This window comes from Lactuca virosa, chromosome 8 (genome assembly GCF_052849685.1).
Source record: "Lactuca virosa cultivar CGN04683 chromosome 8, Lactuca_virosa_CGN04683_v6, whole genome shotgun sequence".
Taxonomy (NCBI): domain Eukaryota; kingdom Viridiplantae; phylum Streptophyta; class Magnoliopsida; order Asterales; family Asteraceae; genus Lactuca; species Lactuca virosa.
The window spans coordinates 244,902,029-244,974,117 of NC_136433.1; the positions used below are offsets into that span (position 1 = coordinate 244,902,029).

Below are 72,089 nucleotides of genomic sequence, written 5' to 3' on the forward strand. Positions count from 1 at the left end.
AATTTAGTAGATGACTCCGGAATTTGCTTAACGGCTCCCGAATCCCTCCTAAACACTTCGGACCCTCGCAGGAGCAAGGATACACTCCGGATTTTTAGCATTTTCGGACTTTTTCATCATTTTAAGGCATTTTGACGACGGAAATCACACCAAACTCATATTTTTCATATCTTAGACCCCTTAAACCCCTATTTTATGCCAAAATCAATTATTTTAAACATATTTATACAAAATAATACCCAAGATTTTTAAAGAGATTTTTAGAGGATAAAGGGGTTTGACTTTATGATATGATGCTAATCTCTCATTTCCCATGCAAATCTCAGTTAAACACACATTACCCATAGAAAATAAGCTTTACCCACCAGCCCTCCATGCAAATGTCAAGTAACTCCCTTATCCTCCCCTTTAGATACGTGAACCTTTCCTCCCTTATTCCACTTCTCATTCTTCACTTCTAGAAAACTCCCAAGAACACTCTCAACTCCTTCAAGCTCCAAGTTCATCTCTTCAAGGAAAATTTCCAGATTTCTTTTTGTAAGTATTTTATCTTCTTTGAATAATAATTCTCCTCATTATTTCTAAGATTCTATTATATTTACACATAAATTTATTCTTAAAATATTTTAAAGATTAAAGAGCCTTTCAAGTGTTGAAACTTGGAAACTCCTCATCATCTCCTCTAATCACCCAGCAAGTTAACCAAGGTGAGCTTCATACCCCACCTTTTTCTAAGTTTTTATTGTTTTTGGGGGAGAATACAAGTCAAATCTTGTCTAAATCCTTGGATAATTGCACGTATTTGTATGTTTAGTGTGTGTTGAAATATTATTATTCTAATATAAATTTTCATGAACGTGAGTTTCACAGATCTTATGAAAATCTGAAAAATATTTAAAAACCACCACATAAAGAATACTTTGTGTACAAGAAGAGCCTCCCAAGGTTTTTGGATGTATCCATTTATACCCCCTTATTTCGTATCTCCATATCTAGAGATAAGAAGTTGTTGAAATAGACTTATAAGTTGACACTATTGCTAGGATCTTCAAAGTTTGGAACTTTATGCCCTATAAATGACTTTTTGCAAACTATTATGGATTATTTTACAAATATTTGATATAAATATTTGCGTCAAGAAAATATACAAATAGAGCCTTTATGACAGAAAAATTTGCATGTCACAAAGCTGCTGTCATAACTTCACACCTGTCATAGTTTTACACAAATCATAAGTTGACACCTTCCGACAAATGGGGCCTCACTTAGTAATTTATAAAAGGAAAGAGCCATTTTGTCGACTTCTCTAATATTGGGTCGATTGATAAATATACAAAGCGGATTATTTTCAACAAACGACACGAAATGAAACTAAACGGAATATCAAGTCAACGACTACAACTAATATTATTTATTTAGTAAATAATGATTTTCACGATTTGCTCAAAGATCGGGTAGTATTCTAGTCAGATGATGTGTGTTGAATACACTAGTTTTAATCCTACTAACTTAGACACAAAATAAACACACGAAAGGCAGTGTACCTATCGATTAGTAATATAGTTCAAGCAAGTAGGGTATCGAACACAGGGAACGGTAAAAAATTAAAATAAATGCTAATATTATCTAAATATAACAAGTAATAGAAAGGGGATTTTCTCTAGTTTTGCAAGACTAGAAACTTAAGCAATAAAATAACACGCAAACTAAGCAACTAACAGCTAAAGCAAATAAACAATCAACTAAATTCAATAATGGAGAAGACTTATGTTTAGGTTCGATTCATTTACTTCTATGGTTGATTTTATGGCAAGTGCAATGGATTAATACTTATTGGTTACCGATTAAGGTGATTAGATTCACATTCGCTATTACCAATCCTTAGAAAACAAATTAATTTAAGCAGTGATCAAGTGATTAAACTAATGAATTTCCTAGTTAATTATTCGGGTTAAATAAGACTTGTAATTAGCTAATCAAATTACTAATTCAATTAACCTCTTGTTGATGGTTTGTCACACAAGATCACACATTAATTTACCCACTTTCTAGTTAATCCTAGTTTCACGTTCGTTAATCCTAGGCACATAACAATGTTTTCACATAAATCACATGAGTTAAGCAATTAAGAGATGTTCATGCAGCTTAATTACTTGATAATTAACAGAAAATAGTTATGGTTAATGCATAAGGTTCTTTAACAAGCTTAATAAAACTAAATTCACCAATAAACAATTAATCCAACCAAAAATCAATCCATAGTCATAAATTCATCTACCCTAAACAGAAGATATGAGTTTTAACTCATGATTACAGCAGAAAGTAACTCAAAAACGAAATCAATTGATGCAAACATAGTTTAAACAAAAGCTTAAGTAAAGAGTAAACCTAATTTACCTTTGATCTTCTCAAAATTGGAATCTAAGTTGAAATCTCGAAAACCACAGCTTTTAAGAACCCTTCTGGCCTCTAAAAATAATCCATAGCTTCCCCCATTAGTTAGGGTTCGAATAAGAAGCGTTTATATATATATATATATATATATATATATATATATATATATATATATATATATATATATATTCTGAAAAGAGGAGCTACTCGGAGAGTCCAGTGACCTACTCGACGAGTCCATCACTTAAAATCCCGTGTACGGCAAGGCAAAGTCAAGAATCGCGAAACTTCTGACCAACTCGTGGAGTTGATAGCCTACTCATCGAGTCCATTTGGAATCAACATTTTCTCAAAACATGAAAGTTGTCCGAAATTGTGTCTAGTTTTCAGAACATTTTGAATCTCGTCAATCGGAGTTACGGTTCATGAGATATGTCCAAAACACTGACGAGGGGTCAAGCTGTCCAGCAACATCCTTCCTTTTTCAAAATCCAAGATCCAAGCTTCCAATTGCTAAATCCGCTTCCTTTTCCTTTCAAGCATGTCTTTGTTGCTGAAAATGAAATATTTAAGCTAATTAAGCACCGTTGGTTCATTATTGGAGATAAATTAACATAAAGTATTAAGATCATGCATGATTTTTATGACTAAATAAGCCCATATCAAAATACCCCACACTTGACTTTTGCTTGCCCTCAAGCAAAACTGAATTTTAGCACACTAATATCACATAAAACAATCCCAATTGAACCCAGCCATTATGCCAAGACCGCAACGCTTGCATTTGTGTCTAAATTTTTTCCTAAGGACCCCCTAATTCTAAATACTTACAATCCTCATAAACACTCGCCCACTTCTTTTGAACAACGCTCATTTTATGCATCCCTCCGAATCCATCCGCAAAAAACTTTCTAACCTCAAGGTATTTTTGGTCAAGCAACCCAAGCATACATAATCTAGAAAATTACAACTTTTCGATACCACTATGGAGCTATTGGAATTCTTCACTTCTTTGATAATTTAATCTTGATTTCTTGGAATTGACCACCTTGTTTGATTTAATTTTTGGTATCTTCAACTTTTGAACTTTCAGAATTTTGATCTTTTCATCTTCACTTTGATTGCTCCAAAATTCTTACAACTTTTACTTGTAATTCTCTCTTTTCTTTTTCACATGTAACTCACTTTTTTTCACTCAAAACCTACATGCTTAAGCAGGGGCGCTCAACTTCAACCTTTATTGGTTAAAGTATTAGTTTTCCTGGATACATTTCAAGTACACGATGCTAAACATATTGCGTCCCTCAAACTAAGCGAGGTTGTGTTTTTGTCTCATGATTTCACTAGAATAAAGGAGGCCACAAATGCACTAGAATGTATATAGGCTCAACTAAACATTTGGGTCTTCAAAGAATCATCAAACACAATACTAGCATGATTCCTAATTGCTTTTTACCAAATTTTCTAAATTAAGTCCTAGCAATTTGTGCAAATTTTTAAAATTAATCTAAATTTTAACTAAATGTAACCAACCCCCTACCCCACACTTAATTTATGCAATGTCCCCATTGCATATTATGCATGAATAATAAAACATAAAAATAAAGAGAGAATTGGAACAAAATCCCCTGGGATAGTAGTTGCGAGGGTGATCTTTCATCTTTTGAGCTCCATCTTCAGATGACTTTGGCATTGGAACAGCTCATCCATGCCTTGGGTGTCAAAATCTCGTGTGGTTGACAGCTCTAAATATATAGGATAAAACTTTTTGGAAACGCTCGGAAAATGATCGAGTTTTATGTGGAGACTCGCCGAGTTGAATCGCTATACTCGCAGAAACCGTGATTTTTTGCTTGGACTCGTCGAGTTAGTATTATGCACTTGACGAGTTCTTGACTCTGATCAGGTCTCTTCTTCTTTCTACCTCAGCTTTAATTTTGTGTTCAAGGAGAGTATCAAGGTAATACAACTCCTCATTTTCTTCAGGGACGAGACTCTTTTTAATCAAATATAAACATCAGACTCAACTTATCACTCAAATCTTCTAATCTTCTCGTCTACGACTCGACCTCTCACTTTATTTCCTTCACGCTTTAAGAAATCGCTCTAATCTCACCCTAACTTCTGCAAAGATCAAAGACAAAACCACGTAATAAAAAGGAAAACAAACATCAAAATAAAAATTCCTAAATTATCCCTAAATACTAGAAGTTTAAAAGAAAAAGAAAAGCAAACTCTAATGATGGGGTGCCTCCCGCAAGCGCTTCTTTTTGTGTGAGTCTTGAGCTGGACTCCCCACTTAATAAACTTCCAATAAACTCAATGTCAATCCATCCGTTGCATTAAATATTTTCTTTGGACCAATTCGAAAATTTTGGCTCTTTGCTTCAAAAATTGGCCAAACAAGCTTTAATTCATGTAACCCAAGAATCTTAACAAGGGTTGGAACCGGTCGGGTACTAATCAGAAATGGATCGTGCTTCAGAACTTTCTCCAAAGTTGGAATCGTCACCCCATGCTTCGAAACACAAACCGGAAATACAGGGGACCACGTCGTGGTAACGGTCAAACCATGTTGTGGTTCCTGCAACTCAGCGTGTTCTTGTTCTTCATCTGACCCCTCTGCCAGCAATCTTTCCAGCTCCTCCAAATCTTTTTCTGGATTAAATTCTTCATCTTGTAACTCTAGCTCTTGTAACTCACATTGCTCTTGTTTATTGGGCAAGATGTTATCTAACCATCTTCCAAATTTCTTCAAATCATCATCTGAGTCATACTCCTCATCTTCTTGCTCAATTTCCTATACTACTTCCTCAAGAAAAGCATCAAAAGCATCGAGATTTGGAAAACACATAATAAATAATAAAAATAAAAATTAAACTAAATATAAAAAATCAATAAATTAAAAACGATAACAATTAGCAAATAAAATTAACTATTTGAACCGTTCCCCGACAACGGCGCCAAAACTTAATGTGTGTTGAATACACTAGTTTTAATCCTACTAACTTAGACACAAAATAAACACACGAAAGGCAGTGTACCTATCGATTAGTAATATAGTTCAAGCAAGTAGGGTATCGAACACAGGGAACGGTAAACAATTAAAATAAATGCTAATATTGTCTAAATATAACAAGTAATAGAAAGGGAATTTTCTCTAGTTTTGCAAGACTAGAAACTTAAGCAATAAAATAACACGCAAACTAAGCAACTAACAGCTAAAGCAAATAAACAATCAACTAAATTCAATAATGGAGAAGACTTTTGTTTAAGTTCGATTCATTTCCTTCTATGGTTGATTTTATGGCAAGTGCAATGGATTAATACTTATTGGTTACCGATTAAAGTGATTAGATTCACATTCTCTATTACCAATCCTTAGAAAACAAATTAATTTAAGCAGTGATCAAGTGATTAAACTAATGAATTTCCTAGTTAATTATTCGGGTTAAATAAGACTTGTAATTAGCTAATCAAATTACTAATTCAATTAACCTCTTGTTGATGGTTTGTCACACAAGCTCACACATTAATTTACCCACTTTCTAGGTAATCCTAGTTTCACGTTCGTTAATCCTAGGCACATAACAATGTTTTCACATAAATCACATGAGTTAAGCAATTAAGAGATGTTCATGCAGCTTAATTACTTGATAATTAACAGAAAATAGTTATGGTTAATGCATAAGGTTCTTTAACAAGCTTAATAAAACTAAATTCACCAATAAACAATTAATCCAACCACAAATCAATCCATAGTCATAAATTCATCTACCCTAAACAGAAGATATGAGTTTTAACTCATGATTACAGCAGAAAGTAACTCAAAAACGAAATCAATTGATGCAAACATAGTTTAAACAAAAGATTAAGTAAAGAGTAAACCTAAATTGCCTTTGATCTTCTCAAAATTGGAATCTAAGTTGAAATCTCGAAAACCACAGCTTCTAAGAACCCTTCTGGCCTCTAAAAATCGTCCATAGCTTCCCCCATTAGTTAGGGTTCGAATGAGAAGCGTTTCTATATATATTCTGAAAACAGGGGCTACTCGGCGAGTCCAGTGACCTTCTCGATGAGTCCATCACTTAAAATCCCGTGTACGGCAAGGCAAAGTCAAGAATCGCGAAACTTCTGACCAACTCGTGGAGTTGATGGCCTACTCGTCGAGTCCATTTGGAATCAACATTTTCTCAAAACATTAAAGTCGTCCGAAATTGTGTCTAGTTTTCAGAACATTTTGAATCTCGTCAATCGGAGTTACGGTTCATGAGATATGGCCAAAACACTGACGAGGGGTCAAGCTGTCCAGCAACATCCTTCTTTTTTCAAAATCCAAGATCCAGGCTTCCAATTGCTATATCCGCTTCCTTTTCCTTTCAAGCATGTCTTTGTTGCTGAAAATGAAATATTTAAGCTAATTAAGCACCTTTGGTTCATTATTTGAGATAAAATTAACATAAAGTATTAAGATCATGCATATTTTTTATGACTAAATAAGCCCATATCATCAGACAAATCTTCACAGTACATATATTGATACAATATTGTGTGCTTTAAGTCTTGTAAAAGTTATAACTAGAGTCTCCTGGAGGGAGAGCGAGAATTTGTGTATAGTCTACACGGGGTTGACACCCCGCACCTTCGTTGTTCGCTACAGCTAGACCGGCCAGTCTAGGGTGACAAATGTCTTGAACAAAACCGACGCCTGAAGAACGAGTTAACAGGCACTCCGTCACATCAGTATGGTTATAACGACTCACTAGAATACATCAGAAACGTATTTATACAGATTTCACCTTTGGTTTACAATCAACTATGTTTTGATTATCTCAATGAGACTTTTCCACATAAGTGTTATGTTTTTACCAAAGCTACTATTTTTACACATCAGAAAATATAGGATTTTCTGGGGAAAACGATTTGTACGATTTCGAAAACGATGATTTAAGACACACATGCAACTATACTCGATTTGAAACAAGAATTACAACTATTTTGATAAGAAAATATTGGATTTTCTGGATTTCTAAACTATCATCGAAGTTTTATACGAAAATGCTTATGAACTCACCAACATAATTTATGTTGACGCTTTTCAAACAACTTGTATTCTCAGGAAATCAATAAGCAGGTTGGATCGTGGACTCAATATTATTTTGCTGTATTTTGGAAATTTGCTTACTGATGTTTCTTTTGTGTAAATTTGAGAACATAAACACGATGTAAAACAATGTAAGCTTGTTATATTGATGTATGATGTTTTTATTTTCTATGCTTCAATTATATACAATCGTTATGATACTGCACAATGACGTCACCCTCCTTCGGACGTTTCCGCCGTTCTGGTTTGGGGGTGTGACAGATTGGTATCAGAGCATTGTTTATAGTGAACTACTATATCCAGCCATACAGGATATACAACTATAAATACCATGGGACTAAAACACTCTGACTAAAAGAATACATACTTGCTAAGACTGTATCATAACAAGAAGTAAAACAAAGTAACTCAGAGGTTGAACACTACAGTCAAACCTGGACAGTTATGTAATCATATCTGGAATAAATATAGCCTGATCAACTATATTTATTTGAGATATAACCAACATGTGTTCGGGAGTGGTAGTGGTGTTGCAACAAGTCTATAGTTTCCCAACTTGTTATCCAAAAGTTTTGAGAACCAACCCTAAAATAAGTAAAATACGATAGGAGTATTTTGACATTCTATCTATTTTCTCGTACTCACTAATTCTTGCATAGATGACATGGTAGGCTTTCACCACCCTGGAGACCCTTACTTTCCCAATCAAGGGAATGGAGGTTGGATTGAGGAAGACCCAGAAGAAGACCCCGAGGAACCCGTGGAGGATCCCGAAGAACCAATAGAGTTTGAAGAAGAGGACATCGATGAAGAAGTCGAGGAAGATGACGAGGAAGAGGTTGAGGAGGACGAGGAATCAGATGTAGAGTCTGAGGTTATCAACCCTCCCTACGTGGAAAGGGTACCACCGCATAGGATGGGCTACAATGGCCCTACGCCTCCTTGGGCTGACGATATCGAGAGATGGGGCCGACGCCAGGATCAACAACCACCATTTGGGATGAACCGAGGTTACTACGATCTTCGGCATGGAGGACCAACAGATCGCACACTCCCTGTCGTGGTCAGACGTATTAAGGACATCGGTGCCCAGGATCAAGTGACCGTCGACTGGGTAATGCAGATGCGGGCGGCCATACAAGTCACGGATACTCGCACGCGAGACCTAGAGCGAGACTTCTATCCAATGGAACGACTCGTGGAAGATCTTGCCACTGCACGGGCGGAGGTCAGAGAATACCAGGAGCGACACACCGCTTTGGAGGAGCGTGTACGGATCACCGAACGCAGGTTAGTTGAGCTCCAGGGCGCGTCTACCTCATCGTCAGCACCACGAGAACCGACTCGTCGCGACTAGTACCTGTCCACTCGCTACCATATCAACTTTCTTCTGCGCACTACCCTATGTATTTTCGTGCTAACTTTTATTTCACTGTGTGTATTTTATGCCTTTATAAGGCAAAATTTTCATGTACTCAAGAAATTATTATCAATGAAAAGAGGATATATATATTTTCTTATGATGTGTTACCCATTGTGTGCTTTATTGCTACTATTACATGTTGAACTTATACACACACTTGTTCATATGCACCCAAATCACCGATACTATTCTATAATCAAGAAACCGTGAAGCGAAATGCATTGGATAATCATTGTCCTTCTGACCCATGACAGAAAGATGCCGAGGAGACCGATCTGAAAGAACAACAACACAGCACCACCATCGCCGCCCCCGCCCGAAATGAACTCTGCAGCTTTTCAAGCGGCAGTCTCAGCAGCAGTAACATCAGCGTTAGCCCACGTACAAAACGGAAATAATGGTGGTAATGGTCAAGGGACGGGAAGCTCCCACCAAGGGATAAATCAAGGACCTGTGAGGGGTTGTACCTACAAAGACTTTTCCAATGCAAGACCCCGCAATTTCAACGGGACTGGAGGAGTCATAGCATTGAAATGATGGATCAAGAAGATTGAATCGGTGTTCGAAATATGCGAATGTTCGGAAGGGAGTAAGGTAAAATTCGCTACTTGCACCTTCATTGATCAAGCATTGTCATGGTGGAACGGTCATATTGAGGCCATGATACTTCCCGTTGCAAACGCCATGTCCTGGGAAGAACTCGGAGAAAAGGTTAATCGCAAAGTACTGTCCCCGAGGGGAGGTACAAAAGCTCGAGCAAGAATTATGGAACCTTACGGTGCCGAATTCGGACATTGACGCTTACATTTCAAGGTTTAACGAGCTATCCCTCATGTGTCCTGGTACGATTACATCCGAAGGAAAGAAGGTCGAGCGATTCATATGGGGGTTGACACCTCCCATTCAGGGTAACGTAATTGCCTTAAAATCCGAGACCTACGACAGTGCAAAACGACTGGCCAAGAAACTTTATGATCACAGTGATAATAAAAGTACCAAAACAACCGAGGGAGAGAGAAAATAGGATGGAGGAAGCAAGAAGAATGGGGGAAACAAGCGAAGAGTACGACAGAATGCAGGACCATCCAAGAAACCACAGACAGTGGCAGTCCATTCTGCTACCGCTCCAGCCGCACCAGCCCCAACCGCCCCTGCCTCAACCACAACAGCGCCAACAAAGACATACGAGGGATACAATCCCAAGTGTGACAAGTGTAACTATCACCATTACGGGGCATGCAAGGATTTCTAATGCACCAACTGCAATCGAAAGGGACACACTGTCCGGTATTGCAAGATGCCCCCACAACAAAACAAGCAGCCTAATGATAACAACGCCGAAGCCAGCCGCGCATGTTATGGATGCGGAGAAACCGGCCATTTTAAATGCAACTGCCCCAAGAACAACAATCAGAACGTAGGAAGGGTCTTAACCATGGGGAAAGGAGATGCGGTGCAAGATCCAACAGTGGTGATTGGTACGTTTCCCCTCAACAACTCTTATGTGTGCGTTTTATTTGATAGTGGTGCTGAACGAAGCTTCGTAAGCCACAATTTCAAACACGTACTCAATCAAAATCCTCAAAATTGAACGAAACTTATACGGTCGAGATGGCCAACGGTAAAACAGAATCAACCAACGATGTCTACGTAGGGTGCACACTAATGTTAAATAATCACTCCTTCCCAATTAGTTTGATGCATGTTAATATTAGGAGCTTTGATGTGATTCTTGGCATGGATTGGTTAAGCCCCCACCATGCTGAGATTATGTGCCACGAGAAGGTCGTTCGTCTTCACCTACCCAACAATGAAACCCTAATAGTTTATGGCGATAAACCTGGCTCAAACCTCCGACTCATTTCTTGCATCCAAGCACAAAAGTGCATGCATAAAAAGAACCACACCTTTCTTGCTCATGTTGTGGATAAAACGAAGGAGGAGAAAAGTATCAACGATATTCCTAAAGTACGTGACTTTCCCGACGTATTTCCTGAGGATTTTCCTGGAATACCTCCCGAGCGCCAGGTCGAGTTCCGAATCGATCTTGTACTTGGAGCCACCCCTATCGCCAAATCACCCTACCGATTAGCTCCTGCCGAGATGCAAGAGTTATCTAGTCAACTAAGTGAACTTCTCGACAAAGGATTCATCAGGCCGAGTTTCTCGCCTTGGGGAGCTCCGGTTCTCATTGTCAAGAAGAAAGATGGGTCTTTCAGAACGTGCATAGATTATCGAGAATTAAACAAGCTCACCATCAAGAATTGATACCCACTTCCCCGAATCGATGATCTATCCGATCAACTCCAAGGAGCCAGTTCCTTCTCTAAGATAGATCTGAGATCCGGATACCATCAACTAAGAGTACGAGAGGAGGACATCCCAAAGACTGCTTTTCGAACCCGTTATGGACACTTTGAGTTCGTAGTCATGCCTTTCGGTCTCACAAACGCGCCAGCAACCTTTATGGATCTAATAAACCGAGTCTGCCGGCCATTTCTTGATAACTTCGTGATTATTTTCATCGATGATATACTCGTTTACTCTAAGAGCAAGGAAGAGCACGGCCAACATCTACGACAGATTTTGGGAACATTGAGAGCGGAAAAGCTTTACCCAAAATTCTCAAAATGCGAGTTCTGTATTCGTAGAGTGGAATTTTTGGGTCACATAGTCAGTGAAGAGGGAATACATGTGGACCCTGCCAAGATCAAAGCTATTGAGGGCTGGGCAATCCCAAGAACCCCAACCAAAATCCGATAATTTTTAGGCCTCACCGGTTATTACCGAAGGTTCATCCAAAATTTCTCCAAAATCGCCAAGCCTATCACCGCTCTCACCCAGAAGGGTGCACCTTTTTATTGGAATGACAAACAAGAAGCTGCCTTCCAAACCCTGAAACAAGCCCTCTGCAGTGCTCCAGTGTTGTTCTTGCCAGAAGGAACGGAGGACTTCGTAGTATACTGTGATGCTTCTAATCAGGGGTTAGGTTGTGTGCTTATGCAACGAGGAAAGGTGATAGCTTACGCTTCAAGGCAACTAAAGACCCATGAAGTAAACTACACCACCCACGACCTCGAGCTGGGAGATGTGGTCTTCGCTTTGAAGATTTGGAGGCACTACCTATATGGTACAAAGTGCACCATTTTCACAGATCACAAGAGCCTCCAGCATATCCTGAATCAAAAAGAATTGAACATGAGGCAACGAAGATGGGTCGAATTGCTAAATGACTACGAGTGCGAAATCAAGTACCACCCAGGCAAAGAGAATGTAGTAGCCAATGCCTTAAGTCGAAAAGAGTACTCGGGTCGCCGAGTAAAAACACTGACAATGACCGTCCATTCCCACTTATCTTCACAAATCAAAGAGGCCCAACAGGGAGCCTTGAAGCCGGAAAACGTCACCAATGAGGCATTGCACGGAATGGAAAAGAATCTGACGGTCAAAGAAGACGGAGCCTATTATCTTATGGACCGAATATGGACACCGAGGTTCGGTGGGTTTCAGGACGTGATAATGAATGAGGCTCACAAAACCAGGTACTCTATCCATCCTGGTTCCGACAAGATGTACGTGGATATCAAACAACATTATTGGTGGCCGAACATGAAAGCGACAATTGCCACTTACGTAGGCAAGTGCCTCAATTGTGCCAAAGTTAAAGTGGAGTATTAGAAGCCCTCGGGTCTACTTCAGCAACCCGACATACCCGAGTGGAAATGGGAGAGGATAACAATGGATTTTATAACCAAATTACCCAAGACGGCAGACGGTTTGGATGCTATCTGGGTGATCGTTGACCGATTGACAAAATCCTCCCATTTCCTACCAATAAAGGAGACGTACAAGATGGAAAGGCTGACGCGAATATACCTGAAGGATGTAGTGAGACTTCACGGAGTCCCCATATCTATTATCTCGGATCGGGATAGTAGATTCACCTCTCACTTTTGGCAGTCGCTCCAGAAAGCGTTGGGAACCCGACTGGATATGAGCACTGCCTACCACCCTCAGACAGATGGCCAAAGCAAGCGAACAATTCAGACTCTAGAGGACGTGCTCCGAGCATGTGTAATAGATTTTAGAAAAGCCTGGAATACCCACTTACCCCTAGTTGAATTTTCATATAACAACGGCTACCGCACAAGCATAGGAGTCGCCCCCTTTGAGGCCTTGTATGGCCGGAAGTGCAGATCGCCCCTTTGTTGGGCCGGGGTGGGTGATACCCAGCTCGCAAGAGGGCAACTACCGGATAGCACCCTTACAGGGCCTGAGATCATCCGGGAAACAACTGAGAAAATCATCCAAATCAGATCACGACTTCAAGCGTCCCGGGATAGACAGAAAAGTTACGCAGAAAAAAGACGAAATTCGCTGGAGTTCCAAGTGGGAGACCGCGTGTTACTAAAAGTCTCACCCTGGAAAGGGACGATCCGCTTCGGGAAGCGAGGAAAGTTAAACCCGCGATACATCGGACCATTCGAGATTCTTGCCCGAATTGGTCCAGTGGTCTATAAGCTGCAGCTACCCTCAGAGCTCAACAACGTGCACCCCGTGTTCCATGTATCGAATTTGAAAAAGTGCTTATCGGATGAAACCTTTGTTATTCTGCTAGAAGAGATTGAGATTAACGGGAATCTCTTGTTCGTGGAAGAACCAGTCGAAATCATAGACAGAGAAGTGAAGCGCACTAAGCAAAGTCGCATCCCAATTGTAAAAGTCCGTTGGAGTGCCAAACGCGGGCCTGAATTCACAAGGGAATGTGAAGATCAAATGCTACATAAGTACCCCCACCTATTCGCTAAACCTTGAAGACTACTTCAAAGCAAAATTTTGGGGCGAAATTCCCTCAAGGGGGGGTTGATGTAACAACCGGCAATCTTCTGGTCAAGTCAAAGTCAAGTCAAGGTCAACAAGTCAATTTGGTCAACTCATCTAGTGTTTATATGTTAGGGATTTCTTTATGTTTACTAATGTACAACTATAAATCCTAATGCAAAGTAACACTTGAAAGTTTCAAATGTTCAGAATTTAAAACCCGAATCTGATTTAGGGAAGTAACAGCTCTATAAAGTACTATTAAGTTCCCTTCGGGGGTGTATAGCACTCAAAATGGGATGTAATTAAGTCTACGTCCTTTGAACTACGAAGAAAAACACTAATAAAGGCCCCCGGCAAAGTCTCTCTCAATCTCTCCCACTATATCTCTCTCTCCCAAATCTCTCAAAGTATGTGAAATCTCTCCCAAATCTCTCCAAGTATGTGAAATCTCTCCCAAATCTCTCCAAGTATGTGAATCTCTCCCAAATCTCTCCAAGTATGTGAAATCTCTCCCAAATCTCTCCAAGTATGTGAAATCTCTCCCAAATCTCTCTATGTACATTCTTCAGTTAAAAACAACCCAAAACCGAAGGAGAAAACCCAAAAGGACCCTCTTGGTCCGAAATCCTCTTGGTCCGGGACCCTCTTGGTCCGGAATCCTCTTGGTCCGGGACCCTCTTGGTCCTGAACCTCTTGGCCGGAACCCTCTTGGTCCGGAACCCTCCTGGTCCGGAACCCTCTTAATCTGGAATGCCTTCTAAGGAACCAAGAGGAGTCGCATCTTCGGAACCCCCCTTGCCTCAGATCCTCTCTTCGCTCCGGACAATCTCGCAGCTCCGGAAGCTTCTTGCCTCGCCTCGCTTCGAAAACCCCTGGCCGGACCGGACTTCGCCTCCTGACTTCGGAAATCCGAGAAGATGCTCCGGAATTTAGTAGATGACTCAGGAATTTGCTTAATGGCTCCGGAATCCCTCCTAAACACTTCAGACCCTCGCAGGAGCAAGGATACACTCCATATTTTTGTCATTTTCGGACTTTTTCATCATTTTAAGGCATTTTGACGACGGAAATCACAGCAAACTCATATTTTTCATATCTTAGACCCCTTAAACCCCTATTTTATGCCAAAATTAATTATTTTAAACATATTTATACAAAATAATACCCAAGATTTTTAAAGAGATTTTTAGAGGATAAAGGGGTTTGACTTTATGATATGATGTAAATCTCTCATTTCCCATGCAAATCTCAGTTAAACACACATTACCCATAGAAAATAAGCTTTACCCACCAGCCCTCCATGCAAATGTCAAGTCACTCCCTTATCCTCCCCTTTAGATACGTGAACCTTTCCTCCCTTATTCCACTTCTCATTCTTCACTTCCAGAAAACTCCCAAGAACACTCTCAACTCCTTCAAGCTCCAAGTTCATCTCTTCAAGGAAAATTTCCAGATTTCTTTTTGTAAGTATTTTATCTTCTTTGAATAATAATTCTCCTCATTATTTCTAAGATTCCATTATATTTACACATAAATTTATTCTTAGAATATTCTAAAGATTAAAGAGCCTTTCAAGTGTTGAAACTTGGAAACTCCTCATCATCTCCTCTAATCACCCAGCAAGTTAACCAAAGTTAGCTTCATACCCCACCTTTTTCTAAGTTTTTATTGTTTTTGGGGGACAATACAAGTCAAATCTTGTCTAAATCATTGGATAATTGCATGTATTTGTATGTTTAGTGTGTGTGTTGAAATATTATTATTCTATTATAAATTTTCATGAACGTGAGTTTCACAGATCTTATGAAAATCTGAAAAATATTTAAAAACCACCACATAAAGAATACTTTGTGTACAAGAAGAGCCTCCCAAGGTTTTTGGATGTGTCCATTTATACCCCCTTATTTCATATCTCCATATCTAGAGACAAGAAGTTGTTGAAATAGACTTATGAGTTGACACTATTGCTAGGATCTTCAAAGTTTGGAACTTTATGCTCTATAAATGACTTTTTGCAAACTATTAGGGAGTATTTTATAAATATTTGATATAAATATTTGCGTCAAGAAATCATACAAATAGAGCCTTTATGACAGAAAAATTTGCATGTCGTAAAGCTGTTGTCATAACTTCACACAAGTCATAGTTTTACACAAATCATAACTTGACACCTTCTGACAAATGGGGCCACACTTAGTAATTTATAAAGGGAAAGAGCCATTTTGTCGACTTCGCTAATATTGGGTCGATTGATAAATATACAAAACGGATTATTTTCAACAAACGACACGAAATGAAACTAAACGAAATATCAAGTCAACGACTACAACTAATATTATTTATTTAGCAAATAATGATTTTCACGATTTGCTCAAAGATCGGGTAGTATTCTAGTTAGACAAATCTTCACAGTACATATATTGATACAATATTGTGCGCTTTAAGTCCTGTAAGAGTTATAACTAGAGTCTCCTGGAGGGAGAGCGGGAATTTGTGTATAGATCTATACGGGGTTGACACCCCGCACCTTCGTTGTTCGATACAGCTAGACCGGCCATTCTAGGGTGACAAATGTCTTGAACAAAACCGATGCCTGAAGAACATCATAACAGGCACTCCGACACATCAGTATGGTTATAACGACTCACTAGAATACATCAGAAACGTATTTATACAAATTTCACCTTCGGTTTACAATCAACTATGTTTTGATTATCTCAATGAGACTTTTCCACACAAGTGTTATGTTTTTACCAAAGCTACTATTTTTACACATCAGAAAATATAGGATTTTCTGGGGAAAACGATTTGTACGATTTCGAAAACGATGATTTAAGACACACATGCAACTATACTCGATTTGAAACAAGAATTACAACTATTTTGATAAGAAAATATTGGATTTTCTGGATTTCTAAACTATCATCGAAGTTTTATACGAAAATGCTTATGAACTCACCAACATATTTTATGTTGACGCTTTTCAAACGACTTGTATTCTCAGGAAATCAATAAGCAGGTTGGATCGCAGACTCAAGATTATTTTGCTGTATTTTGGAAATTTGCTTACTATTTTTTCTTTTGTGTAAATTTGAGAACATAAATGATGTGTGTAAAATGCACTAGTTTTAATCCTACTAACTTAAACACAAAGACAAACACACGAAAGGCAGTGTACCTATCGATTAGCAGTTTAGTTCAGGTAAGTAGGGTATCGAACACAGGGAACGGTAAACAATTAAAATAAATGCTAATATTATCTAAATAAAACAAGTAATAGAAAGGGGGTTTTCTCTAGTTTTGCAAGACTAGAAACTTAAACAATTAACTTAAACTTAAACTAAGAAACTAATAGCTAAGCAAATAAAAATCAGCTAAATTCAATAATTAAGGAGACTTCTGTTTAGGTTCTAATCATTTATTCCTATGGATTGATTTTATGACAAGTGCAATGGATTAATTGGCATTGGCTACCGATTAGTGTGATTAGGTTCACGTTCGCTATTACTAATCCTTAGAAAACAAATTAATTCAAGCAGTGATCAGTTGATTAAACCAATGAGTTTCCTAGTTTATTGATTCGGGTTAAATAAGACCTGTAATTAGTTAATCAAATTACTAATTCAGTTAACCTCTTGTTGATGGTTTGTCACACAAGCTCACACATTAGTTTACCCACTTTCTAGTTAATCCTAGTTTCACGTTCGCTAATCCTAGGCACATAACTATGTTTTCACATAAATCACATGAGGTAAGCAATTAAGAGATGTCATGCATCTTAATTACTTGATAATTAACAGAAAATAGTTATGGTTAATGAATAAGGTTCTTTAACAAGCTTAATAAAACAAAGTTCACCAAATTAAATTAATCCAACCACAAAATCAAACCATAATCACAAAATCATCTATCCTAAACAGAAGGTATGAGTTTTAGCTCATGATTACAGCAGAAACAAGCTCAAAAACGAAATCAATTGGTAAAAACATAGTTCAAACAAGAGATTAGGTAAAGAGTAAACTTGATTTTGCCTTGATTCTCCTTCAAATTGAATGTAGGGTTGATTCCTTAGCTTCCCACGCTCCAGCAGCACCTTTAGTCGACAATTGGCCTCCAAGGGTTCATCTATATGCTAGGGTATCGGGCAGGAATGCCCTTTATATAGATTTTCACAAAACAAAGGTGACTCGTCGAGTCCGTCACTTAAAACCCGTGTACGGCAAGTCAGCGTCCAAAATCGCGAAAGTTTGACGTGACTCGTCGAGTTGAGGCCCAACTCGTCGATTCCGTTTGGAATCAGCATTTTCTCAAAACACGAAAGTCGTCCAAAATTGTGTCTAGTTTTCAGAACATTTTAAATCTCGTCAATCGGAGTTACGGTTCATGAGATATGGCCAAAACACTGACGAGGGGTCAAGCTGTCCAGCAACATCCTTCTTTCTTCAAAATCCAAGATCCAAGCCTCCAATCGCTAGTTCCGCTTCCTTTTCCATCCGAGCATGTCATTGTTGCTGAAAAATGAAATTATAAACTAATTAAGTACCTTTTGTTCATTAAATGAGACAAAAACAACATAAAGTATTAAGATAATGCATGAATTTTATAACTAAATATGCCCATATCAATAAACACGATGTAAAACAATGTAAGCTTATTATATTGATGTATGATGTTTGGATTTGCTATGCTTCAATTATGTACAATCGTTATGATACTGCACAATGACGTCACCCGCCTCAGGACGTTTCCGCCGTTCTGGTTCGGGGGTGTGACAGTTGATATGATAGATCCTGACTCAATCTCCATCGTTGCCATCATGGAGATGTTCTATCAAATGGGGTACAAAGAAACCCTAACTACAATCTCAAAATTCAGGAAGCCGAATCTGCCACCACTATGGAACGGGCTTTTCACTCTCTTGTTTAAAAGTTTCTTGGAGCGTGTCACTAGATCGGATTGTGCTAGCAAGTTGTTTATGTCAATTCTGTATGGACTCTACAACGGAATCAACATCAATTTTGGAGCTGTTCTTAGGGCTCAAGTGGTACAAAGCACCCATTCAACCACGAGACACAGCGAGATCTCTTGTGCTCGATTCTGGACAATCATTGTTCAAAGGGCAATCGATAAGCACAACATTCCAGTAATACAAGACTCTTTCATGTCTGCCATCTCCAACTTTCATACCACAAACATTATACTTGCTGATAGTTCCAAGTTGTCGTTTGTTGGATCCATATCGGAGGCTATGTTTCGCAATATTCCAGCCGCTAGTAAAATTCTTGAAGCTTACAGGAAACTTCATGTCTCTGGTTTTCATCCTTTGACGCCGGAGTTACAATCCATTATTGATGAAGCAGATAAACCGAAGAAAGGAGGGCAAAAGAGGCATAAGAAAAGGGATAAGAAACAAAGTGCTAAAGAGGGTCCGTCCAAGAAATGAATGTCATAAGCTGACACATCTGCACCAACTCCCTCTGCAGCAAAGAAACGAAAGTTGAAGAAGAAAGTACAAAAGTCCAAATCCCCGACTCCAAGTGAAAGTGAACATTCGCAGTCTGAATCTCACTCAGACGTTCGCATTGAAGTGGAGGAGCCTGTTCAAGTTGAAGACACTACAACAACTTCTCAACCAAAGGTTTCGCAGCCTATTTCCACTGCTCCTGAGGTAACAGTTGAGATTCCTATCTCAGTTCCAATTTTCAATGATTTTGTTGAGACTGTTTCTGTCCCCTCTCCTACTGCCACTATTTCCACGCCAATCACTATTGCTCCATGCCCATCTGTCTCCATTGGTGTTTCGCAACCTCCACCAATTTTACTGATTCTACAACCGCACCAGCAACAACTGTTGAACCTCCTGTTTCTGTCAACACATCTGATATGGGGGCTGGAACTTGAGGTTTTGCAATAGGTCATTCTACACCCCCCATTTCCCCTATTCGCCACAATGACCCAGATACAATTTTTGGCGATGATGACAACTTCGCGGGATTCACCTACAGTCCATTCAACCTTAGGACCGAGAGTGACGATGAAGCCTCAGTCACGATAGGGCAACTCAAGGCCATAAATGAGAAACTGGACTCGCTGCTCAATGTTGCAAAGACCTCATCCATAGATGAATATTCTCAAGCGACGGTCAAGTCCATTCTTGAGACCCTTACTAAGGAGCATTCTGCCAATCTTGAAAGGATGAATAAGGCTGTAAATGATTCTACCTCTGTCTACAACAAAACGACCTACAACCACCAGTCATACCTTATAGCAAGTTACTACTAACTGATTATTTATTAGAGTATTTTTATTATTAATAAATATCAAAACTTGTACTTAATTGGAAAAACATTATTTTATGAAAATAATATTTTACCAACATATTCTTTTGTTATTGTTGATTGAAATTATGGTTGGTAGCAACATTTTTTTAACTAACCTTTTTTAGCAACATACTTTGTTTAGAATCCTTTTCCAGCATTATACTTTTAGGAACGAGATTGCTATTAAACAAATCTATTATATCAAGAAACATATTATTTTTCCCACCATACATATGCTTTGTAATTCATTTTTAACCAATAATCTTTTAAAGTTATTATAATTTCATAAACCAGATAGCAGCACCCACAAAAGGCATTATACTTGTGGATAATTTGCTAAAATAACAACCTTTGATTTATGAACTAAAAAATTGCAACCAACACACATCAAATACAAATGATTCATTTTTTTTTATTTCTAACTAATAAACGTAAATGGACAAACCAGACAAAATTTACAAATTACATTAAATTGGGGCCTTCATTAACGCACTTCAAGCATTCAATACAATTGTAGTTCATGATTCTCAATGTAACTACAGTAGCTTGAAAAATGAAGATACTAGGGGTTTATGATCAAGAGGAAAAGATAATTTTAGCAAATTCACGTGAACAAATTAGTCAAAGCATTAACAAAGATGGAAACGGAAAATATGAATAAAGCATAAGTACGATTACCTGATGCGTCTGATTGCAAGAAGGAACCGATGCGTGTGATTGTAAGAATGTGTGACAAGGAAGAATCAGGACGATATCAATATTCGTGAGGAAGATGGCAAGGTAAATCCAAACATGTGAACTTTTGATATGTCCTACCATTTAGAAGAAGGGCATTATGGTCTATTTATTGTTTTTATTCAATTATAATGATAAGGTTATAAAAAAAGGATTAAAAATCATTAAAAAAATAGATTTTGATACATATGATATGTTATAACATTAAAAAGGGAAAATATGATATTTAGATTTTAAGTCGGATAAATATGATATTTGAACGTTTACTAAGGACATATACAAAATTCTCCCATAATAAAATTACCCTTTATTGATTTATTTGTAAATTATATTTATTTCATACATATATTTGAAAATAAATTATATATACTTGTAAAAGATATGTTTGTAATCTTTTTATTAATTTCATGCTTACAAAACATTTTTAAAACAATTTCAAAACATATATAAAATAATACATATATTAATAAAATCAATAGAATTTATAGAAATGAAATATTCTCTATGCTAGGATTTCACATGTCTCAAGAGAGATAACACAAAGATCCCAACTTAACACTACTCGCATGTATTTTACCTAATAGTTCAAAGAAAACGAGTTCTATAAAATAAAAAATAGACTGTCGATTATTTAGTATAACAAGTTAATCCTAAATCAATTGGAATATTGTATCAATTGACTACAGACCCGTTTCTTGAAGATATCTACGAAAAAACAAAGAGAAAATGACTTACGAGCCCAAAGAAGTTTCAAAACCGTTCAAAAAACTCAATCATGTTTTTTTTGTTCAAGAAAACTCAACGAACTTAACCTTTTGTCTAAAAAAAACTCAACTAAGTTACACTTTTGTTCAATTCTATGGAAGTAAAAAAAGAGAAACATATTACATGACTTATTACCATATCGGGAAAATGACTTGTCAGACGAACGAAGTTTCCAAATCTTTCAAAAAACCTCAATCATATTTTGTCTGTTCAAAAAAACCCAACGAACTTAATCTTTTGAACAGACAAAACATGATTGTTAGACATAAGGTTAAGTTCGTTGGGTTTTCTTGAACAAACAAAACATTATTGAGGTTTTTTGAACGGTTTGGAAACTTCGTTGGGCTTGTAAGTCATTTTCCCAATAAAACAAACCCTAATCTAATGTAATAACTTATGTTAGGTATGAATCCGGGACAAATTGGTCGTAGGGGCAAATTAGGAAACTTTCCTTTTATTAGTTTTTGAGTTTTATGCTCTACAATGTTTTAATTAGATTAGGATTCTAATTTAGTCTTGTATAAATAGAGGTTAAATCTATGTAATTTTTATTTAGATTTCTACCGATAAAACCTTGGTTAGCAAGTAATATTAAGGTTTCTTTTCCTCCATGTTATTCCCCAATTTTTCTCTTTTTCTTCTACTTGCTGCACATTTTTTTTGGGATCAAGGTATTATCAGGTTAATACCCAACAACTTATACAGATATATACATATACAATAGTAGTAATTAAAAACTAAATCCAAAGTCTTTTGTATATTAAGATCAAAACCTTTAATGACCTGAATCACATTCTCATCAGAATAAAGTTCTTAAGTATAACATTTGCAACACTCTTTGACAACCATATATGGTTCATGTTAAGTTTCTTTATCCAACATCCAAAACTAGGGGTGTGTATGAGGCGTTTTGGTTCGGTTATTGGTCAAAACCGAACCATAACCATTAGAATTGGTTAATATATTTCGATAATCATTGGGTAGCGGCTAATATTGGTTTTGGTTACTAATTTTAGTTGGTTAATGGTTATGGTTTATGGTTAATATCGGTTAACCAAAGTGGTCCAAGATGATATAAAAATAAAAATATGTTGCTATAAAAATTTAAAAACATTGTCTATCGTTATAAAAAGTAAATGATTGTGTATATATAATTGTATTAATAGAATATTATTTATTCTATCTAACTCCAAATAATTACTAGGGGTGTATGTACATAATGCTAAAGTGGGTCCTAGGACCCACTTTATTTTGCAACTTATATTATAAACTATACCTAAAAAAAAATTAAGAACTACCATATAAATTTTAAAGAACCTACCTCCACCCAACTATCTCATTAGTTTGTGACATTTGTCTATTTTCATGTTTATACAATTAGTTAAGATTTGAGAATATTTGATTGATAATAAAACATACGTTAGTTCTAAAGTTCTAAATTGATATTCTCATTATTTAGCTGTTAGTTCTAAAGTTTTAAATTGCTATTCTCATTATTTAGCCTTCAGAACCGATGTCCCAACTCATCTATCACAAGTGAAGGTAATTAAAAAACAAGATATTACTTAATTACTTATCCTATGAATTTGTTTATGCATTATAAGTATTAAATATAAACATATTAAATCGTTATATTGCTACCGAAAAATGTTGCGGATATAAAATTAATGTTATGTTTGCTAGTTACGGTTAGTGACAATTTTGAAATCAATGTTGTTCTTAGGTACAATTAACATGGTTAGTTCAATAGTTATTGAAAAAATATGTTTTGGTAAGTATCGATAATGATACAATGGATATATTTCAAGAGATAAGACATCGTCGAATATAATTGTAAGAATTTAATATAATTATTGAAGTTATGCTTAGTTTTTTTTATTTATACGACTCGACCCGCCATTAGCATTTTTTTACTCTTTCATTTTTTTTTTCTGTTTCGCTTAAATTGCGAATCACGTGGTTTTCGTTTCTAGATTCGCCACTGATAATTACCCTTATAATTTTTAATTCTCAATATAGTTACGTACCATATATTTAATATTATATTATTTTAAAAACATTATTAATATTATTAGTTTAGTTCGGTTTATAATGGTTCGGTTTTTGATGAAAACCATAACCAAACCATATATATTCGGTTAATCAAAGTTAAAAACCGAACCATATCTTTTAGTAATGGTTCAGTTATATTGGTTAATTTAGTTATAATTTGGTTTTGTGGTTAATGTGCTCGCCCCTATCCAAAGGGTGCTAACATTTCCACGTTACATTTTTTTTCATCCACTTCAGATTATAGTTTTTTTACTTTTTTGTCCTTTTTAATTTACAAAAATAAGAAAAGAGAAAGACAGAGAAAAATCCAAACGTCAGTTCTTCCTTTCTTTGGACGCATCTTCCAAAGACGAAACGCCGATTTCTTGTGGCCGTTCAAGAAGCCGGACACGCTGCTTCTTTTCCGTTCACCGGTCGCCATTGCTTCTTCCAATTCGCCTGCCTCCCTTCTGAATCGATTCCCAGGATGCAGATACACCTCAATAAAACCGAGACCCACCCCCGACATATGCTCTTGCTGTGTGTGCAGGTCTATATCTTCATCTTTGCTTCGCTTCTTGATGGCGTGAATGGACTGAACAGGGAACCTGTTGATGAAGGCTTCTCAAAGAAGACGATGGTGATTAATATTTGCGATAGTGATGGTGGCTGGATGAGAATGATGGCGTGGTGGCTGGGATGTAGAAGATGATCGACCGAAACAGAGATACGGTAAAGGTGAATGGTGATGCAGACGATCTGTGGTTAGACATCTCCTATCGACAACTAATTTTGACATTTGAGCTTCTACCTAGTGCTCTGTGTTCTTTCCTCCGTCACATGTGTCATCCCTTTGATTTGGTTCATTTTGTTCGTGCATCATCTATTGCAGCTGTATATTAATGCTTCAAACAAAAATGAAATTGTCGGATAATTAGGATTTTGCCGGTGGTGTATTACCCATTTTGGGATGAAAACCCATCTTGGGTGGAAACCACTCGTCCGTATAAACTATGAAGAAAGTGGGTTTCTTCATAGTATTACTGGATTGTTAATAACACCGTTTTAGTGTTTTTTGTGGTTGAGATGTAGAAGATAATCAGCTGAAAGAGAGGTATGGTAAAAGTGAATGGTGAAACAGGCGATATGTGATTAAGGATAACAGCGGCAGCATATTAACCCATTTACCTTTATTTCATATTTTTTTATAAACTATCAATAAGGACAAGGGCAAAAAGGTCAAAATGCTTTAATTTCAAGTGGATGGAGAAAATAATTCAGTAGAAATATCAGGTCCCCTATCGAAAACTTGAAGATATATAAAGATCAAGGAATTCTTCCTGTAAATTTATTTTGGGAAATCATTAAATTTGTAAGGTTTTTATTCAATCCATTCGGGTAGTTTCACATAATTTATTATCAGCCATGTTTGAGCTGACATCAAGAACCTTTAAATCAGAAGGATTTCGAATAAGATGAAGCACAATACCTTAAAAATTCATAATTAGAGAAATTGATGTACTTACTTCAGTTGTTTGAAAGATCCAATGAACTCACATATCCTTGAAAATCATTTCAACTTAAGCCAAGTATTTTAGATGACTCAGTTCTTACAAACAAGAGTTAATCACATTACCAACTAAAATACTTGGACTTGAGTTGGAATGATTTTAGATGAGATTCAAAGCTTTCCTCTTAGATGAGTTTTTATGATCAAAACTAGTTGCTTTATAAAGCCATAAATGAACAACTTATTACTATTGAAGACATGCAAGTCAAAGGACGATTTTAGTCCACGAATTAATATGTTTTTTTTTATCATGGCATAGTTTTCTTTTTTCTCAATCTAAATCAAGTGGTTTACAAAAATGTATGAAACCCTTCGATAGACCCACACAAATTAAAATTGTGTTTATATATATATATATATATATATATATATATATATATATATATATATATATATATAGAGAGAGAGAGAGAGAGAGAGAGATAGATTCATTTGAGACCATGCTAATTTTTTGAGACATGGGGACGCGATCCTAGCCAATTATCTTGGAGATCAAAAAATTAAAAAAAAAATTGTAAAATGAAATATAAAAAGAACAATCCAAAAATTCTTTTTTTAACAATTATTTTCATCATTTAATTCAAACAAAATAAAATAAAATAAAAATAAAAAATTTAAAAAAGATTACCGTTTTTTTTTTCGAAATATACATGAAATATTTTAATAGAATATTACACTGTAAATATTCAAATCGAATTCTTAAAATGTTAGAATATTCTAATATTCTACTAAAATTGTTAGATATGTTAAAATATTCTAATATTCTATTTGAATTGTTAGATTTATTAGAATATTCTAATAATCTATTAGAATTGTTTAAATATTTATAGTTTAATATTGTAGTAGAATATTTTAATATTCTAAAATTTCGATTTGAATATTTACAGTTTAATATTTTATTACAATATTTCACGTATATTTAAAAAAACGGTATTTATTTATTTATTTACTTTCAGATAATCTAAATGATGAAAATAATATTTTAAAAAAAATTCAAAAATTTTCATTTTTTTTGCATTTTAAAAATATATTTTTTTGATCTTCAAAATGGATGGTTATGATTGCGTCCTCATGTTTCACAAAATATGATGGTCTTAGATGAACCTAACCTTATATATGTGTGTGTGGATGTATATTTGTCCGCATATCAAATGTGTGCATATATATATATATATATATATATATATATATATATATATATATATATATATATATATATATATATATAAAGGGATATATGTACACTAGTTTATAACCCGTGGGAACCACGGTTATAAAATTAATTAAACTTTTATAATAAATATTTATAATTATTAATTAGTTATTTTAAATAAGTCATTTTAAATAAATTATTAATTAAGAGATATATCAAAATTTTAAAGTTATTATAAATTTAAATTTAACATATAATTTGAAAATGTAAATTTGAATTTTGAAATAAGTTGCCTAATATATCTACATGACACATTGTATAATATTAATGAGTAGTTGTATTAAAGTGAAACTTGGCAAAAAGAGATTAAAAGTATTTATTTATTAGAATAGGTATGTATATGTTTATGAATTAGTTGTGGTGTCAACATGTTTTTCAACATCACCTTTTTAAGTCAATGTTATGGCTCTTATCGGAACTCCAGGGCATGTCTTCTAAAGTTTTAGTTAGGTGCTTAAAAGACCGAGTTATTAAATTTGGATCCAGGCCACCGTAAAAAATAGTTGGTCTGGTTACGGTAAAAGAAACCCCTCCCAGTTATACCATTTTAAAAAGGCCCATTCATTGATCTATTGAAGTCTTTGGTTAAAAAAAAAAATTAACTCTTTGCTATTTGGATAAAACCGAATTGTTCAATTGGACAATTTAGATCGGATTATTTGGTTTGGATATTCGGATTTTTGGATTGGTTTTCAGCAAAACCGAATTATTATTTTGAATTTCAGATTGGTTTTGGTTTATAAATCAATGACCGAATAGTCCAAAAAAACCGAATAACAACTTATTATCTATTTTTCATATGTATCATTAACTATTTATAAATTTACTAAATTATTATTTTTAGTTATTAGAAATTTTCATCGAATATATTACTTTAAAACTACTTCTTACCAAAAGTTTTTTGTCAATGAAATATTAACTATAATATATTTTCTTAGTATTTGTTCATAAATTATAATTTATAAAAAAAAATAGTTTATTTATAGATTTTGATAATATTCAAGTTATATATTTTTCAAAATGTCTTGCCTCTTGAAAACCGAATTTAAAAACCGATCCAACCAAATTGTAATTTGGTTTGATCGGATCGGATTTAAATTTAGTTTGAACTATTCGGATCAATGTTTGGAGAACTGAAATCTATTCGGATTCACTTGATTGGATCGGATCAAACCGATCCATCCAAACGAACACCGCTCATAAGGACTACATAGTTGTTGGAGTCCTTTTTGGTACCTTTCTTTCATATTTCGAGTTTTCGCAAGTTTTTGTATTTTTATAGAATTGTAAGTTTTTGTAAAAACAATATACGTTAATTATTATTGGCATGCCAAGTTTTCACCGTTTAAATCCCTACACATAGCAATCTAGACATCAAGATAAAAAAACAATAACCATCAGTTTAATTTGAAAGATAATGAATGCACAGGTTTATTTTTTTGTTAAATTAATGAAAAAGAGTTGCGATATATCACTTGTAATATACTTCGTGAATCTTGTCCTTTGGAAATAAGAAGTTAACATGAGAAAATGATCATCCACTCAATATTTTTCCAATTTAAATAGATGCATTAAGCTTATAACTGCTTCCAGCATCGTCATATTCTTTCCTTAATATGATTGATTTTACTTGTATTAAGCTACAAGTCATTAACACATTTTATTGTACTCATTCATTGCATATAAAATCAAAAAAACAAAACTTGAAATCCAATCTAGTTGAGAATAGAGATGTCAACGCGGGCAAACGGGACTGGGAGTGCATCCCCAGCCTCCGCCTCCGAAATTTCCCCGTTCCTCCGCCCCGAAATGTCTAGCCTTCTTACCCCCGCCCCCGAATCCCCCTTAATACCGCCGTCCCCGCCCGTTCCCCCGCCCCCAATTAATTTTGGACTGTTTTTTTGTTTAAAAAAGTTGTTGTTTGGGCTAAAAAAAACTATTTTTAGGTAACAAATAATTATTTATAACAGAATTTTACATGTTAAAAACAAAAAAGTTATGACATCTTAAAAACATTATCTTAACAACTTAAAAATGTTTTTTGTTGAATTTTGGAAGCTCAAAATTATGTTATTGTTATATATATATATATATATATATATATATATATATATATATATATATATATATATATATATATATATATATATATATATATATATATAATTTACTAACGGGGGCCCCATAGGGGTTCCGAGACGGGACTGCCAACCCCTGTCCCCACCCCTGAAATTTAAACGGGGGTTAACCTTGTCGCCGCCCCCGTCCCCGTCTCCGATTTTTTTAATAAATACACTCAAATGGGACAGGGCCCCCACGAGAACGGGGACCAATGAGACTTTTTGACATCCCTAGTTGAGAAAACATCACACACAAACGACGATTCTCTAACACTTTAAGAAAATTAAACAACTATGTGGAACTATTTTAAAAGTGCTTCGTTGAGGGCTTCTTTGGAAAAGAATAAGTGAAAACAGAAAGGAACAAGATGAACAAAGGTACGCAAAATAGAAAAGATACGACCCACTAAATTTTATAAATTTTCACACATATATTCCTTTTCTTTGCTTAAAATAATATAGGGGCTCCAAAAACATCATATCCTAAAGAGAGAAACATAATCATGGAGGTAGTTGAACACACGCATCTACTAAAGCTCGTTGATTTGCACCTAGAATTCCCACCCTTTGAAGAAGAAGAAGAAGAAGAAGAAGAAGAAGAAGAAGAAGAAAATGGTGATTATGAGGATTGTGATCCAATTACGAAAGAGTGCTTTCAATGTACATGTAGCGGATGTGACCAACAAATCTCTATTTACCATAAGTACTACTACAAATGTATGGGTGGTTCATTGTGTGATTTCTCCCTTCACAAATTCTGCGCCAAGCTCTCGATAAGGTTAGTGTACACATTACACCCACATCATCTTTTCATTAATATTGATCATTCGAGGAATATCAATTGGAGATGTAGTATCTGTAATAGCCATCTCATGCTTCTAGAAATGCATTACGTATGTTCGTCATGTGATTTCATCTTAGATATAAATTGTGCATTGGAAGTAGGAAAAAAGTTATCCATCATCCTAGCCACCCACACTTACTAATATGTACTATCTCTAAACCCATTTTGTGTCTTTGTAATGCATGTAGGAAGGAACATAGAGGGATGTTCTATCAATGCAACTTGTACCAACTTCACCATGCACAATGATTGTGCTTTCCTACCACAAAATTTGCTAATCCAACAGACTACAAAGAATACTTGGTATCATACTCATCCACTCACCATTTCATATTCTTTCCCCAAGTTGGATCAAATCGCTAAACATCATCCTAGATGCAGAGTATGTGGTGATCATTTTAACAATGAGTATCTTTGGATTTACAAATGCGATAAATGTATGTATTATGTCCATGTGGAGTCTGCAACGTCAGGAAGAAAGCAAGGATCGTATATGGCCACCATACGTGCTGGTAAATATTCCTTTTATGATTGCTTTTGTTTACTTACCTTAATTGTTATAAATTTTGTGATTGATTAATTGTATCTTAATTTGATATATACTAACCCACTTTGATATTCCATTTCTAATTTATCAGGATTTCGGAAAACCATTAAAAACTTTGAAGATGTTGACCATCCCCATCTTCTTCATCTCCCATTCCCCGACCAAACTTACAACATACCAAAACAAGTTTTTTTCTATAGAAATAAGATCTAGAGCGTTGAAAATTGATGAGGGAAACCTAAAACACATCAGCTATCAACACCCTTTAATTCTAGTCGAGACACAATGCAATGGAGGTATCCAACAAACCTCCTCAAAATATAAATTGTTATTGTGTCATAATCCAATGAAAAAGATCCAACTACTATGCAATGTATGTCTGATACCAATCACAACCATGCTATTTTCAAATGTGCTAATGAAGCTGAGTGTTGCAACTTTGTGCTCTATGAGTGGTGCACCCGACTGCCTGCAAAAATACTAAACCACCAGGTCACCCACACCATATCCTTATTCTCATGTACTCAAACGTCCCTCATTTCTTTGTGATGTGTACCATTGTATTGTTTATCATCTACATTGCAATGGATTTTCCTATTCTTGTGTCGAATGTAGATACTATATTGATGTTACATGTGGATTTATACCTAAGAAAATCACACATGAATCTAACACGGATCACATTCTTTCACGAGTTTCAAAATCGTTTTTTGAATTTTGATTGTCATATGTGTCTACAATCTATTAATTGGGATCCTATCTCAAAACTATTTCTAAACAAATAACTTGCATTCAGTTGCAGATATTGTGATATTTATATTCATCTTGAATGTGCTTTATTATTACCGAAGACGATTAGGCACAAGTATGACAAGTATCCAATGCCCCTAAGTTACCTTCCAATTGAGAACCATAAGAGTGAATACTTATGTAAAATTTGTGAAGATGATTTGAATCCTCAGGCAGCTTTCTATCATTGTCATGATTATGTTCAGTCTATGCATATTGTGTGTGCTCCTTCAATACTTCTGTACGAAACAAATACATATACTTGGAATCAAAGAACCATTTATTATTTTGTGAATATAAAGTTCGGAAGTATTCATGACATTAATGCTCACATGCACCCTCTCTCATTTGCTCAAGGCATCGTGTCTGATGATGGATGTAGCAAGTGTGGTGAAGGATTACAACACAAAATGATCTTTAAATGTATCCAGTGTAAGTTTGCAATTGATTATGACTGTTGTAAGTCTTTAAACAAGCTATGAGGCTTTTAGCATAATATGATTTGTACCCTTCAATATATAACTCTTTAAGGTTTGTTAGTATATATCAAATAAAGATACAGTTTTTGTCTGTATATTTACGTTCTTGTATTAATTATGGATTTTTGAATATCATGTATCGTAGGATTTCGTATAAAATATTATTATCTAAGTAAGGTTCTTCATTTGGATGTTTATGTTCGTTCTTTCGTTTATATTTATGTGTATTCGTTTATCCTTGCTTATACTCATCCGTTTGTGTTCTCATTAATGTCACATGAACCACTAGATAATTCCCCATTGTCTCCCTCCTCGTATGATCAATCTTTGAATTATTTTGTTGACCATAGTTTTTTTGGAACGACAAATAAGAATGCAACACCCGGTTTCTAGAACAGATCGATTTAGGGCTTCAAGGAATCAAAGGCATGGTTTTTGGGTAAAACCAGGTGTCACGACGTGACCATAGAGAGGTCACGACATGAAAAGTGATTAAATGAGAATGTTGATTTAAACTTAGCTCACGATGTGATACATATGTGCTCACGATGTGAGATGTGCTGCAACCCAATCCCATAATCTTCTAGGGTTCCTTTTGTATTTAAACCCCATAACTTCATTTTAGGGTTCCTTAATAGCCTCCTTCATCCTCAAACATAGAAAAAAACCTAACCCTAGCCTTTCCTTGTGATTTTTGAGATTTTGGTGGTGTTTTGGTGGCTTGAAGAAGAAGGAATCACCTTTGCAGCATAAATCCAGCTTGGAAGCTTCGTTTGCATCTTCTAGAAACATATTTAGACCATTGTGAGTAATCAAGATTCAAGCTTTACGATTCCTTGTTGCTAGATCTAAGGTTTTATGCATGTTTATCCATCGATAGTTGAGTTAGAGTGTTAGGACTCCATAAAGTTAGCAACTTTGTGGGTCCTTATAGTCCCTTCGTGTTTATATGTGATGGATCTGAAGTTTGGATGATGTTTGAGCTCATGCTTGAGGTTTTGACCTCCTTTTCTTCATAAATGCCCTAATTTGAGCTCAAGTCTTAAATTGGAAAAGCAAGACCTTAAAACATCGATTTTTATGGTCTTTGGGGTGTTAGGAAGCCTTTTGGAGAAGTTGGATTAGTGGCTTAATGGATTAAGAAGTTTATCCATCAAATTGTCAATCAGATTGATCTCACGATGTGAGACTATGCCTATCACATCATGAGGATCAAGAGTCTCGATTATTTTGCCCTTTAGTGGCTCACAACGTGAGCAATAGATGGTCACGTCGTGAGGGGCAGTTGACAGTTGACTTTCGTTGACCGTTGACCGTTGACTTTTTGACCAGTTTGATTTTGGGTCAAACTTGAAGGATTTGGGTTGTTAATTAAGATTCTTCTATGTTTTGGTGCTAGAGGGCTCGTGGGAGCAAGCAGTGCAGAAAAGGAAGCGTGTCGCAGTGTTTATGGGTTCTTCGTTTCAAGTGAGTTTTCCTCACTATACCTATGGGTTGAAGGCACCAATGCCGACCCACTAGTTTTGGTTATCATTTTAGTATATGGATGCCCTAGGGACTGTATGTAGTCACGTAGGATAGACTGAGGACTCTTGATGTAGGATTTTTGGCATGTTACTTGTTTGGTTGTGGCTCTAGAGTACGATCATTTGTTCGGGTATCTATCTCACCTATAGGTACATATGGTTATGCATTCCTTGGAGTGTTGGTTATGTATACTTGTGTATAGGATGTTGTTGTGATGTAGTGATTAGCTAGATTTATATACATATCCTTGTATGTTAGGATGCAACAATAGTGATATGCTAATTAGAGTACTAGTAGGCTGGTTATCGTCTAGTGGAGTGCCTTAGAGGTTGTATGTAGTTATGTAGGATAGCCTGAAAACTCTTGATCTAGGCTTTCTTTCCCGTTCCTTGTTTGGTTGTGGCTCTAGAGTAAGATCATCTGTTCGGGTGGCTATATCACATCTGGTTACTTATGGTTACGCATTCCATGGAGGTTAGTTGGTAGCGAAGCAGTGTGTTGTAAGGGGTCTAGTAGGCGGTAGTGAGCTATATGATTGATAATTGCCTATATTATCTGCTTACTTGATCCTTGATTGTTTATATGTCGACATATGGTGGCGGATGAGGTTGAGGCAGTCTAGTTGTGTGCTGTAGGCCAAGATACCAGGTACGGGCCGACTATAAGCCATAGGCATGGAGGCTCGGGAAGAGCAGTTAGTTTGAGGCAGCGGGCCAACTAACCCGGGGCATTCCAGTCGGGAGACTGTAGGCCAGGGGTATTCCAATCTGATGACTGGAGACCGATATGTGTTATTGTTTGTTTATTGTGTGGGGTATTTTGGGGGAACTCACTAAGCTTTGTGTTTACCCAGTTGTTATTGTTTTTTTCAGGTATCATCGGTTATCGTGGGAAGGGGAAGGCGAAGGCGTGACTGTACACATTCATCAGCAGCAATGAAGATTCTGTGTTATTATATTACTCTGATTTTCAAGAAATGTAATTTGGAACAAACGGTTTTCTTAATACAAATTTTATAATACGAAGTTTCACCTTAAGAAAATGAAAAATTTTGGTTGTGAAAATGGGACGTTACAAGTTGGTATCAGAGCCCTGATTTGAGGGATTTGGAGGAATACTTGTGTGAATCCAAACTCAAATTAGGATCCAAGAATTTTCACAAAACATTTTTGAAAAAGAATTTATTATAAAAGGATTAGGTTAGGGACGTGGGCTCGGTCTCTGTCATGTTCTTATTTGATTGTTTGCTCAGGATCGAGAATGTAGAACTTTACTTAACCTTGGTTTTCAGGAGAGTGGTTCCCAAAATACCCATACTTGTTATAGGTGCTGAATTTTGAATTTGCTAATATGTGAATTGTTAGAAAATCATGATAATGGATAAGCTAAGGTTCTTTTAGGAACTGTTGAATAGTAAAGCCTGATTTTTGTGATGTCTTATGGTTGCTAAGTGTATGTTGTATAGTTGTATACGCTCAAGATTAAATAGCCTTAGAATGATTGACTTAGCCTTATTTCTTGTTCCTTGTTTGGTTGTGGACTTAAGGTATAGTCGATCATTCGACAATCTATTTGACCCCGTATTGTGTACAATAAGCATGCACAAAGCAACCAGCGGTGCAGGAGCAAGGACAATCCTAGGAGGTGTGCCTAGGAAGTTAGTTGTTGCTCATTGGAGCATGTGGGTGTTATCATACCTAGGAGTGGTCGAGTGCAGTGACTTAGGACCTTAGGATGAATTATGAATCGACTACGAATAGGTGTGGAAGGTAGTATGGGTTGTACTACTGAAAGAATAGGATTCGTATGAGATTCAAGAGGAACCTCGAGGCTACTAAGGAACTAATAGGAGGGTTGCCTGGTGTGTTGAGAATTGTGTTTTGATGTTTGACCTTCCCATTGTATATTTTCAGTATGGTGGCTATCAGAAGACTAGGATCGGGTGCAGGTGGCGCCAAGAGGGCAGGTCCAACTGATGAGGAGATACACGAGATAATTGTTGCCGAAGTGGCCGTGGGGATCAGGGAGTCGATTTCGGAGTTGTTTGGGTCGGTTAAGACCGAATTGATCGAGGAGTTTGACCGGTGCTATGTCGCCGTCACACAGGCAGCTGCTGCCGCATCCACCACAACCATCACCATTTTAGGAGTTCAGAGAGGCGTGGTGATGAAATATCAGGAGTTCAGTTAAACGAAGCTGCCAGAGTCCAAAGGTGATATGGACCCAATTATCGCTTTAAGATGGATATCTGAAGAGGAGGCATGTCTATACACGTTTGTGTCCCAACAGAAGGTGAAATTTGCGCTAAATCTTCTTCGTTGGGGTGCGAAGGATTGGTGAGAGTTTGTGACCCAGAGATTCTCTCATGCAGAGTGAGCTGTAGTGACTTAGGAGCAGTTTCTGGATATGTTCCAAGAAATGTATGTTCCTCTTGTGGAGCGAGAGCGACTGGCACAAGAGTACCTATCGCTCAAGCTGACAACTAAGTCAGTGACGGAGATCACCAAGATATTTACAAAGAGAGCTATTTTCTGCCCAGATTATGCCGCTTCAGAGTAGGTGCAAATGTCACGATACTTGAGTGTGCTCAAGAAGGAGATTTGACAGTTCGTATCGACTCAACCGTATCAGACAATGATCGAGTTGCAGTCAAGCGCCAGAAAGAGTGAGATTGAGTTGGAGATTCAAAGGAAGGAGGAGAGGACAACTTCAGGGCAGTATTAGTCGGTGGTCAAGCGGTTCAAGTCCACCGACTCGAGTTCCAGACCAGTTGAGGGGAGGAGTTCTGAATATGGTAGGTGCAGAAAGTTTCATGGTGGGAAGTGTCGATCTTTTGCATGTCATAAGTGTGGAAAGGAGGGGCATTTTGGTAGGGACTATAGGGAGGGCCACATCATAGCTCATTTGTCACACCCCTGGCCGAGGCGGCGGAACACGCCGGGTTGTGCGACTAAGTTCATGGATCACAGGTAAACTGAATATATATAGCATAAGTACAACAATAAACAAAATAGCATTCGTATTCCATCTTGATGTTTGAATACAGGGTTCTTACAATTAATAATAGTACATGAATTGCCTTAACAGATAGGCGGATAATACAACAACTAGTAACTATGTCATCTGTAATCCAATCCTTCTTGAATGTCTATTTAGTGATTTCTTGAGAATACATGTAGTTTTGAGGGTCAACACAAGGTTGGTGAGAGTTATAGGTTTTTTGCTAACATCGGTAATACTTTTAACAAGTCTAAAAAGTATTTTACTTTTTAAGTATAACAATAGTTAAAAATGTGTTTGCAAAGAGTCTTTGAAAGACAAAATGTATCTTTGTATAAGTAAATTCATACTTAAAACTGTGTTTGTAAAGAATGCTTGAATATACTTGAAAACCAAACTATACTGTTACATAAGTAATTCCATACTTAAAAATAGTTTTGAAAACAACTAAGCCTATGGTTTGTAGTAACACACACACACACACACAGAGATTCAAGTTAATATATATAGTGAGTCCTATAACCGAGTTATGTGACTGAATGTACCCCTACAACGCTTCATTGGATGTTATAGTAACAATTTTAGACACTTATCACTTGCTTCGATTGATCAATCGAGGTTGTAGCTAGCAACCGCAGGTGGGGATGTCAACCCCGTATAGATCTATTCAAATCTATCTCGCTCCAAAGATTAACAATTATAGTAGTGTGGGTATGCTAAGTGTTTAGACTCAGCTAATGAATATAGTCTCACTAAAAAACCCTTAACTAAAGTATGTGAATAACTCTCAGCCCTAACTTAATTGTGATTAAGTAACTAGGCAAAATGAATTTCATTGTATAAAGTTTATAAAAGTCGAGCATGATTGATATGTATGTAAAAGTGTAATGTACTCACTTTACAAATAAGTATGTTCCAAAGTAATGAACATATGTATATGTATAAGCTTTATGTATTTAAACATATAAATATACATGCATAGTAATAGTTTGAACCCTTGAAATACTACAAACTTTTATGACGTGCTTATTATGATATACAATGTCACATAAAAATCATATATTTTTGTATCATGTAGCATTTGTTGTGTAGACTAGTTATTTCATGATAAAATAACCATATCATGTATACAAAAAGTTTATACTAGTTTATTTGTAACAATATGTTACATTTTTAAATAGCATTTTTATAAACTAGACTTGTTGAATTTTCGTATAAAAGGATAATATATTTGTATAAATTTGGGAATTGGACTGATTTTATTAAGTTTGGGAATTGGACTGATTTTGTTAAGAAATCTCCATGGGAGGGGCTGAAATGCTTTATTTGAATCAAAGTTTGAAGATTGGGATTTATTTTGTTAAAAATAACCAAATGAGGGACTGTTTTGAATAAATGGATTCAATGTTTAGGGGTTTGGGATTGATTTCGTAATGTTTTGTCAAGTGAGGGTTTATTTTGTGCACTTTATCAAAATTAATAGAAATTGAGGCTTTTTATTTGATTTGAGAGTTGACTAATCGGGCAAGGAAGGAATGATCGAAGCAGATAGAACACGAACGGATGAAAGGCAGATACAAATGAACAACGGGCAAGAAGGAAGCACGAAGGCGGCGACGCTGCTTCCGGTTCCTTGCTCGTCGCATGTCACGAAGAGAACCGAAGGAAGAAGAAGCTCGCAGGCGTCTAATCCGAATGTCTTGGTCGATTGATCGCAAAGAGCGAGGCATCTCCGAGGTCGAAGAGACCGAAGCAACGAGTTTGTGCTTCCTATCGTCTGGATGTGAGGTGCGAAGAGGAGGAGGTCAAAAGAAGGTTTGAGAGGAGGTAGGCAACAACGAAGGTCAATGGGAAAGGAAGGGAGGGTGCGAGGGGAAAGACGATCAACAACAACAACTCCGGTGAGGATGTTCGGCGACAGTTGCTCAATGGAAGAAAAAAGGAAAGGTGTGAGGGCTTGGTCATCGATGGTGGAAACCGGTAATCTTCTTGTTTCATCCCCTTTTTTGTTTTGAAGGGAATCAATGGAGGAAAGAGAGATATTTGGGTTCGATGTTTGACAGGAGAAAGAAGGAAAAATCAGTAGGTGTTTTGTTGTTTCATTCAATAGGAAGAAGAATAAGGAAAACATGAGTGGTTGCTGATTTCACAAGAACAACACCTCCAATGGAGGTGTTCTTGACTGGAACGAAGGAAAAGAAGAAAGAAGACGGGATGATGGTTTCTGGTGTTTTATTGACAACTTTAATCGAGGAAAAGTTTCTAACTTGTTTTCTTTGTGTGTAGTTGCTTATATAATAGATGCATGTTTACTTTGTGTGTAGCTTTGGGTGTGTAAGAACTAATGGCTGTCAAATTTGTGTACCTATGAATCTTTGAAGGATTTTAGAGAGTACAAACTCTATTGTTTTATGTGTGTATTGTGTGGGTTGTTTGTGTGTATATTTCCATACATTGTTGGTCCTATGGTGAATGTATTTACACGTGTATGTTTTAGGTATTTTGGTAACAATTTCATACACATATAATGTACATGCATTCATTTTGTAGGTTATATATATATATATATATATATATATATATATATATATATATATATATATATATATAGTGTATATATACATATATATATATATATATATATATATATATATATAGTGTATATATACACTATATATATATATATATATATATATATATATATATATATATATATATACACTATAGTTAGTTTATGTTCATTAGACACATAAATTATTGTATGATTTATAAAATCTATAATAAGTTAGCTATAGTTGATCACAAATTATTAGTTATCTATCAATATATGTGGTTATACCCAAAATGAAAATATAATATCATCTCTATCATTAAAACTCACATTTTCTATATTAGATAATAATATATTATTTTCAGAATATATTGCTAATAATGGAAATCATATTGAAATCAATAGTTTAAGGTTTCACGATTTTTTGTTTCAAAACATCTGATTTTTTCAACTTTTATAAATATGTTTACCAAAAATATTTCAAGTATGCAATTAAATATCAGACTATAGTCTGAGTCCAAAAATGCTCTTGGAATTTCCATCTGAGGTGTACAAGTCCCTCAACGGATAGAAACGATTTTAGCAGTTTTAAGAAAATTAGTATTATACTGGTTTGGATCCTTAAAACGGTCGTATTTTTTGCATACGGACTCCGTTTTGGACGTTCTTTATATTTTCGAAAACAAAGAAACATGTACTATGAGACTAGAGTGTTTGTTTTGCTCACAACTACTTAATAAAAAATTTTAGTTTTACAGTCGTATTAACCAGGGTTGCAATTTGAGCTGTTTGATTTGTTTGCTAGTTTACACATTTGGAAGTAAGATACCATCTAGTATATTATATTAGTTGAACTGAACTTATTTAATTTACAAAAGATACACTAAAAATCAATGAGTCAAATTATGTCACACCCCCGAACCTAGGATGATGGAAACGTCTGGGGGTGGATATGACTTCATGTATAGTATCATAACAACGAGTATAATAGTGACAAAAGTAAACACAACCATCATAAATATAATTGAAAAAGTTACATGGATTCATGTGTTACATGTTTCAAAATCGATTACAATATAATGATAAAATAGTTTGTCCGACGCCTTAGCGCCCTATCCTCAAAAGCTTAGTAGTTATCTGTTTTAATGATTTCCTGAGAATACAAATAATTTTGAAAGAGTGTCAACAATTAAGTTGGTGAGTTCATAAGCTTTTGAATGTAGATTTGAAATCCTTTCTTTGTAAAAGTAGTGTTTGTTCCAGAAAAAAATCCGATATTTTCCTTATGAAATGAATTGTAGTCTTAAGACCCAAAGACTGAAATGTATAAGTATTTTCCATACTTATAGTAGTATATGTAATTTTAAATCGACATAAAACCGTTTTGAATGAAAGAATTCCTGTAAACTATATGTATCGTTATTTCCCTATGTGAGTTATTATAACCGTGCTAATGACATAGATGGCCTATGACGACGTTCTTCAGGCGTCGGAATGTTATGACATTTGTTACCCCAGACCTGTCGGTCTAGCCGTTGCATGCAACTTAGGTGCGGGATTGTCAATCCCAATATAGATCTATACACAGGTATCACGCTCTCCGTACAAAAGACTCGGGTTAAAATACAAGACTTAGTAGGCACACTAAGGTGCACTTGAAGACTTTTAGCTCACAAGTTGATTTAACGAGTTTACGTGTAGTGTTAGTGAAAACCTCTTTTTAGTGGAAATGGGACCTTTCATAGTGAGTTTGTAGTGTAAATGTACCATAAACTATACATATTATAGTTTATCATAAATGTTTGTAGTGATGAAAACCCTTGTATGAATGATGCTTACCTTCTTATAAAGGTAAAATGACATGAAATATAACAACATGAAATTTTATGTTATTACCCACTTTGCTCAACATGTTACAAAGTGTAGGTGAACCTGTTAACCATTTTTCTAGTTTTAACTTTTCTGTTCCTGTTATTATAAAAATTATAGAAAAATTATCAAAAGTTGAAATCTAAATCCGTAAAGTCTGATAGTTTAGAAAAGAAGTCTACTTTGTTCATAATTTTTATTATGATTTTTGGTGTTCTCAAACCAGTGTGAGAACGTTCATCTTCACAGACTGGTCTAAGATCATTTCTGAAATGATAGACAGTTTTGTAAAAATCACCATAAATTGTAGAAAAATCGTATGAACGCGTGCGAATAGTCCTTAGATAGGTATAAACCTGGATTACTTGCACCTGGTACAGTTTTGAAAGATATTAAGTTTAAGATGGTCAAAACAGTTCGTGAATAGAACCCAACTTTTTTGTGAAAAGCTTATGTATGAATTTAGGTTATGTTATGGTGTTTTAACTTGTATCCCCCCTTCCCCTAAAACTTGAAGATAACATGAAAATGTAGGTGTATGAACTCACCTTATGTGATTTCTTGTGGTGGAAGGTTGAAGATGAGGAGTTTTCAAGTCAAGAACACTTGAAAGATGCTTGAAGATTCGAAGATCCTATGAACAAATATGTAATATTTGTGTGAATGTTTTAAGATTTGTATGAAGATGTGAAGATTTGTGTAGAAGTTTGAAGAAGATACTTACCAATGAAGAGGAGGAAAGCTCAATAACTTCTTGAAGAAATCGTGTTCTAGAGAGAGAGAGAGAGAGAGGTTTCTTGGGAGAGAAGAGTTGGTAAATCTTGGAGGAGAAGGAAAGAATCTCTTGGATTTGTTTATAAAGATTTGATAAAGGTTGATTGAATTGCTTGTTGGGAAAAGTGAGGAAAAGTACATTGAATTGACTAGCTAGATGTGAATAGTGACACAAAGGAGACATAAAGTTGACATGAGGGTGGTAGGCGTCATAACTTTATGGGAAAAGTCAAAGAGTACATTTATGTCATTTTGATATTATCCTAAACAAAATATTGATTTATAATCTTCAAGGTGTGGATAATATATGAGTTTAGAGGGTCTAAAATGTTAAAAATATGAATTGGGTGAAAATCCTACGTCAAAAGCATCAGAAATAGACTCAAAATGCGAAACTGGTCAAAAACCGGGAAGAGGATGCGAGACTGCGAAGGGGAGGTTTGCAGAGAAGGCTCTCGGTGCGAGAGGGTAGTGGCTGAGAAAGTTGGACCCTGATGCGAATGTCCGAGCTGGATGCGAAAGTCGGCACAAGTGTGAAACTCTAATAGAGGTGCGAACCTGGCCGAGGGTGCGAAGGTCTCCATTCTAGAGTGCGAAAGTGGTCGACTCTCGCTGCGAGAGGAGTGAATGCGAAACTGTCCGAGTGAGATGCGAACCTCCTCGGTTTGGACTTCGAAAGTGCCCGCTGCGAACCCCCTCGGTGCGAGACTTAACAGATACGAAGGCTTTCGTAGTGAGCGGGGGGGGGGGGGTCGCATCTTATGAAGGTTTCGCATCTAAGAGTCTGTTTTTCATAAAAACTTCCCGTTTCGAGTGGTTTTCAACAGATTGAAGGGTCGGGATGGCCTGGGTGTTTATAAAAAGTTGAAAGAGATTTTGAGAGAGATTTAGGAGAGAGAGATAGATTGAGAGAGACTTTTCTTGTGCCCTTTGTTAGTGTTTTGCCCCGTAGTGCTAGGTTTGTAAACTCCACTATGCCTCGTATGAGTGTCATACACCCCCGAAGGGTCGTAACAGTGTTTTATCGAGTCATTACATTACTCACCCTATTTAGGTTTTAGATTTTCTGAACATTTGAAACTTCCGAGTGATACTTTGTATTAAGATAGAGGGTTGTACATTAGTAAACATAGAGTAAGCCCTAACATACAAGTACAGTTGAGTTGACCGGTTTGGCTCGTTAACTTAGTTTGACTTTGACTTGACCAGAAATTAACGGTTGTCACAAATTACCAAGAGATTTACTGTGAACTTAAATGTTCACAGACTTTAACCTAAATTCTGGGATGTCACATCATTGTCCCCTTTTTTATTTTGACGAGGTTTAGAACCTTGCACCCCTAGCTTGGCAGTTACCTGACGGACATTATGGGACGGTCGGAATCCCGAAGACAGAGGTTTGAGTTTTCAGTTCTTTCGATTTGGTCGAGTATTGTATTGTTGATATCCTTGTATTTTTGTTTATGTTTTAAAGTTCAGTTGTAATTTTGAATAATCAGTTGAATGGAATCATCATATTTAGCTCTGGTTTTAATTAATTTCTTATTATGAATGGATTCGTCTTTATCCATGAAGTTTTTGGCACACGTGTTGGAGTTGGTGAATGTTGTTGTGGGTCCAGATTCTCTTGTGTATCTGGATATCAGTGGTTGGGATTTTTGGTCAGCATATTTGATACAGATGGTGGTTTAGCCTTGTCGGCTGAGTTTTGTAAGGATTTACCTATAATGTGTCAGTGTGTGAGGTTGGCAACTATGGTGTAGGATGTAGTTCCTATTTCGGATGTTCGATGTACGACGCAAGGCTATAAGACCTTGGTCGGATCGAATTGGGGGTGTTGGTTAGCGTGGGTGACAAATGGGGTGATTCAGTCTACCTGAGGGTTGTGCATGATTTCGGGATCTGTAGGTCCTCCGTTGAGAAGTGGATTCTTCTCTTGCGGGTTAAGGATGTTGTGTAGAGTTGTGTTTTTCGTTAGATCCCTTCTTCCTCGTTAAAATCTGCAGAGGTGTCAGGAGGCGGTCGACTGATCAAAGGATGTCGTAGTAGTTGTGATTCAGACCGCTGGAGTCTCTACCCGAATTGGCTCATGGGCCTGGTATTGGAATCTTGGTTGTTGATGGTTGTGGGTACTAGTATTCAAGTCATCTCAGACCGCTTAAAAGGAATCGAGTTTGAAAGACCCACAAGGGGTTACTCCGAGAGTGGAAACGAGAACCAATTTCAAGGACGAAATCTAATTTAATTGGAGGAGAATTGTAACACCTGGTTTCTAGAATGGATCGGTTTAGGTCTTTAAGGATTCAAATGCATGGTTTTTGGGTAAAACCAGGTGTCACGACGTGACCATTAAGAGGTCACAACGTGACAAGTGATTAAATGAAAATGTTGTTTTAAACCGAGCTCGCGACGTGAGACATATGTTATCAAGATATGAGATGCGCTGCAACCCAAGCCCATGATCTTTTAGGGTTCCTTTCATATTTAAACCCCATAAACTTCATTTTAGGGTTCCTTAATAGACTCATTCGTTCTCAAACACAGAAAAACCCTAACCCTAGCCTCTCCTTGTGATTTTTAAGATTTCGGTGGCTTGAAGAAGAAGGGATCACCTTTGGAGCATAGATCCAGCTTGGAAGCTTCATTTGCATCTTTTAAAAACATCTTTGGACCATTGTGAGTAATCAAGAGTCAAGCTTTATGATTCCTTGTTGCTAGATCTAAAGTTTTATGCATGTTTATGTTGGATTAGGTGTCTAAGCCATTAACTAAATCATTATAAACTTAAATTATTAGCAAAGTCCTTTTGGGTTGCTCTAAAACCTAGTAAGAGACTGGAATGCTATTTGGAGAGAGAGACTAATTTATTAATTTATTATATGATTAATAAATTAATTAAAAATCAAAATAAATAATTTATTAATATGTTTTGAGAAAAATATATTAATTCGAAATTATATTGTTTAATTATAAATTAATCAGAAATTAATTGGAATTATTTTTGGATTAATTGGAATTATTTTTGGGATTAATTGGAATAATTAGAAGTGGAAGGACTAAATGTGACAATGTTAAGAAGATTGAGCATTTGCCCAATTCTAGAACTTCCCTAAGGGTTGGATGAATTCTAAGGGGGTTCTGGAAGGTTTCTAGAGCTTTTCTTGGGCTCTAAGGAAACTTAGGGGGGGGGAAGCAAAAGGGATAAGGCTTATCCAAGGACACCTGCCTTATCCAATCCCTTCTAGCCACCTATATAAAGGGTCCTTAAGCCTCATATTTTCGGCCATCATATCCCTCAAAGGAATTCTAAAAATTCCCTCCTCTCCCCTCTCTTTTAAAAAGTCTCCAACTTCTAGTGTTTGGGTGTGAGCCATCAGACACGAGATTTCTGGTGCTGACTCTTTAAAGTTCTATAAAGAAGGAATTCAAGTTTATTTACAACAATAAACTAAAAGATATTTTTTCTAATAACTCTCTAATTTCAAAAATAGCAATCTACTTTAGGGTTCTTGAATTCAAATTGTTGTTTGCATATCATAGTGAGAACATAGATCCTTTAGGGTGTATACGAAATTAGGGTTTTATGTTTTCCGCCAAAAATATGATTTTTGTTATCTATAAAACCCATCATTGGTATCAGAGCGTATGTTCTCTGTGATCTTGCACAAAGTTGAATAAGATCAAAAACCCTTTTGATGGTTTTCGATTTGGGCAAGGGTTTTAGAAACCCTAGCCTCCTTTGATTTTCGAAAAGTGCTCGGGTTTTGGTAGGGTTTCCTTGTTTTTGATAATTGTTAGTTTTAAATGCCTTAAAATTGAATAATTATAAATTTGGTAAATCCAAAACCCTAATTTCGAAATTAGAAGGTATTGGATTAGGATTAAAATTTATTTAATTAATAGTAAATAAATTATTTAATCTTTATTGGTTTAATTTAAATTGAATTAATTTTATTATTTCAAAATTTGTAAATTAAACCTAGTATTTTTGAAAAAATACACCTTTTATATAATATTAAAAGTTAATTACTATATGTATAAGACTAAGTCAGTCAGATCTCTTGTATGCCTCATTCACGAAGCCAGACTATAAGGGGGTATAAGAAAACTGCCTATAAAATGGTAGTTGAATGAGTATCCATTCTCATGACCGCTTCCTTGTTTGGTGGAGGGTCGCTAGCAGAATGGATCTGATAGGATGTTAACTTCATTAAAAATATAATGCTATTAAAGTAACCAATACACTTTTTTATAAAATCTCACTCTTAGCAGCTTTAGAAAAATGTGAAAAGATGATAATCCATAAAATTGCACATTATACTTTATAGTAGTTAGTGGAGCGCGTGTTGTTAATCGGCACACTAATAGTGACTACAAAGAGTAATAATGGAAATCTTGAAAATTATCATTGATTAATGGAGGGCGTGTTGTAACAACCCGATATTTTTCAAATCAATGTAACATTCAAAAAGTCAAATATAATGAACTATTTGGAACCAACGAAATTAGCGTAAAAAATGAAGTGTTCTAAAATCTTAATTGGGATGCATAAAGTGTTAGATATCGTGCCAAGGTTTCCAAAAACATAAAGAACACTCAAATCCGAGTTATAACGAAGGAGTTATGACCAATCGAAAATCCACGACACACCCGGTAAAACACTGCTAAACGTAAAAAGTGAAACTTCAATAAAATGTTTTTCAGCCTTAGGTATCTAAACGAAAGTCGTAGATTACATTAAACCGTGAACATACATAAAAAGAACGCCCAAATCTGACTTCGTATGAGGAAGTTATGATTTTTCTAACTTTCGGAACAGCGGTAGACAGCTAAAAACTCGAAATAAAGATCGAGCGATTTTTAGCCGACGCAACCTAAACGAGAGTTCAAGGTCTCTACAATAGTAGTACAATGGTAAAAAGACAGACGAAAACAGACACCGGATAAAGAAGTTATGGATTTTTAACGGAATTATCGTGTCCCGGCCTATTAAATAAAATATAACTAAAAATAAAGTCAAAATTAGCCGACGAAGTCTAAATAAAAGTTGTAGATTATTTTCTCACCTTCGCGTGGATATAAAGAACGTCAAAATCGGAGCTCGTATGCGAAAGTTACGGATTTTACAAGTTCGAGGTGCACAAAACGAGACGATTTAGGCCCAGCGTACCCTCGTACGCCCAGCGTACTCGGATGCTAGGCTCCGGATCGTCCACGTCGCCCCCTACACCTCTACGCCGTCCTGTCCGAAGTCCGGCAGTCGAAGATGCGGTCATGCATGACGCACGAGTACGCCCCGCGTACCCTCGTACGCCCAGCGTACCGAGAGCCTCCAGCCACTATAAAAAGGATGCGAGGGTTCCGGGCATTTGTACTCAATTTCTCTCCTTGTCTTGCGTTTTCACTCCGTTTTGCGTGCAAAAAATATCCCGAAGCCCCGGTTTTCATACCCAAGCCCCGAAGGAAGTTTTACGCCCCCGAGATTTCCGAGAATCCCGAGAAATCCGCTTTCTCCTGTCAAAGTTCTGCCCGGTTTTCGTCTCACTTTCTTCAATCTATCAGGTGAGTTCATACCCCTACTTTTTACGTCTTTTCATATTTTAAGGGGGGAAATACAAGTGCAATACGGGAAAAACTTATCATTTTATACGGATTCAAATACACCACCTACATTTTATAAATGTTAAAACAACTTTTATATCAACATTATACTTTACATGCAAAGTTAGTATTACATCGAGTTTCTATCACCAAACGGAACACACTTTTGATGAACTATAATGGGTATAGTTTGCGGGTTATTCATTACATCTTTACGTAAACATTGTGAAAATGAAATACTGTCATCTACATGAATTATAGACTTTCTTTTCGTAAATCTATAAATACTAAGTGTTGTGAGGCATTCAACTTCAACGTACTCACAAGTACGCATTTCAAGTCCTGTATTATAAACCATAATCTCTTGGAGGGAGAGCGTGATACTTGTGTATAGATCTATACGGGATTGACAACCCCGCACCTAAACTGTTAGCTACAGTTAGACCGGCAGGTCTGGGGTGACAAACGTCATAACACTACAACGCCTGAAGAACGTTGTTACAGGCAGTCTGGGTCAATAGCATGGTTATAAAACTCACATGGAAGTATTAAAATAAGTTTGATTTACGAGACTTTTGAATGCATTCAGTAAATACATTATTTGAGTATAAATACACTTTCATTATTTTGAGCACGAAAGACACTATTGTACTCTAGTCCTCGGAACTTTTTCAAATTATATGCAGAAAATATTGGATTTTCTGGAAAACACGTTCCGTTATTTTTACTAAAAGACATACAAATTTCAGTACAAAAACGCTTATGAACTCACCAACTTAATTGTTGACACTTTTCAAAACTACTTGTATTTCTCAAGGAATCAGTAATACAGGTAACCATCAGCTTTTGGAGAAGGAACGCTAAGGCGTCTATTATCAAAACATTTTAAATCATCATATTTGTAATATTCTTTTGAAACATGTAATACACCCAACAATGTAAGTTTTTATTATATTTATGATGGTTGTGTTTACTTTCTTTACAATATTCAACTGTTATGATACTACATGAAGTCACCCACCCCCGAATGTTTCCGCCATCCTGGTTTGGGGGTGTGACAGATTGGTATCAGAGCATTGTTTATAGTGAACTAAGTATATCGAACCACATAAGATATACAAACTATAAATGCAAAGGGACCAAAAACCCTCTGACAAAACGTTTTCATAAACGATACTTTTAATAAATTAAAGTGAGATACATTTAAAAAAAAAAGTATAAGTACACGCATGCATCAGTCTCGTATCATAGCAAAGTTTTATAAAGAAGTATTAAGACAAGTTGCGACACTACGACTAGGCCTCGGGGTATGTAATCAAATCGAGAATAAATATAGCCTGATCAACTATATTTATCTTGGATGTGACCAACGTATGTCGAGGAATGGTCGTAGTAAACAACAAGTCGAAAACTTACCAAATTAAATACTAGAATCAAACTCATGAATTTGAAACACTATAAGAGTATTTTGTAAAAACTAAAAGAACTGTTATAATCATGCGAATCTCAGTATTTAATTAGAAATAGGAATCGTCGAATAAAATTTATTCTTATTGAAAAATTCCCATCTTACTCCCGAGTTTTATATATAATTCTCTTGCCCCTATTCTCGATCAGACGAAATGGCAGGTTTTCACATTCCCGGGGATCCCTACTACCCTAACCAGGGTAATGGAGGCTGGATTGAGGACGACCCCGAAGAGGATTCCGAAGAGGAAATTCCCGAGGAAGAACCCGAAGAAGAATCCGAAGAGGATCCTGAGGAAGACCCAGACGGAGATACAAAAGAGGAAGGAGATGGTGGGAGCACAGACTCGGAGCCTGAGATCTACAATCCTCCCCGAGGAGCAGCAAATCCCCCAAGGAACTTTCGGCCCAGCGCCCCGCTGGGTTGTGGATCTGAAGCGATGGAGCAGGGAACAAGGGCAGCGCCCACCCTACGGCATGGCGCGAGGCTTTTATAACCTCCGCAACGGGGGTTCGGCTGACAGGGCACTCCCTGTCATGGTCTGACGCATTGCCAACCAAGGCAAGCAAGCAAGAGCAAATGCCAACCAACTTTTGGACATTGGGGCCACCGCTGCTGTCACCGCGGTACGTCTTCGTCGTCTGGACGAAGAACATGAGCGAACAATAGAGCACACCTTTTCCCTACAGAGGGACATTACTGCTACAAGAAACGAAGTGAGGGAGCTCCATAGGAGCCAAGCCGCCATGGAGAGGTGCGTCATCGAGGCCGAACGTCAAGTAGCCCGAGCTAAGGCTTCCACAACCACATACCATGGTCCGCAGCGTGCCACCCGCTCAGAGTAGAGCGCGTACTTCTGGTGCTATGTATATACCTATTAAATAAGTGTTGGTGCTACACTTTTCTTTAAGAATGTAAACCCGACGAATTGTGAGAATGCAGTTCGGGGGTCGGAATGCGGTCAAATTTTCCCATTTTCATTGATGTACCCTAGACCTATATAAGGTCAAATTTTCCTGATCGTTGTATCATATACTAATATCAATGAAATTGACTCGCATTTATTAATTCCTTGAGTATTCCATTAAATTCTTAAAAGAAGCATACACTTATTTTTGAAATTTCCATTTACATGCGAAAGCCAGAAATGCTCAGAACTAAAACCTTCCATAATCATTTCTAATGACTTATCAAGAAATTCGTCTCTTAACTTGTGGCAGAATCATGCCACCAAGGAGAAATCCCCGACGTTTCAATACACACGGAGCACCAGCGCCACCTCCACCACCCCCTCCAACAATGGATGCTGCTACCTTTCAGGCTGCTGTAACAGCTGCCGTAACCGCATCAATGGCCCAAGTGAGTAACAATGGATCAGGAGGAGGAATAAATAGCTCTACTAATGGCCAAAACCAAGGTCGCTCCGGGGAATGTACTTACAAAGACTTCTCCAACGGCAAACCCATCCCCTTTAATGGAACTGGGGGAGTGATGGCTCTATCCCAATGGATAGAGAAAACGGAAGCTGTGTTCGAGATATGCTCATGCCCCGAAGAAAGCAAGGTAAAATTTGCCGCCTGTACTTTCTCCGAGCGAGCCCTAACGTGGTGGAATGGCCATGTCAAGTCACTAACTCTGGTGGTGGCAAACTCAATGGGTTGGGAGAACCTGAAACGGATGCTACTACGAGAGTACTGCCCAAGGGGCGAGATTCAGAAGCTCGAGCAGGAGCTTTGGGGTCTTACGATGGTAGGCTCGGACATCACAAGCTATACAAATAGGTTCAGTGATTTGATGATACTTTGGCCAGGAATGATGATTCTGGAAAGCCAAAAGGTGGAAAGGTATATCTGGGGGCTATCGCGCCAGCTTCAAGGAAGTGTGCTAGCTTCCAAACCCACGACATTCGACAACGCCAAGGAACTGGCACAATCTCTCGTTGATCATGGGGTCTACCAAGGTATCACGACCGTCGTCCCGGAACCAACCAAAGGAAGCAACAACAATGACAACAATGCCAACAACAACAACAAGAAGAAGTTTTGGAACAAGAGGAAAGGTCAAACTTCGCAAGAACCATCAAAGAAACAAATAGTGGCGGTCCATGCCGCTACTACCCCCACCGCTGTTCCCGCTACCCCCGCGCCGACAAAACAATATGCGGGGAATCTGCCAAAGTGCAACAAATGCAATTACCATCACCACGGTAATTGCCGGGAGATGCACTCTAAAAACTGCGACAGAAAAGGGCACACTGCCCGTTTCTGTAAGGCACCGGCGCGACCAATCACCCAAGTTCCTGGTACTGGAGTAAGCCAGGCATGTTATGGGTGTGGGGAAACTGGGCACTTCAAGAGGGATTGCCCTAAGGCAAGGAATGCTGGCGGTGTAGGAAGAGTGCTGGCAATAGGGCAGAATGAAGCAATAGCCGATCCCACGGTGGTTACGGGTACGTTTCTCCTCAACGACATTTATGCATGCATACTCTTTGACTGTGGTGCGGAGAGAAGTTTCGTGAGTCATAAATTCAAACACTTACTTAATCAAAAACCCCAAACACTCGATAAAATATTCACGGTAGAATTGGCAAACGGAAAAACGGAAAACACAAACGATATGTACATAGGCTGTACGTTAAATTTAAACGAACACTCGTTCCAAATCGATCTTATGCCAATTACTATAAGGAGTTTTGATGTCATCATCGGTATGGACTGGTTAAGCCTTCACCATGCCGATATACTTTGTCACGAAAGGGCCGTTCGCCTCAATCTGCCAAGCGGCAAAACCCTTGTCATTTATGGCGACAAACCCAGTACAAATTTACAAATCATCTCATGTGTCAAAGCCCAAAAATACCTTCGCAAGGAATATCATGCCTTTCTAGCCCACGTGGTAGACAAGAAACGAGAAGTGAAGGACATTAAAGAAATTTCAGAAGTCTACAATTTCCCTGACATTTTCCCTGAAGATCTTCCAGGAATCCCACCGGAACGTCAAGTCGAGTTCAGAATCGATTTGATTCCCGGAGCTACCCCAATAGCAAAATCGCCATACCGTCTAGCACCGGCTGAAATGCAGGAGTTATCTAGCCAGCTGAACGAGCTTCTAAATAAGCGATTCATCAGACCGAGCTTCTCACCTTGGGGAGCACCAGTTCTGTTCGTAAAGAAGAAGGACGGATCTTTTCGCATGTGCATTGATTAGCGGGAACTTAACAAACTCACGATCAAGAACCGATATCCCTTACCGCGCATAGACGATCTGTTCGACCAACTACAAGGAGCGAGCTACTTCTCAAAGATCGATTTAAGATCTGGGTATCACCAGCTGCGAGTCCTGGAAGGAGACATTCCTAAAACGGCATTCCGAACTCGCTATGGTCACTACGAGTTTGTAGTGATGCCCTTTGGATTGACAAATGCACCGGCCATGTTCATGGACCTGATGAACCGAGTATGTCGTCCTTTCCTGGACAAATTTGTAATCGTTTTCATAGACGATATACTCATCTATTCAAGGAACAAGGAGGAACATATCCAACATCTCCAACAAGTCTTAGAAACATTAAGGACAGAGAAGCTTTACGCAAAATTCTCAAAGTGCGAGTTTTGGATTCGGAAAGTAGATTTCCTAGGTCACGTGGTCAGTGAGGAGGGGATACACGTGGACCCTTCCAAAATCAAGGCAATCAAGAACTGGACAACTCCAAGGACTCCAACGGAAATCCGGCAATTCTTGGGCCTCGCCGAGTATTACCGAAGGTTCATACAAAACTTCTCAAAGATTGCTAAGCCACTTACCACCCTGACTCAGAAGGGTGTAACCTTCAGCTGGGGAGGGAAACAAGACGTTGCATTCCAAACACTAAAGCGATCCCTGTGTAGTGCACCTATATTATCTTTGCCAGAAGGAACAGAAGACTTCGTGGTCTACTGTGACGCTTCAAACCAAGGACGGGGATGTGTCCTGATGCAACGAGGGAAGGTCATCGCCTACGCCTCAAGACAACTGAAGACGCACGAGGTAAACTACACCACGCATGATCTCGAACTAGGAGCCGTCGTCTTCGCTCTAAAGATCTGGAGGCACTATCTTTACGGCACAAAATGTACAATCTTCACCGACCATAAAAGCCTTCAACACATCCTCAGTCAAAAGGAACTCAACATGAGACAAAGACGGTGGGTAGAACTGTTAAACGATTACGAATGCGAAATTCGTTATCATCCCGGGAAAGCTAATGTAGTAGCCGATGCACTCAACCGAAAGGAATACTCGGGCCGCCGAGTGAAATCCTTAACAATGACCATCCACTCACACCTGTCATCGCAAATCAAAGAAGCACAGGAAGAAGCCTTGAGGCCAGAGAACGTGACAAGTGAAGCATTGAGGGGAATGGACAAAAACCTTGAAGTCAGGGATGACGGAGTTCGTTGTCTCAGGAATCGGATCTGGACACCAATATTTGGTGGATTCAGGGATGTTGTCATGAACGAGGCTCATAAAACTCGCTACTCCGTACATCCCGGCTCAGACAAGATGTACTTAGACCTCAAGAAGTTGTATTGGTGGCCGAACATGAAAGACGAAATAGCTACCTATGTGGGCAAATGTTTTACTTGCGCCAAGGTCAAGGTGGAATACCAAAAGCCCTCGGGATTGTTGCAACAACCGGAAATACCCGAGTGGAAGTGGGAGATGATAACCATGGACTTCATAACCAAGTTACCCAAAACGGCAAGCGGACTCGACACCATCTGGGTGATCGTCGACAGGTTAACCAAATCCGCGCACTTCCTACCAATCAAGGAAACGGATAAACTGGAGAAACTAACCAGAACATACATCAGAGAGATTGTACGACTGCATGGTGTACTAATATCCATTATCTCGGACCGAGATAGTAGATTCACCTCGAGGTTCTGGCAGTCACTACAGAAATCTCTAGGAATGAGACTAGACATGAGTACCGCTTACCACCCACAGACCGACGGCCAGAGTGAGAGAACCATTCAAACCTTGGAAGATATGCTAAGAGCTTGTGTGATCGACTTTGGTAAGGCATGGGACACTCATTTACCATTGGTCGAGTTCTCGTACAACAATAGCTATCACACTAGCATCAAGGTTGCCCCATTCGAAGCCCTCTACGGTCGTAAGTGCAGATCACCTCTGTGCTGGGCTGAAGTGGGTGACACGCAACTAACAAGAGGTCAGATACCCGATAACACTCTCACTGGACCGGAGATCATAAGGGAAACTACAGAGAAGATTGTTAAAATCCGAGAACGACTGAAAGCTTCAAGAGACAGACAAAAGAGTTATGCGGATAAAAGACGTAAACCCTTGGAATTCCAGGTTGGAGACCGAGTTCTACTAAAAGTCTCACCCTGGAAAGGATTAATACGTTTTGGAAAGCGTGGGAAACTAAACCCAAGGTATATCGGACCATTCGAGATCCTTGCCAGGATCGGCCCAGTGGCGTACAAACTTCGATTACCGCAGGAACTCAATAACGTACACCCTACCTTTCACGTATCAAACTTAAAGAAGTGCTTGTCCGATGAGACCCTCGTTATCCCTCTAGACGAAATTGAAATCAACGAGAGTCTCCAATTCGTGGAAGAGCCAGTAGAGATCATGGATCGGGAAATTAAAAGAACTAAACAAAGCCGCATACCCATTGTTAAGGTCCGTTGGAACGCCAAGCGGGGACCTGAATACACCTGGGAACGCGAGGATCAGATGAAACAAAAGTACCCACATCTTTTTCCTAATCCATAAACTCTGTCTTAGATTAAATTTCGGGACGAAATTCCCTCTAACAGGGGGATGATGTAACAACCCGATATTTTTCAAATCAATGTAACATTCAAAAAGTCAAATATAATGAATTATTTGGAACCAACGAAATTAGCGTAAAAATGAAGTGTTCTAAAATCTTAATTGGGATGCATAAAGTGTTAGATATCGTGCCAAGGTTTCCAAAAACATAAAGAACACTCAAATCCGAGTTATAACGAAGGAGTTATGACCAATCGAAAATCCACGACACACCCGGTAAAACACTGCTAAACGTAAAAAGTGAAACTTCAATAAAATGTTTTTCAGCCTTAGGTATCCAAACGAAAGTCGTAGATTACATTAAATCGTGAACATACATAAAAAGAACGCCCAAATCTGACTTCGTATGAGGAAGTTATGATTTTTCTAACTTTCGGAACAGCGGTAGACAGCTAAAAACTCGAAATAAAGATCGAGCGATTTTTAGCCGACGCAACCTAAACGAGAGTTCAAGGTCTCTACAATAGTAGTACAATGGTAAAAAGACAGACGAAAACAGACACCGGATAAAGAAGTTATGGATTTTTAACGGAATTATTGTGTCCCGGCCTATTAAATAAAATATAACTAAAAATAATGTCAAAATTAGCCGACGAAGTTTAAATAAAAGTTGTAGAGCATTTTCTCACCTTCGCGTGGATATAAAGAACGTCAAAATCGGAGCTCGTATGCGAAAGTTACGCATTTTACAAGTTCGAGGTGCACAAAACGAGACGATTTAGGCCCGGCGTACCCTCGTACGCCCAGCGTACTCGGATGCTAGGCTCCGGATCGTCAACGTCGCCCCCTACGCCTCTACGCCGTCCCGTCCGAAGTCCGGCAGTCGAAGATGCGGTCATGCATGACGCACGAGTACGCCCAGCGTACCGAGGGCCTCCAGCCACTATAAAAAGGATGCGAGGGTTCCGGGCATTTGTACTCAATTTCTCTCCTTGTCTTGCGTTTTCACTCCGTTTTGCATGCAAGAAATATCCCGAAGCCCCGATTTTCATACCCAAGCCCCGAAGGAAGTTTTACGCCCCCGAGATTTCCGAGAATCCCGAGAAATCCGCTTTCTCCTGTCAAAGTTCTGCCCGGTTTTCGTCTCACTTTCTTCAATCTATCAGGTGAGTTCATACCCCTACTTTTTACGTCTTTTCATATTTTAAGGGGGGAAATACAAGTGCAATACGGGAAAAACTTATCATTTTATACGGATTCAAATACATCACCTACATTTTATAAATGTTAAAACAACTTTTATATCAACATTATACTTTACATGCAAAGTTAGTATTACATCGAGTTTCTATCACCAAACGGAACACACTTTTGATGAACTATAATGGGTATAGTTTGCGGGTTATTCATTACATCTTTACGTAAACATTGTGAAAATGAAATACCGTCAATTATAGACTTTCTTTTCGTAAATCTATTAATACTATGTGTTGTGAGGCATTCAACGTCAACGTACTCACAAGTACGCATTTCAAGTCCTGTATTATAAACCATAATCTCATGGAGGGAGAGCGTGATACTTGTGTATAGATCTATACGGGATTGACAACCCCGCACCTAAACTGTTAGCTACAGTTAGACCGACAGGTCTGGGGTGACAAACGTCATAACACTACAACGCCTGAAGAACGTTGTTACAGGCAGTCTGGGTCAATATCATGGTTATAAAACTCACACGGAAGTATTAAAATAAGTTTGATTTACGAGACTTTTGAATGCATTTAGTAAATACATTATTTGAGTATAAATACACTTTCATTATTTTGAGCACGAAAGACACTATTGTACTCTAGTCCTCGAAACTTTTTCAAATTATATGTAGAAAATATTGGATTTTCTGGAAAACACGTTCAGTTATTTTTACTAAAAGACATACAAATTTCAGTACAAAAACGCTTATGAACTCACCAACTTAATTGTTGACACTTTTCAAAACTACTTGTATTTCTCAGGGAATGAGTAATACAGGTAACCATCAGCTTTTGGAGAAGGAACGCTAAGGCGTCTATTATCAAAACATTTTAAATCATCATATTTGTAATATTCTTTTGAAATATGTAATACACGCAACAATGTAAGTTTTTATTATATTTATGATGGTTGTGTTTACTTTCTTTACAATATTCAACTGTTATGATACTACATGAAGTCACCCACCCCCGAATGTTTCCGCCATCCTGGTTTGGGGTGACACGTGTGGTTAACCTACACATTAAAATGAGATGATAAATGACATCGAGAGTGTCAAGCACATTTTTATGGTTATTTACATCTAGTTTGTGATCCCTGGTATCTCAGTCACAAATAGGAGAACATAATCTGAGATTAAACATGCCATTGACAGACTCAATGAATCTCAAAAGATCTAGGAATTTCATAGTTCGAAATTGGTGAATTGTTTTTACCTACCTTCATAAATTCACAATAAGATTACGACATCCCTCTTCTTATTTGTGAATTGTTATTTTGGATCCTAGCCTTAATCATTTATTATGGGTTAAAATATTAAGGATAATTGTCATCTAACTAAAACTATTCTTTTTCTCTATAGATGTCTACTCCTGTTGATGCTTCTGCGCCATCATTTTTTACCCACCACTTAGGTTTCTCCCTTATCTCCATCGTGTCCAAAGTAACCTTTGATGGCTCCAACTATAATGATTGGATGCACAACATAAGGATGGATCTTCGATTTGAGGGCAAAGAATATGTCCTTGAATAAAAACTCGTTAAAGTTGATGAAAACACTACTACTACTGAACAACTAGCCTCCTACAGAAAACACTAAGATGATGCAACAAAATTTTCTTGCATCATGATCCCCACAATGACTCCTAAATTGCAGAGGTTCTAGGAGGACTATTGGTCATTTGAGATGAACAATGACCTTGTGGAAAAGTACCACAAAAGATCTCATCAAGAGAAATTTGAAGTGGTCAAGTCTCTCATGGATTGCAAGATGAAAAAGGGAGAGTCTATCTGCAACCACATGCAGAGAATGCAAAGATATTTGGAGCGCCTGGTTAAGCTCAATGTAAATTTTGACGAGGAGTTGGCTATATACATGGTCTTAAACTCCTTTCCAAGTTGTTATGATCAATTTATATTAGCTTATCATTTGAACAACACATAAACCACATTGGCCCAACTCCACAACTTGCTACAGAATGCTAAGTCGGGATTAAAGGGGAAGAATTCGGCCCTTCCTACTAATGCTCATATTCTCAAAATTGCTAAAAGGTAAAGGGAAAAAGAAGAAGGTTGCTCCTAAAGCTAACTGGAAGAACAAGGCCCAAGTTGGGTCATCAAGCAATGGGCCAAAGGCGAAGCCCAACACAGACATTCCAGCTGTTAGTGACCCCAAAGAGGCCATTTGCTACTATTCCAATGACAAAGGCCATTGGAAGAGGAGTTGCCCAAATACTTGCAAGACATCAAGGATGGCAATGTGAAGCCATCGTCAGTAGGTATATACACTATTCCAACTAATAACTCTACCATTTACTCATTCTTGAGTCCTTGATACATGATATGGTTTCCACATTTGTTCTGATTTGTAGGGGCTAAAAGAAAGTGGAGAGGTGGAGCATGGTAAGATGAATCTGATCATGGGAAATATGTGATCTTCTCTTGTTACAAAGATTGGGACTTATCAGCTTGTACTTAGTGGTGATGTTAGGATTAGTTTAATTAATTGTTGCTACTCGTCAGAAATGACACGAAACATTATTTCATTTCATGCATTGTTTAGACAAGGTTTTCGCTACTCTTTTGATGGTTTGAATGGTTCGATTCTAGTTTACAAATATGGTGTTTTTATATTTGAAACTTTACCTTGTATTGGTGTCTTTGAAACTATGATTTGTGTTGATAGCTTAGGCAATAGTGTATTTCAAATTGATTCGTCTAATGGATTAGACAAGGCATGTTTGTGGCATTGTCGTCTTAGGCATATTAACAAGAAACGCATCACCCAACTCCAAAAGGATGGAGCCTTGGAATTGTTTGACCTAAGGCCAAATGATGAATGCAAATCTTGTCTTTTAGGCAAGATGACAAAATCACCTTTCACTAGATCTTATGAAATAGGTGAAGGTTTGTTGGATCTCATATGCACATATGTGTGTGGGCCCTTCAAATCCACCACAAGAGATGATAATCAATTTTATGTAATGTTTATAGATGATTATAGTAGATATGGCTATATATACTTGATCAAACATAAATCAGAAACCTTTGAAAAGTTCAAAGAGTTTAAGCATGAAGTTGAGAATCAATTAGGCAGGAAGATAAAGATGCTCCGATCTAATAGAGAAGGAGAGTATCTTAGTATCGAGTTACACAACCACCTCAAGGAATGTGGAATAGTTTGACAATTGGCTCCTCCTAGGACCACAACTTAATGGTGTGGTTGAGAGGCGCAATTGATCCTTGTTGGACATGGTTTGTTCCATGATGAGTAGAGCCACTCTTCCCATTTCATTATGGGGGTATGCCTTAGAGACATCCGCTCATATCCTCAATCTTGTACCTAATAAAAAGGTTACCAAAACACTTCACGAGATGTGGACAGAGAAAGTTCCTTCATTAGCACATATCAAAGTCTAGGGTTATGAAACTTTCGTTAGACGAGAGACTCATGACAAGCTAGAAGCCAAAAGTGAGACATGTGTTTTCATTGGCTACCCACAAAAGTCTTTTGGATACTTGTTCTATAGAACTAGTGAAAACGTGGTCTTTGTAGCATGAAGAGGAGTCTTTTGCGAGAGAGAGAGAGAGAGATCATATGTAAAGAGGACAGTGGGAGCACAATTGACCTTGAAGAGACTCAAGAGTCAACCAATGAAGGAACCTTAGAAGATACTAGCACTCAACCAGAAGAAGAAATTCCAGTAAAGCCAATTTAAAATTTATTACCTCTTCGTTGTTCCAATAGAGTTAGCATGTTACATGAGTTCTATGGTTTCCATATAACTTCAGATGGTGAAATGTTTATCAGTGGTCAAACACTGATAAATTTGGATGAGCCAGCTAACTTCAAGGAGGAAATGGTAGGCCTTGAGGCAGCCAAATGGAAAGAGCAATGGACAGCGAGATCAAATAACCAAGTTTGGAATTTGGTTGATCAACAACATGGTCGATAGACGGTTGGTTGCAAATGGATCTTCAAGAAGAAGACTGACATGGATGGAAATGTGCACACTTTCAAGGCACGATTAGTTGCGAATGAATTTACTTAAATCCAAGAGGTTGACTATGATGAGACCCTCTCACCAGTGGCTAAGATAAAATCTATTATGATAATGCTCACCATAGCTGCTTTTCATGATTATAAAATTTGGCAGATGGATGTCAAAACCACTTTCCTTAATGGGAAGCTGGCTGAAGATGTTTACATGAGTCAACCAGAGGGTTTTGTTGATGCAAAGTTTCCCAATAGAATGTGAGCTTGAGCAATTCATCTATGGATTGAAACAAACATCTTGCAGGTGGAATCTTTGCTTTCATGAAAATGTCAAAGGGTTTGGTTTTTCTAGAAGTGAAGATGAGTCTTATGTGTATGTCAAAGCTAGTGGGAGTATAGTAACCTTTCTAGTATTGTTTGTTGATGACATATTACTCATGGGAAACAACATTCCAACCTTGCAAGAAGAAACATCTTGGCTTGGAAAATGTTTCACTATGAAGGATCTAGGAGAGGCAGCCTACATTCTTGGGATAAGAATTTTAAGAGATATAAAGAACAGACTAATTGGACTTAGTCAAAATACATGCTTGGACAAGGTACTGAAACGGTTTAGTATGGAAAATTCCAAGAAATGAGAGCTAGCTATTCAAAGCAATGCCAAATTGAGTAAGACTTAAAGCCCAAGTACGAAAGAACAAATAGCTGATATGAGTCGAGTCCTTTATGCTTCGGCTGTAGGATCGATCATGTATGCTATGACATGTACTCACCCAAATGTGTTATTTTCTTTGAGCATGGTGAGTCGCTTTCAGGGAAATCTTGGCAAAGCTCATTGGACAACAGTTAAGAACATTCTCAAGTATATGTGAAGGACAAACGACATGGTTCTAGTCGTTGGTGGCAGTGATACGTTGAGAGTGACTGGGTATAGTGACACCATCTTTCAAACAGATAGAGACAACTTTCGTTCTCAATCTGGCTGGGTATTTACATTAAATGAAGGAGTAGTTACTTGGAAAAGTTCCAAGCAAGACACAGTGGCTGATTCTACCATTGAATCAGAGTACATAGTAGCAAGTGAAGTGTTAAAGGAACCATCATTGTTGAAGAACTTCACTGGAGATCTTGGAGTTGTTCCAACCATTCAGGAACCAATGGAACTTTCTGCGATAATGAAGGTGCGGTTTCTTTGACCAAAGAACCAAGAGATCATGGTAAATCAAGACATATCGATAGAAAATACCATTATATCAGACATAGAGTAGAAGAAGGTCACCTCATTGTAAAGAGGGTATCATCAGAAGAGAATCCTGCATATCCTTTAACGAAGGCTCTGAGTAGGGTTAAGCACAATCAACATGCTAGGAGCATTGGATTGAGAGATGATATTAGTTTTAGTATTTAGATGATTATTTTGAAACTTGTAACAAAATTAATGTAATTGACTTTCGGTGATTAAATAATAGAGATTATTTATGAATTTGTTTACAGCATTTGTTAATTATTTATTCTTGTGTTTCGTTTTGTATGTTTTACTTCCCGAATAATTTAATTATTCAAATTCCACAGTCGCTCATACTTTGGGAAATAAGTAGTGAATTAAGACTATCATGAATTGGATTGTAGATTGTCTAATGGAGTTAGACATAGAAATTGTATTGCTATAACATTCATGAATACTTAGAAATGGATATTTAAGTATTGGATAAACCCATGACCACATAATTACTTCATGGATTATATCACGAGTAATTTTGAGATGATAATATCTTATATTCTTAAAACGGAGATATATGAGTTGTAATTTACAAGTTGGTTGTGCATTGGTGTTGCGTAGACGCATCAGTAACATGATGTTATAAAACACAGTATCATGTATGATTTGGTGAGTAAAGGATATAAGCATATAAAACGTCTACAGTCGGACCACATCTGTCGAAGAAGAGATAGACTAAATGTCTACAGTCTGTGTTTTTTAAAGTCTGCAATGTGCAAAATAAACTGAAGTTAATAAAACCGATTTTTTTTAACCTAAACGCTTTTTTTTTATAATTATATATTTCCATATTGAAACTTAATCCATAAATCCATCATAACAAAGTTTTTTTCAAGACATTTATTCTAAATGATGCATTAATTGTTCAACAACTTCATCTTGTATATTCATTTTATGATTAGTATTAAAAACTATATTTTTATCATTAGCAATGTTAATAGTAAATTTATTATGGTATCTATACAAATAGTAATAATACTATTATTATGGTTATATATTTATGCTAGTAATTTTAATAACAATAAAATACTATATTACTTGTAGTTATTGAATTGTTTTTATTATTACTACTGCACTTTCATTATTTTGTAACAATTTTATATAACATTTGTTGATTGATTGCTTCCCGAATCGTAGCAACCTCGATAAAAGAGATGTGGTCCATGTGGATGTGGAGTCGCTTTTACGTCCCATGTGCGAGTCGGAGGTAGAGGATGATCGACATTTGTTATTCAGGTGTCTCATGGCTCGGGAGGTCTGGTTGAAGGTCATCAAGTGAGCAGATCTGGCTATTCCATTCTTTGACAGTGCCTTGACTATGTTTTAATGGATTGATGTGTGACTCTTTTCATGAGGTCTACTTTGGGATTGTTGTTTATGATGGTTTATTTGGCTCTTTTGGACTTACAATAATGTTTTGGTGTTTCAACTATAGGAAGGAGAAGATTTTTTAGAATATTGTAGTGTTTTCATATTAGTGGTTCCTTTTAGAAACTCTAGGGCCTTAAAGAATTGAAATATGTCGTTACAAAATCTAAATTTGTCTTAAATTTTATTTCTTTTTGCTAGTGCCTACATAGCTTTTGTTTCAATTTTAAGCATGACATAGTAGTATTAGTAATGTTGTTACTTACAATGTTTTTGTTTGTTATATTCTTATTTCTTTATAGGATAAACAAGTAAATTATTTCATGGTCTTATCTAAATGAAAGGTCAGATTATAAAAACATCAACTTATGTAATAATATTCAATAGATCAAAGGCCACTCACATAGGATGACCAGATGTATGTGAGTTTTGGAGGAGCATGTGTCATTTATTATGGGATAAATAGGATGCATATATCTTTTTTAGGTCTGAGGTCTTCTAAAAAACAACGGTCAGCAAAGAAAATGTATCCCTACCCGCAAAAAAAAACCATAAAGAACTTTAGAAAAACATACAACACCTTCGTCGAACAAATAAAAGAGATAAAATTGATTCAATGAGGACACTTCACAAAATACAAAGATGATGAAGTTGATAAATTGAAAGGCACGTAGTTAATTCTAATGCACAACTTTGCGTATATACTAGACACAACATGGGCTAATAGAATGTATCATACCTAACTTGGTTGTGGTAACTACAAACACAAATTACAGAAGGATTAAAGAGCATCTCCAGCCCTACTCCAAACTTCATTTTAGGGTTAAACCATCTCTAACCTCACTTGATTTCCAACTGCATTTTGGAGTAAAGGAAGAGTATAACCGTAAATTGGGACTATTAATTTGCTCCAAAATGAAGATGAAATTTCGGTCCCTCACATTTTAGATTTATCATTTTCTATTTTGTTTTAAATAAGTAACTATAATTTAAATGTGTTGGTTAATTGATTTGATGACTTCTTCATGTGTGCAAGGCAACTAAACACTTTGACATGATGAAGTGTTGGTTTTTCCCTTCCACCCTTCATACGGTGTCATGTCCTTTAATCCTTTCGTTGGCATTCGATTTAGAACATACACTGCATGACGAATAGCCTCCCCCCACAATCTTTCTGGCACACTCATAGTCTTCAAGAATGATCTCGTGGCTTCAAGAACGGTCCGATTTCGACGCTCAACTACACCGTTCTGTTGGGGCGAATACAGTGCAGTTAATTGCCTTTTAATGCCTTCTTTTCTGCAAAATTCTGAGAAAACTTGGGAGGTGAACTCCCCTCCCCGATCTGTCCTGGGTACCTTCACCTTGTATGGACTCTCATTTTCAACCTGAGCTTTAAACTTCTTGAAGGATGCAAAGGCTTCGTCCTTTGATTTGAGCATATGTACCCACATGTATCTGCTAAAGTCATTGACCATTAGCATGAAGTATCGGTTACCTGCCAAAGTTTGTGGTGTTATCGGACCACAAAGATCAGCGTGAATTAGCTCGAGAGGTTTACTTGCTCGCCACATAGCTTCTTTTGGGAATGGTTGTCTAACTTGTTTCGCAACCAAACACCCATCGCACACTTGAGTTGGGTGTTTTATCCTTGGCACACCTTCTACTAACCCTTTTCCTACCATTGATTCCATAACTCGAAAGTTTACGTGCCCCAACCTCGCATGCCATAGCCACGCCTCATCATCAATACTAGTTGCCATACAAATCGGTTGTGAAGTATTGAGGGTGATCTTGTACAACCGGTTCTTGGACCGTTGTACCTTCATATCAATCTTCCATGTTCATCATGAATTCGTAGATATTGATGCAACATCTCAATCTTGTATCCTTCTTCTGTCATCTGCCCTAGACTCAGGATGTTACAATGCAAAACGGGAATGTAATATACGTCTGGTACAAGTATCTGATCACCATTCTTGCACTCAAACAAGATTGTCCATTTTCCTTCAAACTTCACTTTAGAACCATCACCAAAACGCACCTGTCCGGTCACCTTCTCATCGAGTTCAGCAAAGAAACTTCTCATGCCAGTCATATGATTATTGTCACCATTATCCAAATACCAAAGGTCTTTACCACTACTGTTCTGTCCCGGGAACACCTTGTCTTCATTTAGTAACACCATGTTGTTTGACTCTTCCCCAAGGATACTCAACAGAAGTGCTTCTAGTTCATCATCGGGATTTTGAGTTTGAGTCAAGTTTACTTCATCTTTTCTTTCCTTTGGAGCTTTGCATTCTGATGCATAGTGACAATATTCTTCACAGTTGTAACACTTTATATGACTTTTATCCCTTCCTTTTTGACGATTATTGTGTGAGTCATGAAACTTTGTAAAGCTTCCACGACCACCTCTGCCCCGTGTACTTCCTCTACCTCGTCCACCACTTCGACCACCTCTGTCATGATGTGATGTTTCGCGTCCCTTACCACTTGAGAAGGAACCCCCCTTTGAAGCCTTTTGATTGTTTTGACCTTTTGATCGGGTGAGCAACAAACTTCCTTCCCCGGTTGTGTTATTGCTTCGAAGTTTCAGCCGATCCTCATAGGCCTTGAGCCTTCCTACAACTTCCTCAAATGGCATCTCATCCACATCTGAATATTGTTCAATGGATGCTACCAGTTGCAGGTAGTTATCTGGGACGGAGTCAAGTAGCTTTCTTACGAGCACACTATCTTCAAGAGTTGTGCCAAGACTGCTGTGCTTCGAGATCATTGCACCTAGCTTTCCCGCGAACTCATCTATAGACTCGCCGTCTTTCATCCGTAAGGCCTCGAACTCACTCTTGAGAGTGTGCAATCTTGCTTTCTGAACTCTATCAGCCCCGAGGAACCTTGTTTTTAAAGAATCCCACACCTCCTTTGTTGTCTTCTTCTTTGCCACCTGTAACAAGATGTCTTCCAGTATTGCTTGGAAAAGATAAGCCCGAGCCGACTTGTTCTTTTTCTCATCAACAGCTTCTCCCCCTGCTGGTTCAATCGATTCCCATACTCCCTGGGCATCCAATATAGCTTCCATTTTGATCGCCCACGTGGTGTAGTTCGTGGGAGTCAACATCGGACATTGAAATGGCACTCCACCATTCTCTCTTGTAACAAGTTGGCTGGATGACGACATGGGTTCGTAACGGATATATTTGGGCATGAACCGGTATTGCATTAACCGAAAGCTTCCATTTTGATCGCCCACGTGCTGTAGTTAAGCCTAGGTAAAAACATGGGTTCGTAACTTTCATTTACACTCCGTCGGCTAATTCGCGACCAATCTTAAATTTTACAGTAAGAGGAGATTATACTGTTAAATGTCCGCGTAAAATTCATAACTTCTACAAACGGACTCCGTTTTCGTCTGTCTTTTTATCGTTGAGTTCCTATTCATGAGATCTTTAACTCTCATTTAGGTCGCGTAGGGCAGAAACCGCTCGAACTAAAATTCGAGTTTCGGTTCGTGCACTGCTATGCCAAATCTTAGAAAATTCATAACTTCCTCATACAACGTCAGATTTGGGCGTTCTTTTTTTGTATGTTCTCGGTTTAACGTATGCTACAACTTTTGTTTAGATCACCAAGGCCAAAAAGTCCTTTATCAAAAAATCACTATTTACGTCTCCCGGTGTCGTGCCGGTTTTGCCGTAAACTTTGACGGACCATATCTTCTTCGTTATAACTCGGATTTCGGCGTTGTTTATATGTACGGAACCCTTGAGGCATATTCTACAACTTGGTTAAGATTATTTATTCTAAATAATCTTTTGTCAAAAAGTCATTTTCGACCCCTATTATCTCTAAATTGACTAGCCCGGATCTACGAGCGTTACAATTATCTCCCCCTTAGAATGATTACGTCTCGGAATCATCAACGAAACAGGGCAGTATAATGACTCCATACATTATCTCTTCATCCTAGGTAATAATCGTAACTTCCTTGTTTCTTCGAATGAGTATCTAACTCTTGGACTCCTTGACTGCAGGCGGTGCTCGATCTTGCACTTGCTCCCTATCCCACGTTAGACTCCAAATTATGACCTTCAAGTCACAATCTCGATCCTCACTGGATACGAACTTAAGATAAGTTCTTTTATTACTACAATGGAACGATGTGTCATATTCTAATGACCTATCATCGTATGTTGCAATGCTTAGACTCAGGTCTCTTAGAGTTTTCCAGAACAGACTATACTTTCCTTCATGTTCTATTCTCATCTTAAAAGGTAGCATTTCTAGCTACAAGCAACCGTCGCGATACCTCTACTGATTGCTTTGATTAATTCTTCCTGCTTAAGTCAGGTGCTACATCGAACATGGTTCTCAGAACCACGTAACATACTCGTCGTAGTCAGACTCAATTTGGTATGACCACTAGGGTCGGAATAACAATCATTTTCTTAATCTTTACCGAAACAATGGTAACGACATACTTGAATAAAACGAAATCAATTACTAGCTCCTTGGTAACATTGTGACTTTCCCTGATCCAAGTGTGAGTCCTATGCTTCCGGTAGTATAGGCCTCTACTACCATTCACACCTACTCATACTCGTCCCAAGTATTGTCTCGCAGTTCTCCAAGTCATTATCACATAAACAATTTTAACACATACAAATGTGTCCAAACAATCATATAATTTTCCCTAGACTCTAGTAGAACTTCTTCCATGCGTTTCTTCAATCATCAATTCTGCTTCACTCGGTTGGTGATGGAAACGTCAGAAGATGGGATAACTTCATGGATTAAAAATCTTTCTTTCTGCTAATCGAACATGTACTTCTCCCGTACTGGACGTATTATTTATTAGACGCATTCTAAAGGCATGCTATCACTCTTACGATATCTTCGGATAGGTACCATTCAGTATCGTAAGCCTTCTCATTTCCTCCATTCACTCAATTCACTACGAGTCTTCACCATGATGTTCTGCACACCAAAGCAGACGTTCAGCGTATCGAGACGAGAATATAGATAAAGGAAGATTTAGACGCGTATTCCTCCTTATTACTCCGAAAAGTTACATGCCAGTTCTAACACCGTAATTAAACGTTTAGAAATCTGAACACATAAAATTTCCAGATCCGGTCGGCAACAAACCATAGATCCGATCAAACAATAACATAAAGCATCACAAATCATTTAGCACATAAAAGCATTTTAGGCACTTTCCCTAAATAAGCTAGTGCTTGTGTCTATTCAGGTGTACTACCTAAAATATATTAGACACACTCCTCACAATCATCGCTTAGCATTCTAAGTTTAAGTCTAGAAATAAATAATTATTCCTAGTTCGTTTAAACTAATGCTCTGATACCAATTGTGACATCCCCATTTTCACGGCCAGAAAAGACTGATTTTGTTTATGCTTTATAAAAATCAGAGTACCTCTTTTAATAAAAATGTTGCGGAATTTGTTCCCAGTAAAACATGATAAATACGTTATCAAAGCATTTCCAAAGAAAAGTATTTTTATTCATTTTAAAACATTTGGGATGTCATCGTCAATACAGAAACATAAGCATAAACAGAACTTACATTCATTATTACTAGTGATTTATATCTCCTTAATCTCTCAGTGTAATGTGACTTCAACACCTGCGATATAAATAAACTGAGTGGGTCAGGTTGGGAAACCTGATGAGTACATAGGGTTTTCAACCCACAATAATATAATTATTATGTTTAGTCATCAAACAGTTAACCCAATTACCCATCCCCATATTTCATCATCCACCCATGTTTTCAACTCATCATCCAACTCATATTTCATCTACCCATGTTTTACCCAACATATTATGTAGATATAAATACATATACAGTTTAAATTATATAAAACCTGTATAAAATCGTTCATCCAGCATAGATAGCAAGTATACAGATAATATGCACACATAACACGTAGTTTATATAAAATACTTCATATCTATGTGTAAGATGAAAGTAACTATCCACTCACTTGAAAAGGTGGTGGCTCGGCACTCAAACAACACTTCATTACTGTTAAAACAATTTCCATCGGACAAAACCTAGTATCATTACCACTAGAGTTTAGTCTAATGTTTGATGAGACTAATTAATAGTCTAGCTATTATTACTATTATATAAGCGTTAAACAATACTCTTCACCCACTATGTACAGACAGGGGCCATACATAAAACACCGGAGGGCAGAACCATTTTGGCATATAGCATTTCTGAAATCCAACAACCCTATGCGGCCCTTTAAACCAGATTCCTCGTACCGCGAGTGGTTAAAAAGATATTATAACGACACTTATATAACTCATAATAATAGCCCAAATACTTATTATAAGGTCCTAATACTATATTGAAACATAAGATATACTAACGATAGGGTAGGTGTAGCTCACTTACAGCGAATTTTTTCGCAAAACCGGGCTTCGCTGGAGCAGGGTTTCCGAGCCGAAAGGCTCTTTTCTCGGGACTCCGGGAGCCTCGGGGCTTCCTTCGGGTGCTAGGGGGTTTACCTAGACTTTAGAGGGGGGGGGGGGGGGTTAGGGAGCTTAGAGAGAGTATAGAGAGATAAAGAATAGGGTTGAGGGGTGAGGAAATGAGGGAACCCGACACTCTTATTTATAGGCTGAATTCCTGATGGAATCGCCAAGTCGGTACACTGACTCGCCGAGTCAGTGCCATGTGTCATCATCTGATGGCTTTTCTTGGGGAGAAAGCAATGGATGTGATCGCGCCACGTCACCCAAACTCGCACAACACCCTCGCAACTTAGAAAAATCATAACTCTCGCATACGATCTCCGTTTTCGATGTTCTTTATATCCACGCGTAGGTAAGAACAAGATCTACAACTTTCATTTAGACTCCGTCGGCTAATTCTTGACCGATCTTAAATTTAACAGTAGGAGGAGATTATACTGTTAAATGTCCGCCTAAAATTCATAACTTCTACATACGGACTCCGTTTTCGTCTGTCTTTTTATCGTTGAGTTCCTATTAATGAGATCTTCAACTCTCATTTAGGTCTCATAGGCCAAAAACCGCTCGAACTAAAATTCGAGTTTCGGGCCGTGCACTGCTATGCCAAATCTTAGAAAATTTATAACTTCCTCATACGAAGTCAGATTTGGGCGTTCTTTTTTTTTTGTATGTTCTCGGTTTAACGTATACTACAACTTTTGTTTAGATCACTAATGCTAAAAAGTCCTTTATCAAAAAATCACTATTTACGTCTCCTGGTATCGTGTCGGTTTTGCCGTAAAACTTCGACGGACCATATCTTCTTCGTTAGAATTCGGATTCCGGCGTTCTTTATATGTACGGAACCCTTGAGACATATTCTACAACTTGGTTAAGATTATTTATTCTAAATAATCTTTTGTCGAAAAGTCATTTTCGACCCCTATTATCTCTAAATTGACTAGCTCGGATCTACGGGCGTTACACACAGGTGCTCCCCAAGAACAGGCAGTGTACCGCCTTCAGAACTCAAAAGCGGTAATAATAGTTGGTGTGTACGTAGATGACTTGATTGTTACAGGTACGAGTGAAGAAAAGATAGCTGAATTCAAGAATCAAATGAAGAAAGTATTCATTATGAGTGACTTGGGGTTGCTAACCTACTATCTTGGAATTGAGGTGAAACAAAGTAAAAAAGGTATAACAATCAGTCAAATGGGATATGCAAAGAAATTGCTAACAGTAGCAGGTATGGCAGATTGCAATGAGGCAAAATATTCAATGGAACCAAAACTAAGCTTAGCTAAGAATGAAGAGGGAGCAACAGTGGATGCTACAAAATTTTGGAGTCTCATTGGGAGCTTATGTTACCTGATACACACAAGGCCAGATCTTAGTTACTCAGTTGGGGTGGTCAGTCGATACATAGAGTCTATAAAATGCAATCAGTTTGTAGTTTGTTTTGTGTGTGTCAAATAAAGAAATTCAGCAAAAATAATTTCTGTGTGCATGCCCCTGTAACAGATTTGTGCAGTTTTTTTTGTGATATTTTGTAGCCTGATAACCAACAAAATGAATAGTCACAAATATAAAATATAAGATTTACATATCGAATTCATATAAATTTGTGAATATGTTTTAAAATCTAAGAAGTTGAAGGGTGCTTTTGACAATTTTTATAAGTTAAAAAAAGAACATATTATGGAACATGCCTTTAGGAGATGGTCTAACGGAGCTCAATATGGATGAAAGATCATGTGGGAAAGAAGAATAGGTGCACCAATACATACCTTATGTAATAGATCCAGACATAATGTTTTTTTATGAAATGAACAGATCCAAATTTTTGATGATTATAACAATGCGGACCTTATGTACACATCCCCATCAACATTGTAGATTTAACAAAAATGAGAAGACCTTATGTAGCAGAAGCTCAAATCCTGAGGATATAAAATTAGATATCCCTAGCGAGATGTAGTGAAAGTAGGAGAAGCTCATGAGAGATTAAGACAAAAAAGGATTTAGCAATACATATTTTGATTTCTCCCGATTTGGACCAAAAATCACAAATTACGATGCAAAAAACAATTTATCCTTTTTTTTCATTTTTCATTCCTTAAGGATATCAGACTTTTCTCTTCTCCCTTCTTCACGACGTCCCATTAATAGTGGTGCAAAGATGGTGTTGAGGTTGTGGAGAGAGAAAACGAAATGGATGAGGAATGGCATGGTTCTCCAAAGCAGATTAAAGAGACTGGACATGCGTAATTGAGTCTTCATCGATCAACTATCTAATCTTGTATTGTGAATTAAGCTAAATTAGTGATGATCCAAACAAACACGAAGTTAGCGAATCATCTACGTCAATTAATGTATTCATGAATTCCACATCAACAATAGTTAAGCCTCTTCACCAAGGAAGTAATCAACACCTTACTCGAACATTCTACATGAATGATAGTTACTCAATCAAAGCGGATAAGTACAAAATCAATCTAAACATATAAATTCTAAGACCTAATTGAATGTATATTTAAATCACATCAAACTTTAGGGCATCGAGAGTAGTCGTAAGAAAAAACCAAATAATGATCATAAGAAGAGGAAGAAGAAGCAACTGAAAAATTAACCTGTAAAACTGTAGTTAATTACCTTGACGAATGCAGAATCAACTAGAAGTTCTTCAAGATCTTCGATTTCTATGAGTGCATTACCTACCACAGGCGGGCGTCTCAATCGTCTTCTTCAAAACTGATATCCGGGAGGTTCATGTGAAGGGGAAGCTGTGGCATCAAGACTTGAGAGAACCGAGATACGAAGATAGTGGTAATGCGGGACTGTAAGAGTAGGAGGACATGGAACGACATCGTTTAGCGAGGTCAAAATAAGCAAGTATCTGTCAAAATTTGAGCCCAACGGAAGCCCTTGCAATACAACAAAATTTTATATCCAGTCCAATGGATGGGCCGATTAGGCAACAGACTGGTTGGTACAATGTGGCTCCACAAGAGGAAAACGGATCATCCGACATACCAACACCTGACCCACCAGATAAGCTATGCTGATGAGAGAGAGAGAGGTGGGTGACCATATTTTATGGTCCTTAATTTTTCTTTCATTTTGTAATTTAGTGAGTATATTGTGTCGTCATAGTGTTTCCATTTGATGTTTAGGGTGTTCGAATAACGAAAAGTAGTTGTAATCATTATTTTTGGTACTAAACCTTCAAGTGACCATTATGTTTAGTTATTAGCCTCCAACACAATGACCATATTTTCACTCACTAATATTTGTTACAATATTAAACAAGTTGAAACGGACAATGACTAGTAAATGATGACCCTTATAGTATCGGTCACTAAACTTGTAGCATTACCAAAATTCAGTAACGATTTAATATTTGGAATTAGGTGGTAACTAAAAATGATTTTTCTTTATAGTTAAAAGAGCATATCTAGATGAATAACCCAAAAGAATCACAAGTAACGAAGTTCCAACCCAACCACTCTGACAACCTCTAGGAGTGTCGTTACTTGATGAAGATGATCAATGGTATGAAGATATTCCATTTGAAAAAAAATATATAAAGTGTCAAAATCGAAGAATAAAAGTGTCAAAAATCACTGGCAATTAGAAAGTTCAGTAAGATCAGCATTATAAAATAATTGATAAAGTGGTGTTCGATTTTGAAAAAGTTGAAAATATTATGTTTTATTTGGAAAAAAAGTAGCGCAGTGTAAAAAATGAAAAAAAGGATAATATAGTGACTTCCGAACCATTTACCCTTACGGATCAAGGATCGTTTATGGGGAAATTGATATAAGCATTCTTTTCAAAGATTAATAATATTACATTTATTTATTAAATATTTATTCATTTTTATTTCTTTAAATTTGGTAATGTTGCCAATAAAAATATTTGATTTTTAGAAGTAAGGGTAGGAAAATAGAATATTGATTGTTTACGTATCGTGT

The 72,089-nt window shown here is 37.2% G+C and overlaps 1 long non-coding RNA gene across 2 annotated transcripts; it reads right to left on the reverse strand.

The window, feature by feature from the left end:
- Positions 1-17,606: 17,606 nt before the first annotated feature.
- Positions 17,607-25,294, reverse strand: LOC145132027 (uncharacterized). 2 transcript variants are annotated; one of them, XR_013717843.1, is made up of 3 exons: positions 25,123-25,294; positions 20,744-20,877; positions 17,607-18,256 (listed from the first exon to the last, which is right to left on the reverse strand). It is a non-coding gene; the product is annotated as an uncharacterized LOC145132027 (long non-coding RNA). The 2 variants fall into 2 exon arrangements; XR_013717842.1 differs by lacking the exon at positions 17,607-18,256 and having other exon boundaries at positions 20,528-20,877.
- Between the last annotated feature and the right edge of the window lie 46,795 nt (positions 25,295-72,089).